Raw genomic sequence first — 57,949 nt, 5'->3', positions numbered from 1 at the left:
AATAAAGGTAAATTATTTGGCTTGATCAATGCATGATTAATGGTCGTCAGTAACATCAGGCATCTGTCATATAGAACTCATCATCTGTTGCTTCAAGAAAGATAGCATGTGTTTATCACAGCTAAATGTTTATCTGAGATAACTAAAGAGGAGGAATCAGTGTGTGATTTAAGTTTGATGAAAATGCTACTGAATTCTTTAAAAGCTGGTCATGAGTTAATCTTTCTGCTACAGTGCAGAAAAGAGAAAAAGGAAAACGCTGCTGTGGATGGACTTCTCTCCTCACCTTCACTTTGTGAATAGCAGCACTGAGGTGTTTCTCGCGCAGGCAGCTCAGGACTCCGTTTTGGCCGTGTGAAGTGTGAAGTTGAGGTTTTGGGTGAAGGCCCAGGTTCATGTGCCGGTGGGATTGCATGCAGCGTCGGGGGCCATCGATGTACTGCAAACATCACAGCAGCCTCTCAAATACCTCAGTGTCCTTCAGAGTCTATCCCAGACCTGAGCAATGTACGGCTCCAGAGCCACATCCGGCACTTTGGCTTTTCATACCTGACCCACATGAAGTAAATGGTAATTAGAAATTAAACGTACTGTTCACTGTATACTATAACTTAATTGCTCTTTTTTATTATGTTAGTTTGTATATTCCACAGCAAAAAGCCGAGTGTCAAATTAACTCCCACAAAATTGATTTTAACTCTTTCACAGGGTTTATATAGCTATACATAGAGTTCCTTTTTAACTCACATTTCGTCGCTGTCCAATAAAAGACAAGCATCGCTAAAACAGCAACTTTACAGGAGAAGAAAAAAACTTTAAAATTTTTAAATGAAAGTCAAAAAGTAAAAAGAGTTTATTTCAGGTCATTTTAAAGTATTTCTATTGGCACAGAGTAAGGAACAGTTTGTCTGTTCAAATGATGTAGTAAACTAAAAATCTACATAAATGGAGATACCTGTTTTTCATTGGACTGCGATGATTTGTATTTGTTTAACTCCCTAAATTGTTACGCTAACACTAAAAAAAAAGAGTTCGAAAAAATGAAGATAAGTCAATTGATTTAACTATTTATTATTAAATTATTATTCAGGCGAGGTGAGCTTGTGTTTCACATACAGGATACAGGATAAAACATCCCTGCCAATGTATTTTTTTTTCTTTGCACAGGAACTTTAATCCTGGATTGCAGTTCTCATTGCATTGCCAATACTTCATCACAATTTACAGTACAGAAGATACAGTACAGAAGAACTTGCTTTAATAGCCTACAACATGGTGGTTGGGCAAACAGCCATTATGTAAAATATAATGGGACACCCAATGGAAGGTAGTCCTGGTGGGCAAGACAACACACTGATGATAAGTTAGGATTGAAGGGCACGCCCATTATGCAAATAATGAGTTTAATTGGGTGGAGCTTAATCAAATCTTTGTGGAGTTGTGCAGTAGTTATTGGGGTTATTTGGGTTAACACTGAAATATTCAACTCTGTCAAATAAATCCAACACCGAGCACCATTTAAATCTAAATGAGTTAAAATTACTCTTTGACAGTGACAATCAACTCTCAGCTGTTTAACTTCCAAATCTAAAACACAAAAACCGATGTTTTAATGTGTAGAGTGACTCAGCATTGAGCTGTGGAGCAGTGGAACTGTGTTCTCTGTAGGGATGCACTGAACAAAACAACTTTTTTTTCGCAGATTCATTCAATAATGTTGTCACTTTTTTAACATTGCATAAATTATGTAGCATAACAATGTAAATGTATTTTTGTTTTGCTTTTTTTTAAGCAATTACAAAACTACAGTTTAAAAATATTAATTGAACACATATTTAATATCTCGCTGTCTGTAACTAAACTGTCATTGTTCAGTATCTTTTCTCTTTTTCAGCCTAACACTACGGGCTCTATCTTACACTCTGCGCGAGGCAAGTCACGATGCTCATTGCTATCTTACACCCCGGCAACAGTCTATTTTCACACTTTCTGCCTGCATCTTTTAAATAGCAATGCACCAGAGTCAGAGCGTACCTGGCTCCTAAAGGCATGGAAAGTGTTATGCTGAATTGTTTTTTAAATGTTTCGCCCAAAACACACCCATGATTGATTAAAAGAATTAGTATATGCCTTTTGAGCAAGGAGTACTTTTCCCATCATTATGATAGCAAAGATATTGACATGCAACAGTGCACGGTTAATGGCTTGCTTTAGATGGCTAAAATAGGTCTCTAAAATTTTTTTTTGACACTTCAGTTGCATATTTGTTGCATCTCTAGTTCTCTGGAATCATGGAGTTCCATCCGAAACATTTTGGGATGAGTTCGGATGAGTTTTGGATGAGTTGTGGATGCAGTGGGTGGTGATCCTCAAACATCCTGGCCCCACTAATGCTCTTCTCACTGAATCCAATCAGTGGGTTGTTTTCTTCTTGATCGTGGAAAAAAACAATGGTGCTGAAAAATGAATATTTTTTAACTTTGATTTACTGACAGGAAATGAACTGAAAATTGTCCAAATTAATGAAAGATCATTAAAAACACATGTTGCTTCTGTGAGTGAAGTTCATGGCGTAGACGGAAAGCCGCTGATATCAGAATAATCAGAGCCGGCTGAAGTGTGGTGTGGATGTGAACTTTTCCTCAGATATTACTCAGACTGTCCAGATCTCCCAGTCCGGTATGACTTGTAGCAGAGTGTCAGGCAGAGAGAGCAAACAGGCTGAGGTAATGGGCTGGCAGAGGGATTAGAGCGCTGGAATATTACGACCTGCAGCTAAAACTCACGACTAATCACTTCACACACCAGAGCGGCAGCAACCGTGTCACAGTGTCACTGCACTCTTTCCTTTTTTCCATCTCTCTTTCCTTCTCTATGCTATCCAAGTTTGGATAAGATGAATTTACTTGAATAAATTGAGATAGGTCATTAACTCAATTTTAAAGAAATGTTTACTTAAAACTGAGTGAAAAAAACTCAAAAAGTTTTAGCTATTATGTTATATTTTAGTAGTGATGCTTGCTCTTACAGCCTACAACACAGAGGCACAGCAGTTAATTATAATATATAATCTACAAGTTTACAGACTAATTTAATTTGAATTTAGATACATTGTGGATTTACAGTATATGTTTCCCCCTAGCTTTATTGGAATCACTGTAATAAAAATATTGCCACAATAGCACTAAAAACTAAATATAAAACACAATACTAGATATAATCTATACACAGAAATATAGAAAATACAGAAAACACAGAAAATAGAATAGTAAATAATCAACAGTCCTTCTATTTTCTCTCTCTTTCAATAAGTTTCTTTCTCTCTATCTGTGCTCTCTCTATTATTTGTTCCCATTTTTTATTTAATTTTCCATCTTATTTCCTTCATCTTGTCTGCTGTATCTGTGTTTCTGTATCTGTTTCAGTCAATCTCAAACAATCTTTAATTCCCTTTTTATTTCTATTTATTACTTTTAAGTAATCTCTTCTCTTATTTCTCTGTTTACCTTCTCTCTCTCTACTGCTCTCTCTCTCTCTCTCTCGTGCGTGCTATCTTTCATCGAGCTGAGAGTTTCAGCATGAATGTGAGAGAAGAGCAGGAAATGTGTTAATGTGTCGGAAATGCGCAGGAGAGCAGGAGGAAAGATGTGATGGGCATACATCGACATGCCCCATGTCATTGGACATGGAATTAGTATTGAGTCCCGTGACTTTTGCCATGTTTTTTTAAAGCTTAGGAATGCTGTACTGAGCGAGAGGGTAAAAATGCCTTTTATGATGTATTTATCCCATACTGCCTCCATACTTAGCTGAGGTAAAACCCATTCTGAACCTGCATCTGTTGCAGTGGACAATATCTGTTTTCTTCTGTCTTGGGTAAACTTGTGTGTACAGAAATTGAGACCAATTGTCCATCAGAATAGACATTTAAAAAAATAAAATAAATCTGCACACTACAGTAAATCATGGCAGTGTCCCCGCTAATGAGGCAAAGTAAACACTTTCTCTATTATCTAATAAGTTTATTTTACTGCATAATTTCTTATTTATTATTATTTATTTATTTTACAGAATCTTGTTTTTGAGTCGCTTTAAAATCTCAAGGAAATTAAAACAAAATGGCAAAACACAGACCAGCTTAACTTTGGCCGGAGAAAAAATCTCTTACATGTACTTACATGTCCCTCATCTGCTGACTTGCCACGGACATTAGGTACAGATCCCTCCCTCAGAAGAAGTCTGCTGGCTAATCCTGCTGTGTACGGTCTGAGTTTCTCAACCATCAGACTGATATGGTGTTTCTTCAGCTAATCTAACGGGTGGGGCTCTGGTAAAGGGTTGATGGGTGAGGGGTGGTGCCGGAACGGCTCTATGCAGGTTTCCTTATTGTGATGTCATCCAAACGACTTGTAGAAGCATAAGATTCCTGATACCAAACTCTTTCAGCTGATGCTCAGAATATGGAGGAATGGATTTTTTAGATGTTGGAGTGTTCATAAGAGCAGTCAAGACCCAAGTGGAAATACAATAGCAGACAAAAAGTGAGTTATTTTTTATAATACGTATAAGTCCTCTTTGAATGTTGAACATTTTGGGCTCCAAAAGGTGCAGTATTTCTGCCTGTAATTTTAGATTGTAGACTGTAGACTGAACTTTAGTGTCCTCTACTGGCAGGTAGTGAAAATACCATAGAAAACCCCCAGTGTGAGAAAAGCAGACACTTTTTTAAAAACACTTTACCCTTTTTTTCATTATATTCTCTTTCTTTCCCTCTTTCTCTCTCTCTCTCTCTCTCTCTCTCTCTCTCTCACACACTTTCTCTTTCTTTCTTTCTCTCTCTGTCTTTCTCACACACACTCTCTCTCTCTCTGTCTGTCTCTCTCTCTCTCTCTCTCTCTCTCACACACACACACACTTAAACACACACCTTCTCTCTCTGGGATAATTTCACACTTTCTCTTTCTTTCTCTCTCTCTGTCTCTCACACACTTTCACACACACACACACACACACACAAAGACACACACACACACACACACACACACACACACACTCTCTGTCTGTCTCTCTCTCTCTTTCTCCCACACACTTACATACACACCTTCTCTCTCTGGGATAATTTCACACTTTCTCTTTCTTTCTCTCTCTCTGTCTCTCTCACACACTCACACACACACACTCTCTCTTTCTGTCTCTCTCTCTCTCACACACACACACTTTCTCTCTCTCTGGGATATTTTCACACTTTCTCTGCTGAACATTGTCCCTCTTTCATCTCCCCACTTCTGTCCATTTCCTCTCTCTCTTATGCAAAGGTATGGAGCTCTCTGAGACAATAGGATACTGGGGAGAGCACGGTGAGTGTGTGTGTGTGTGTGTGTGTGTGTGTGTGTGGATGGGGGCATGCTTGATAGAGGTAATAAGTAGTAGGGGGGCTCTTGCCATCTCATCAAAGAGTAGCTCTATTCTGATGAACCCTAAGGCTCTGTGTGTGTGTGTGTGTGTGTATGGGGGAGGAGGGGGTGGGGTTTGGCCTTTCTGAAGTCTTTGTATACAGTAGCTTGATTTGAATATAATCACACAACACATTTAATCCCCTTTTCCTCCCTTTGAAAGAAACACTATTGTCCCGCCTGAGTAAAACACTGTTCTCACTGCTGGTGCTGAATCAGAAAGCAGCATGCAGGTCAGAATGTAAATGGTGGGATGGCTGTGCTCTGCTGTGTTCTGAGGGATTTATGAGGGCAGCTGAGGTCAACTGACATAGGTGATGAGCCACACACTGTTAGGAAAGATGAGCACAACAGAGATCAATTCACTACAGAGGTAGTGAAACTAAAGGGACACTTCACTGGTTTTTAAATGTGCATAATTAAATGACTGAGACAATAGTGTTCTGTAAAGTGAACTGTGGAAGTTAGTTTTAGGCCTTTAATTAACTCTTGAATGTAAACACGTATCTCTTAAGCATGTGCTTTTGCGGGTGAAAACAGGAAATACAGTAAAAAGTTACACATGTTTCTCATTTTGAGGTAAGTAGTTTATGTAGATGATGTGAACTGCTCTGAAGAACAAATCTTGGTTCAAAGTAAATAAATATGGAAAAAGCTAATGGCATATGGTCCTACTAGAGGGACCCACATAAATGTGCACACTAAAGCATAATTACATTTTTTACAGTTTAATTGCTGGCTTTATCATATTGCTACATAAGTAAGTAAGTAAGTAAATGAATAAATACATACATACATACATACATAAATACATAAATAAATAAATAATAAATGTATAATATGCGAAAGTACATATTATTAATTCTAAAGCCTAATTACTGTTTATTGCTGATTTGAGCATACTTAAAACATACGTAATTAAGCCAGAGGTGTCTGAATATTTTATACAAGGTAACTGGTATGCAGCTTAACTTAGCGCAAAAAATATTTCTATTGGCTGAACCAGCATGGAAATTTGATACAATGTAAGAAATAATTGCCATGTACAAATTATGTAAAAATCTATCTTTTCAAATTTGAGATTATCACAAATTGTTTCTTTATTATTAGTAATTATAAATCATTTAATTTAATAATTATATACCTCAAAATCAAATACATGCAAATTAATGTCTGTATAAAAGTCAAATAGGTCAAATAACAGTGGTTTAATACATCATAGGATATGAGTTTAAATCATGCACTTGCTGAACCTGACCACTAGAGGTCAGTCTAGGGTCAGTCTAGACCATTAGAACTAATCTTAACTCAGAACTACTTACACATTTAGTTCTGGCCCATGAACATCCACACAATCAACAAAGACAACAAGGGGTAAGAATGAACAAATATATAGCATGGAGCCCTATACTGAACATATAGAGCAGTTTCCATTTTCATCATTATATCAGTGGTTCAATATCAGCTGTGGGGAATAATAATAATTCTGTAGGCCTGCACACCTGGCCCAGCACCTGCACACAAAACATGTGCAATATTGAGGCCCAGAGGACTTCGAATCTATTAGTTTGGCCAACACACAGTGGCATGCAAAAGTTTGGGCACCCCTGGTCAAAATGACTATTACTGTGAACAAATTAAGCAAGTTGAAACAACGTTGAAACAACATTTAATGATAATGGTTCCTCAATCTTCTTCCTTTTGAATTAACTTTTTACATTTTATCACCATAAAATTTCAAAAAACGGTTGGATGGAGGAATGAAAAAGTGGTTTTACTTCCATTTCCAGTTACTGCTTTTTAATTTGGCACCAGTTCTTCACCATAACTGAGAGTGTGTTCATGTTCTATTGGTTTTACTGTTGTGTTTTTGAGATTAAATGTTTAGTCAGATTGATAGTGGTGGGTAACTTTCTTTATACTCAGCTTTACTACAGTGATGTACGTTTATTGGTAATTTGTTAATTTGTTTATTGTTATTGCTAACCATAGGATTTTCTAGTTTTAGATACTAGTAGTAATAAAAGCGTTTGTTTGTAGTTGTACAGTTTCTACTTCTCAGAGATATATATTCATTAATTTTTCATCATTGCATACAGTTTTTTTTTACCTCTTACATACAATTTTGAGCATCCTGAATGTGAGCTATAGTTTAGTAAAGGTTTAACATATGACATTGAAACAACTTTGGCATCTTAACGTTGATTCACTTTTCAAAATCAACACCAAATCTAACATCAACGTTGATTTGACATTGAAAAGCCAGCTGGGTTAGTTCAATAGTTTTCCTTAAAGGCTCTGGCAGTTTACTGCTACATTTTGTACAATAGATTTTGTACCATTTCAAGTTATTGACTGGACCTAAAGAGCTGAAATGCTAAAAATAAAGGAATAAAAATGGGTATTCTAAAACTTTTGACCAGTATTTTATATGTTTAAGTGGTACAATACTGACAACATGTCTCTATCTAAAAAATAAAGAGTTTCTTCCCTTCTTCAGGCCATTATTGTAAATCAGGGCCAATGTGACAGCTTAGCGTTAGTTAAAACAGAGCTTTACTGCTCTCTCCCTCTCTAATGACTTTGCCATCCAGGCCAGATGTTCAGCATGCTGCTGATGGAGCTCCATGAAGAGCAGTGCAGATTTCAGTTTACAGCCCGCACTTAAAAACACGAGGAGCTTTTCTTCTGTTCACATCTGTTAAAGCGGCCTATTAGAGGAGGATCCGAGCATATCGCTGACCGTCCTGATCATCTCAGAGCGGCCAGTCCTCAGTCAGTGTGATGTTTAGAAGTTTAATTTTCTGACTGTATCAAGCTAAAATTGAAATTAGAAAATTGGGTATAAAACGTCATCTTTTTTTATTCAGTATAGTGAAGAAGAAATGGGTTTTTATAAAATGTTTCAACTATCTATTTTTTCATTTTAGCCTTTTGCAAACAGAATTTCAAGAAAAAATGTCAAAGATTTTCAGATTTGTCCATTTTTGTATCTTGAAACACAAATCTGATGGTATAATCCAACTTGCAAAATGCAAAAATTGAAAAATTAGAAAATAAAAGATTAATATTTTTTATTTTTTCCTGAAATTCTGATTTAAAAACTAAAATTGGAAAATGGATGAAAACTTATTTTTTTGTACTCTAAACTACATTAAAATAAAATAAATAAAATAAATAAATAAATAGTAAGTTTTTACATGCAATTTTCTATTTCGATTTAAAGATTTAAACTAAATGAATAAACGTTACACTGACCCTGGTCCTCTTTGAAGTGGATGAGAGGGAAAGTTATTAAATTGTCTTTTTTAACGCGTTTATGGAGCGTTGAAACGGGTCCCCAGCAGGCAGGAGTTCCTCCAGCACGCATCCATCATGCTGTCAGGAGCCACGCCCCCTCGAATCTCATTGGCTGCGGGGCGATGGTGGGCGTCGCGGTGGGCGTGGTCTCAGAGTCGTACCCTCTCCTCGTTGTTGCGATTGTGATTTAAGCGCGCAGCGAGTGAATGAGGGAAGAGGAGGAAGAAAAAAGGTAGATTTTGAGCTTCTGCAGAGGTTTTCACCGTGTTACAGCAGATACTGCGAGTCTGAGGAGACGATCAGAGACAATCAGAGATCAAAGAGACGGTCAGAGACATGAGTTCATCACCTGGACTCAGAGAGCGACAGTGCGCCTGAACTTCAGCAGCTCACTCTGTGTGTGAAGAAGCCCAGAGCTCTGCTCAGCCGGAGGGATTACTGACAGCAGCACTCACTACTGACTTTCAGACCGAGTTTGAGGAGCGTCTCGCCGGGTTTTGCTTTGTTTCTCTTTCTGTTGCTCCGATTTTTTTTGCACAGTTTTGAGTCTGCCAAGACTTGCAATCCAGCACGTGCTTGGAAAAGAGCGAGAAAAAAGGTAAGAGTTTTATTGCAGTTGCATTCACACACATGCGCGCAAACACTGACGTGCGCATGCACTTCAAATAGAATCAGGTTGTGCATGTTTTAAAGAGTTATTCTAGCTGTTATGCATCCAAAGTAGTATGGATGCAACTAATATCGATTATTTTTACGATTAGTCGATTAAGCTCCTGTTCCTATCTTTCTCTATCGCTTCAAAGTCATTAAAACAGATAAACATTGGATTTAAATGTAATTAAAATGCCTACAACACTTACCATATACCAAATTCTAAATTTATTTTTATTAATCTTTCTTTTATTGTGGGCCATTTTGACTGTAAATATTTTAATGGTAAAATCTGATGTAACTTAACGGATAAATGTAACACAAATGCAACAACAGCAATTTCATAATGTGTGTATTTTAACACTGTTCTAGAAATCATGTCAGAACTTTGATTTGAAGCTGTAGGAGCAGAAAGTAAACTTTTAAAATGATCTTTTAAAATTATTTCCAGAACTAATTCAGCATACCTTCCTTCTGTAAAGAAGATGAGGTAAATGAACACAGTTTATTCACATGCTGTCTTGTAGTAATGCTCTCAGGATGTTCAGTAGATGTCACGTAGGGACTGCATGAGTTAGTAAGTAAGTAAAGGAACTTTACTACGCATCTTTTAAAGACTCTGTAACACATTTCTGTGTCATTTTTTGTATATATATAATCGGCATTGTAGATTATGCCGATTAATCGCTGCAACCGTTGAACATGCAACGTTCAACGTCCATATAACCTAGCTGAACTTCTGTAGCATCACTTTCCCCCCATGATTAAGTGTAAATTACCCCCCCCCTCCTCCCAACTAAAGCCCCAACTTGTCCATGATGCCTTTCCAGCTCAGCACCGAGAAGTGACCCACTTCTGCAGTGTGTTTTGCAGCAGTTTTGCAGACTCCAGTTCTGTCACAGAGCATTTCTTTCCTTCGCACAACAGGGAGCTGCAGCCCAGCGCTGGAGTGTTAATTAAAAAAAGGAGAGCGCGAGAGTGAGACGTTTTAATGAAACGGTGAAGCGTGCAGTTATGGCCCCGGAGCGCATTATTAAAAGGGAAGGATATATTACTAAACTGCTTTGGTGCCAACAGGGTCTGGTCATTGTATGTCGGCCTTGCTGCTATTTATAGTGCGCGTGCGAGGAGCGGGCAGGCTAATTTATTTTAATTACGCGTCACTTCACTCTTTGCACATGGGTCATTATCAACGTGTTCTTTGCCTTTTGCTTTTTGGTCCCCGGAACTTTAAAATGTGACTTTTCAGTTGACTGTTTAGCATATTTATGAGAATCCAGACAAACAGAAACAGAAATCATTTATATTTTTTAGATAATAGTTAATCACTTAAGACTAAAACTCATAGTTAATCACTATGAGAAGAATTCAAAGTGAAATTAATAATATTTATTGATAAACATGAAGCAAATCTCTTTAATTTTTCAGTTCGTCCCTTGAAAACAAGACAGTATGAAGAATTTGTGAGGTCAGTGATGTTAAGAAATGTTACTTTCTTAAAGGGATGCAGTTTGTCCCATAATTATGGACAGGATGGACATGGAATTCTCTTGACACATTTAAATAGCTAAATATGTTAATTTTTTTAATGAAAATAGCTTGACTTTAAATTTGGTGGCACTGTGGACATGGGAAAAACACACTTTGACACATCAAAGAAAACTGTATAAAATGTACTTTAAAAAGTACTTTATCATTCCTCTATATTTATAAGTCTTAAAAAAGTAGTTACTCAGTGTTTATATGAAATTTGAATGAAAAATGAAAACAACTTTGCAGACAAAAGGAATGGTAAATTGATATTGACCCACATGCTAAAGGCTAATGATGCTTTAAAGTGAGATTTGCAATGTCACACTATTAGGATTATTTAAAAAACAAATCCCGGTGATCTGTAGGATTCCTACGCTAGGCTATAAGCTAATCCAGCCCTGCAGCAGATGGAAGGAGGGTTTTCAGTGCAGTGGGGTAAAAGTTTCGGACGCAGCAGGCGTCATTAGCGCTGCAATCACTGTAATGTGATTTGTCTTGGTGAGCGGCGCACGGACAGGGACGGCATTGTGTTTCTCTTCATTAGCCCCAGGTTCTCGCCTGCTTATTTCATCCATCAGTGCGCGAGCCGGCGGGCACCGGGGCAGGGCTCACCCCCTGACTGACCTTTCAGTGTGCGGCATATTTTAAATCACCAGAGAGAGATAGAGAGAGAGAGAGTTTGAGTCAGTTTTTTCGAGGTTTCAGTGAGTTTTGTTCAGTCAAACTTTTTTACCTTTCTCAAGTTTGGAAATGACAGATGTGAGGAAGACTGGAGCCATCTAAAGCTTCTCTATTATAACTGTGTTAGGAGTAAAAAAAACTAAATTAAAACTAGCTTCAGATCACTCCCCAGATAAGCAATTGAGTGTCCTTCTTTAGAAGATTTACATTCAGCTTCTACTAGTATTGGAGATTAAGTTTGAATTAAATCTTTTCACTAGTGTGTGATACTAAAGATTTGAATAAAAGCAAAGTAGCTAACGAAACTAGCTTCAAAACACACACACTTCTATAGTTGTTAATGGAGCATCATTACCAACTATAGAAGATATTACTATTAGAAGTTCCTCCTTCATTTCTTGCTTTTTTGTGAATTAGTTTGGAGGAATGTAAAATAGTACAATTTTAAACAGCCTGTTTTAACCATATTTGTATTTGTGTGGTGTTATCTGAGTTTACTTGAGAAACAGTAAAAAGTAGCTAAAAAAATAGTCTGAAAGCACTCCCAAAAAAAAAGATATCTCAGACTTTTCTATGGAACGTTCTATAGAGCTTTTGGTGGGAAACGCTCAGATATAGAGGATCACAAATCACAGTTAGAAGGCAGTGTGATCAGTGATCAGAGTGATGTAATGAAACCAGCTAACTGAAAAGAGATGGTAGCATGCTACTAATTACCAGAGACATTGTCTTTAAGTAGTTATGAGAAGATTTAGGGCTAAAACGTTTTACTTTATACTTTTTTAACCTTATACATTCCATTTGTCTCAACACATTTTCTCCCCTTCAAATTTTCTCATTGCATACACATTTTGTAAATGCGACTGCTGATTCCTGTTAAGGCACTGTAAAAAAAATCTGAAGCAAAAAGATTGCCAACAATAAATGACTAAATTTTATTTAAAATTTAACCAAACCTCACTATGACTTTTACTTACTTTTTTATATCTCATCCATTTGATTATGTTTGGAAAGTCTGTGGAAATTCTTGTTTAAGCATGTTATTTAACACCGAATAAACACAGCTAGTTACGTCCCGCATTTGTATAACGATGCCATACTACAGCCGCCAGCTGTCCAGACTGATTGGTGTCCCAAGTGTTCAGCGGTGCCCCCCTTAAGCCTGACTAAAACTGACTTAAATGTGTGTCTGTATCCAAGTTTACTCTGACTTTTAAAGACTTTTGTCTGTTAATCCAAGTCATCACTGCTTCTTAAGCGGCATATGGTTTTTGCGTACCAAACTATTCTCATTTTAAATTTTTAATTTTTTTGTGGGTTTGTGTCAGCAATTGGTTTGCCAGCGCCCGTACGCTTAAGATAGGAAGCCACACAAAGTTCTGCGAGGGGGTGATAAGACACCGCTTTGAGCCCCGTAGCCCGAAAAAAAGGTTGTTGCCAAGCGTTTTCAGAGGGGGATTAGCTTACCTAAGTTCTCAGAGGGATAATATAATTGTTCTGTATTGAAATAGCCCAGCCTAGTTGAGAGCATGTGATATTCCCCCAGGGTCCTATTCACTAGCATTGTCTCTCACTCTCAGGTCTGCAGCGGAGGATGATTAAAAAGAAGGGGGGATTTGCATTTTCATGAAATTAGCTGCGGCAAAGTTATTTGGCAACCTGCTTTTCAATAGCGCGCGCAGGTGTGGGCAAATGGCAGTGCGCTTGCTGCTGCTGCTGCTGTTGGCAGCTGTGGAGAAAGGGTGTTAAAGCAAATTCTGTTTATGCTTTGAATAAATTAAGAAATGCACTCTGTTAGAGTTTCTAAGCGCTTATTGAAAGGCGTTTTAAAAGGACTGTATGGGGAGGGTGAGCGCAGTATAAAAGAAGGAGGCTTATGCAGAGTTATGATTTTTGATTTTGTTTGATTGATCATTGTTGTATAAACTTGCACATAATTGCTCACAATTTTAAACATTTTGAATCCTATCAAGGCTGCTGTTTGCTTTTTTATAACATATATAAAATATGCCATTTATTCAGCTAATTTGGCCCCTAGCAGACATGCCATATTCAGCCTTGGAGTCATCATAGGTGTCGGAATTGGCTGCAACGGGCAGCTCGCCAGTTCTCGAAACAGGAACACAGGCGTGTAGCTTCATGTCAGGTTTAGGATATTCAGAACGTGTTGCCCTATTTGCAGAGGAAGTGCTTACGTAGCCTTACTGTGAAGTGATATTAGACCTGTTTGGCCAGTTTTACCAGTGTAAAGTGAGGGAAACTAAGTCCCACACATTCAAGAAGAAGAAGAAGACTGCTTACAGGACAGAAAGAGAGAGAGAGAGAGATCTAAAAAGGAAAAAATCAGATTGTTCAGTCTGATTTTAAACCACTGGACTATTGGTTGAAGATGGAAGGAGATGGTGCTAATATTTCTGGGTAAGGCAATCCGTTCACTCCAGGAACCTGACGAATTTTGACTTGATTCCTGAAACACAGGAAACAAGTGCAGGAAGACTTGAGGGAAAAGAGATTAGAGGTATTAATAATTGTTTAAGAAAGCTTTAGCTTTAAACAGTTAGCGCTAACCGTTTTGAATGTGCCTTAAAGCTAAAAAAATATGGAGTGTGGGCGTAATGAACTGTTTTTTGTGTGTGGTGTATGAGTATGTGTGTACAGTATGTGTGTAGTGTGTGGTGTGTATGATGGCTGGGTTTTTCATTGCCTGTTGTCGCGGGAATACATGAACGCATGTGGCCAGCTGAAACCTTGTGCACAGTATGAACATTTGTGATGCTAATTTATAATATAAAGGAGAACACAGAGAAATCTATGGTCTGAAACTGAATATAGACTTTTTAAAACTTTAAATTCTAGGACTGCATAAATTAGAGGACACCAGCAATTTTGGGGTCTGAGGTCCATAGATACTGTGACTGTACTCATTTCTCAGTTGAGTTTTTTTTTTTTGCAGAAATGACCCAGAAAATAGGCTGATTACAGGTATTACTCTTAAATATGAACATAAATATTACCTCTGATGATTGATAAATGGGTAACTTAAGAAAACCTTTATTTACATGCGTACAAAAACAATACAACGCCTGCTGTATAGCAACATGTTCCAGAAGCATGACGACTGCCTTGCATATCTTGTGTTTGATTGGTGCGTCAGATGTGCGTATCCTCGGAAAATAAGGCTACACTATATATATGCAAGGTGCAGTACACAAAAACATAGGGGCAGTGCAGGTGCTCAGCGGCATCAGAAAATGACGGCTGAAAGTTTTAAAGAAAGACTGAGTAACAGAGTTTTAGTATATGTACAGCTCTGGAAAAAATTAAGAGACCCCTTCAGTTTCTGAATCAGTTTGTCTGATTTTACTATTGATAGGTGTATGTTTGAGTAAAATGAAAATTGTTGTTTTATTCTATAATCTACAGACAACATTTCTTCCAAATTCCAAATAAAAATATTGTCATTTTTAGAGCATTTATTTGTAGAAAATGAGAAATGGCTGAAATAACAAAAAAGTCGCAGAGATTTCAGACCTCAAATAATGCAAAGAAAACAAGTTCATATTCATAAAGTTTTAGAAGTTTAGAAATCAATATTTGATTTGTAATCACAGTTTTCATGCATCTTGGTATGTTCTCCTCCACCAGTCTTACATACTGCTTTTGGATAACTTTATGCCCCTGCTTGTGCAAAAATTCAAGCAGTTCAGTTTGGGTTGATGGCTTGTGAGCATCCATCTTTTCTCTTGATTATATTCTAGAGGTTTTTAAATGGGTAAAATCAAAGAAACTCATCATTTTTAAGTGCTCTCTTATTTTTTACCGGAGCTGTATGTATATATAAGTTTGCTATTTAGCAACACAGACTTCTTTGTTCTGACTAACACCTTCTAACCTTGTGGCTGACCATTTGTCATTACACTATGTTTTCAGACACTTGGGTGAATGTCTCAGTCTTGGTACTTTCACTGACCTGTTCATCCCAGTTTAGCAGGTTTCTTGGGCTTCTTGTGATGGATGAGCCTAACAGACTTGTCATTATTCTTAATTCAATGGTAGTATTTTGGTTTTGCAGTGGTTTTGATTACCTTAAAATAAAGTGTCGGGTCACGTAGGTCAGAATCAGTTCTCATGCTGGTGGTCCTAACAGAAAATTCCACTCACATCAAAGTTTGATTTAAAAATAGCTTAAACTGATCATCTAATATACCTTGTAGAAAAGAACACTGCGACATGAGAAATCCAACTCGCGAAAAGTGCAGGCTTTCTTTTGTATTAGAAGGACGCACGCGGCTTTCCTGCTGCCTTCCGTCATCCTGCTGACCCCCGCTCGACCCTTCCAATCAGAGTGTCCCAGTCGTGACCTCTGACCTGGCTTCAGTATCTCCCGTCTGCTGCCGGCTGACCTTTCCTTCAGGAGAACAGAGAGAGGAAATAACACGTGAAAGAACCTCAGATAGACGCGAGCCTGGCTCCCTTCCTGCAGTTTTCTGGTTCATGTCGGAACTTCTCACTGTGGAAAACTGCACGGCCTCAGCACTTCTGTAGCCTGGTTTTCTCCAGCCTGCAGACGAGACAAAGCGACAACCGAGATAAAACTTGTCAAGATGTTGTTTTATTACAGGAAATGCATGCAAGGAGATCACCGTCAGTCTCCAAAACAAGATAATGGGCCTCTGAGTTGCTGAAGCAACTCGTGACCCCCACCCAGAGATTACAATTGAACAGGATCTTTTTTATAGGCATTTAATTCACTTTTAATGGATGAGATCTGGTCCGATTGACTACCTGCCCTGCATTATGGCTCACTGTCAAAACAGTTCAGATTAAAATAACAGTCGTTTTTTTGTAGAATCCTCTTTATAGCCATTTGCAATCATTTGCAAATCTTTTACCAGCAGGACAAGCAGTGAACTGATATACACCATACATCTGGGAGCACAAACACACCAGACAGTTCTGATAGAGCAGTGCAGAGCTATTGGTGGTCCTAACTAAAATCTCCACTATACATCTGGGAGCACAAACACACCAGACAGTCCAATTTCTTACACCCTGTGCCATCTCATATTATAGAATATAGTTGGCATTGCTTTATACTTATATTATATTATAATATATATTATAATCTGGGCCATATGCATAGTCTGGGGTAGTGGGGAAATGGTTCACATTAGCTCAAAAGTAGTTCTGTTAAAAAAACTTTAAAATAATCAAATGGTAAACCAAAAAGTAACACAGTAGCTGTGCACACCCCCTAATGTTCACCCACAGTATCAAAGCTTAACTCTGCACAGCCTCTTGCATGATCATGTTTAATAAAACATGTTCTCCATAGACAATGATGGCACCAACGGTAGATCACATGTACGATTTGACACCCCTGTGACATCAAGCACTTGAGTTTCACCACTGAATATTGTATGATTTGACATGAAGCAAAAAAGAAAACAGCTCCGAGTGCCTAATTACTTGGCATCTATTATGTATTGCGTAATCATTTATTTATTTAAGTCTGATTACTGCGTAGTTTAAACAGTGATTGTTCAATTTCAACCGCATCACCACGCCACAGAACAACAATGAGCCTCCTTTACAGGGTCTTCCTATAGAACTGTCTCATATTTCTAGAGAAAAGTTCTGCGTTTTTAAAGCTGTAGACTGCTATTGGTGTTACTGGTGAATGTCAGAATCTTTGTGAAAAGTTTGTGAGTGAGTTTTAAGAAAATAATAGGTTTTAATTGTGTGTGCATGTAAAATTTATTTTAAATTCTGATTTTACAATGACCTGACAAAAAAGTAATTCTAGCCAAATGCTGCCAGTCACGATCATTACCGACTACTGCACTGTCCACTGTGGACAGTAATGCCTTCTATGATGTATTTCCAGGACACATGTGACACTGTGGACGAAAGAATGTTAAATCTCTGCACATCTGGGCGGCAGGTGGCTAAGTGGTTAGCACGTTCACCTCCCAGCACTGGGAGTCCCTATCTGGGTGAAGTTTCCATGTTTTCCCTGTGTCTGTGTGGGTTTTGTCTGTAGACACTGGTTTCCTCCCACAGTCAAAAAACACGGAGATCAGATAAATTTAATACTCTAAACCAGATGTGGCCCACAAGCGTGAAACATCTGGCCTGTGAGGTTGTTTGAAATACAGTGAACGAAAGTGTAAAAAATAAAATTAATTGCTTCTCTGGCGAGCTTTTATTTACATTTCTCCCCTGCCTCTCTGTCGAGCTCGGTGTGACTTTAGTTTTTGCCTGTTCTCGTTTTTCCGCCCGTTCTTGGGCTCCCTGTCTCCTTATAAGGGCGTTTTTTTTCACAGCCATGTCCCAATTCACTAGCCGGGGCAGTGGTAGTGTATTGGACTGTGACCCTTACGACGCAGGTTCGATCCTGTGTGAGGAGTGGTGTGTTTATTTTCTTTCTTCTTGAGTTTACCTGCTTTGAATTCAGCTGTTCTGCAATTGGGTTCAACAACCCTCTGGGCTAAAGAGCTACTAGTCTATAGCACTCCATTCAATTACACTTTATTTTCCAATCAGATTTTTTTTTTGTGGCCCGCCACGTTAAGACTTGGAAAATATCTGGCCCGCGGCCAAACTTAACTGCCGACCCCTGCCTTAAATTGATCTGGTGTGTATGTATGTGTAAATGTATGTATGACTGTTTGCCCAGATATGGATTGGCACTCTGTCCTTGGTAAAATGCTGTAGTTCTTGATGCAGTCCTCCAGGTGGACGGTTGTTTCCGGTTGAGAGTACGCTGTGCGCTTTTGGCTGCCTCTTCTCACTGGTGTGTGGATGAGTTCTCCAATTTCAATAACTCACATCACCTTGTCATGAGCATGCTGCCCAGTAATATTTAGCTTCACTCGCAAGATAACACCTCACAGCTCTTATAAGTATGGGCATTCCCAAGCCCTGCCCTGATATAACATTTCATGTTATGAGTTTCTCATGATGTTTGCTGTACAATATGAGGTCTGATTTGATGTTTTTGAGCTGAAACTGTAAGGTATTTTAATGTAGCGAAGCTGCCCTGAGTAGAAACACAACATGATAGATGGATGTCTAGAGCTGTAATGGTCAGTATGGCCAGTTTAACTCTGTTAAAAAGCTTTAGTCTAAATAACAGGCCTTATATCAGTGCAGACCTGGTCCCCCGTAGTTGAGATATGCAGGACAGTTTCATTGGAGCTCGTATGGTTCTACTTACAGGCATTTGAAAGCTGTACTGCCTCAAGTCGGACTTGAAGTGCTCCCTCATTTGCAATGGAAAGTCCTGGAAATGAGCTCCAGATACGAGCCGATAACGTCAAGGCAGATATACCAATCTCGCTGGACACTGTCAGTCACATCACCGTCAGTATTTTCTGTGTGTGTGTGTGTGTGTGTGTGTGTGTGTGTTTGTGTGTGTGTGTGTGTGTGTGTGTGTGTGTGTGTGTTTATTTTTGTCCTCTAAGGCTGTGCCATTAATTTCGCATTGCAGTTCCTTGGAAGTGGTTGTGTAACGTTTTTTTTTTAGGAATTTGGAGAAACTCATTTCAAACGCATCAAGTCATGATTAATGGATATTTATTGGGGGCTTAAAACGCCATTATTGTCATGTTGTGTTGGGTTGATACAGTTTAGCTGTGCGAGTTACCCTCTGGGAAATTCTGTGTTTTATTTGTGTGCGTTTTTTTTCTGAAATGGCTGTGCATTTCCGTGGGTAAGGCAGGCCGGCTCTGCATGGTAAGCTTACTGAGATGAAGCTCTGCCAACAAATAAAACAGGCAATCTGAGCCTGGTTTTCTGGTTGTTTGCCAGCTGTATTGCCTGTGAACATGATTTAGCACAAATACAATGGATCGTTACGGCTATTAGTTATTAGTATTATTATCAGTCTATCCGACTGCTTGACTGGACTATTTGATTAAATAGGGCTGTTTGTTTATTATTATTATTATTATTATTATTATCAACATTTTTCAAATCATTGTCAACATCCCAGTCAGTCCTGGTTATTCATGTATTGTCAGTGACAGTTGTGTATTATGTATATCATGTAAGTCTCAAAAGGCTTTTGCTTTAACCAGAATGAGTAAGGGTCACTTTCCACACGCTGTCCTCTTCCTTATTCTCTGGACTTTATTTAGAAAATCGAAAAATATATTTTGATTACATAACAATTAATCAATAGATATGACCAATTTGCCCTCAATGACGACTGCAGGCTTTTGATATTAGGTTTGCCTAAATTTGCTGTTTTTACAAATTTCGTTGTAAATAGTTTATAAGTTTATAAGAAACCAGACTAAGTAGGTAACTAATATAAAGAGATTATTGTTAGATACATCACAATGTAGATATATGCATGGCTAAATGGATCTGAGGCTAGCACTCAAATTATAGGCCATTAAACAGCTGTTTTTTTGCGTTTGTTCTCATGTAGGGCTTTTCAATTCATCAAAAAAGGGATTAGGAATCAAAACCCATATTCTGAACCTTTATTCTGTTAATATATTTAAATGCAACATAGCAGCAGCACAAATAACTCAAACACTAAGTAACTCAAGCAGCATGTACCAAAGAAAAATGCAGATGTTCAATAAATGAATCACAAACTAGTCACAAGGTCAAATCACCAGCACTAGTCACACTGCGTACTCACGTCATTTTAAAAGCTAGTCTAAAAAGCTAGTCTAAAAGCTGTTTTAATAAAAGGCTGCAACCTTTTTAAAGATTTCCAGGCCTTATTTTTTTTATGACATGTAGAACACAGAACTGCAGAATTGAGGCATAAAATATGATTGTATATCACTGATATAAGGAAGGAAATGCATAAAATGCATCATTTTGTTTGATTCTTCGTTCCATCTGAATCTTTGTTCTGTAAAGCTGCTTCGTGACATCAGTTGTAAAAAGCCCTACGTAAATAAATAAATAAATTTGATCAAAATTTGATAAAAAAGAAGCATCTATTATAAAAATATATAAAATAATCTTTTATAATTTGTGCATACTACAGGTACCCACATATGTCTGTCACACCTCTCGAGCATATACATCACAGTTAGTGTTCAGTGTAACAGATCATGGCAAATTTAGCTATTTTATGTGTAATTGTAGTTGATGATAAATAAATGCAAAATTGTAACAAAATTCAACACAAAAACAACATATCTGGATTGAGGAAAAAATCTATTGAAATTTGGGAAAAATACAGTGGTTTATGTCAGGCTTTATTTTATCTACTCAGGGTAATTTTGTTTAATTGTAAAATAAGTATCATGTTAAACAGTGTCTTTAACAACATAAGTGATACTATTTGAGACTCATTTACTGATTATTTCATATCCTGCTCTTGGAAATGTTAGGGCATCATGCGTTTGCAGTTGGGGAACAATGTGTAAATTACTTTTTTTTAACATACTGTGTAACTCTCCTTTAATCCTTTAATGGCATCGCCAGTTATGTGTCATGTTTTCCATTGTTCTTTACAGGTGTGTTTTTCAGGTGTGTTTTTTTTGTTTGTTATTAGTAATTGGTTCTTTTTCCGTGTGCCGCAGGGCTGCGATGGTGAACAGCCGCGTGGAGTCGTCGGCCGTGGCCGTGACAGGAGGCAGTGGTGGGTCTGGGCGCTCGTGTGCTGGCTGCGGGGGCCGCATTTCTGACCGGTTCCTGCTCTTCTCCATGGAGCGCTACTGGCACACGCGCTGCCTGAAGTGCTCGTGCTGCCAGGCCCAGCTGGGAGAGATCGGCACCACCTGCTACAGTAAAGGGGGCATGATCCTCTGCAGGACCGACTACATCAGGTACGAGTCTACCAAACGCTTAAACTCTCCACTCATTAGGAATTTGCCATATCGTATCATACGCAATAATATCGTCAACATTTTTGAATATTGTGAACTATATCATACCCTGAAATATTGGGCCATATCCCCCATCCCCAATTAACACATCAGGGTACTACTTTTTTGCTGTTTTTAGCAAAATAAAAATTCACACTGTTCTCATTTCCCATTATAGAGGAATATGGAGCTAGACTAGTGTTTAGTTTCTCCACTAAAACTCTCAGTTAAACTCAAAATAACTCTAAACAATAATATATTAGTTTAAATATCATTAAACTTCCCTGATATATTATAATACAGTAAAAAAATGACCTAGTCTGCCAGCTGTATATCACACTACACCATTATTACTGTTGCCCTCCCAAAAAATACCAGTATTTAAAAATGTAATAATGGTTTTATCCATGATTAAACCACTGAATATTGTTGTGCTTAATACAGTATTAATAATCTTAGTATTTCTAACACTGATTATTTTATTCACATTTAAATACCCATTATTAAAAGCCTAGTCTTAATGTGTACACTAAAAAGTGTAATTAATTCAGATTTATCACAGAATTCTATTGTGATTAATCAGATTGTAATCGATAGACACCCGGAGTTAAAAACATATAGGTTCTTAGCTACTTGTTGGAATACAAGCATTTGATTTCAGGGGTGACAATGAGAAACATCACAAACTAGATAAAAAAAAAAACTCCTGGATTTATTCTATATTATTGTCTTATATAAGATATTAGTAAATTGACTTATGTATAGATCCAAAGTGTGCCATTAGTGACCATATATAAGATGTTTTTTTATGATTAATTATCTATAAAGCTATGGCAAAGTAGCTTAAAACAGCAATAATATGATGACTAACACACTTTAATGCAATGCAACATTCATGACTATGAGACAATCCCTATTAAATCCCTATTAAAAAGGCTGAGATGTCATTCAAACTGTTATTACTCAGATTTAAACTGATATTACTCAGATTCAGACTGTATCAACACTATTCTACCTTTTTAATACTATTTTCTATGTCTACAGTTAATATTGCTTTTAAAAGACTGCACAAACGGCACAAAACTCAAATTCAGAATGTTATTTAATCTCGTTTTCAGAAATCAGCCTCCTTAAAGTATTTATTGTCTGCAGATGTTCTACAGGAACGTCTGATTGGACATCGCTGTTGTAGTACGCCAAGGAGCGTAGCCTTTCTGAAGCCATCTGTAGCTTGTTTGCCTGTTTGGAGGCAAGCTGTGTGAGCGTACAGTAGCCAGGACAAGAGGGTATAAAACACCACGGTCATGACAGGAACTGTGTGGGTGTACGTATGATATGCCGTATCCCTCAAAGGCTTCCCACATGCCCTTTCATGTGTTTTTAAGGCTTTTCCTGAGGCTGTTTAAAGCATTGAAATTTGGGGGTGAATTAGGGTTGTGTGAAATGTCCAATCACAATTATGCAAAAAAAAAAATATTATCACACTATAATATTTAGTTGGACCGCCTTTAGCTTTGATTGTGTCATGCATTCACTGTGGCATTGTTTTGATAAGCTTGTTACAAGATTTATTTAAATCCAGTGTTGCATTAATTTTTTACCAAGATCTTGCAGCAGCATTAATGATGGTAGAATCTGACCGCTGAACAAAGTCTTCTCCATCCAGCACATCCCAAAGATTCTCAATGAGGTTAAGTTCTGGACTCTGTGGTGAACAATCCATGTGTGAAAATGATGATCTCATGCTCCCTGAATCACTCTTTCACAATTCCAGCCCCATGGATCCTGACATTATCATCTTGGAATATGTTCGTGCCATTAGGGAAGAAAAAATCCATTGATGGAATAACCTGGTCTATATTCAGTATATTCTCGTAGTCAGCTGACCTCATTCTTTCAGCACATACTGTTGCTGAACCTAAACCTGCAGACCAACTGCAGCATCAGCCACACATCATTTACTTAGCCAGGCAGTGTATTACAATAGCAAAATTGGTTGATGTGAACAGTGAACATCTGATGACCTGGTTAATGGTTGTGACCTTTCATGATTTTGACCTTGATTCATCCAAACTCACTTCATGATTTGTCAAACTGTATTATATAGTGTGCATTTTACATAAAATGCTGTTAGCTCAAAAGCCTAGTGAGAATGGCAAGCTCAAATAAAACAGCTGTGGAAAAAAATAAGAGAGCACTTAAATATTAAGAGTTTCATTGGTTTTACCAAATTAAAAAACCTCTGGAATCTAATCAAGAGGAAGATGGACGATCACAAGCCATCAAACCAAACTGAACTTCTTGAATTTTTTGTACTAGAAGTGGATTAAGTTATCCACAAGCAGTGTGTAAGACTGGTGGAGGAGAACTGAAAACTGTAATAAAAAAACAATATTATTCAGCCAAATATTGATTTCTGAACTCTTAAAACTTTATGAATATGAACTTGTTTTCTTTGCATTATTTGTGGTCTGAGCTCTGCATCTTTTTTGTTATTTCAGACATTTCTTATTTTCTGCAAATAAATGCTCTAAATGACAATATTTTTATTTGGAATTTGGGAGAAACAAAAATGTTTATTTTACTCAAACATAAACCTATAAATAGCAAAATCAGAGAAACTGATTCAGAAACTGAAGTGGTCTTTCCAGAGCTGTATATTGACCTGAATTTATTAGTATTTATTTGTGTTTAATGGCCGTGTCACCTTGTCCATACGCTACTATAGTGCTGCCCCCGCTCTCTGTATGCATTTGGCTCTCGCTCCTTTGTGTATATAATGGCAGGAGTTCCAGAGGTGAACAGATTAGATTTGTTTGTGATTATGAGATGCTTTGAAACTGACCTTTGCTTGTTTGGATGTGCGCGGCGGTGCGTTGGCCCATGACCACCCGGCGTCGATGCCCAGACTACCCGGCCGGTGCCAACTGCGGAGCACAGAGCGTGTTTGAGAGTGCTTGGCATGGGCCGTGCAGATGGTTTGGTGCCTGTGCCCGATGTCTCTGTGCCAGGTCATACTTGTTCTCGAGGGCAAAGAGACTTACAGACCCCCAAAAAACCTGCAGGAGTGGTATAAAGCCCTCCGAGCTAATGCCAGCCTGGCTTTGACGTCTGAGCGCCGGACACTCCTGCACATGCTTACTCATAATTAGCTCGACATTATGATTTTAATGAGGCCCTTAATGAAAAACAAACAAAGTGTTTATACCTTAAAGGGTGGCAGTCTAAGTAGACTGGATGATTTCATCTCCAGCCAATGGCGAAGATGATTTACCTGTAGCTGACAGACCGGTTTTTGACTCCTCAACATGTTTATGTAAGTGCATGGGCCCCATAAATTGCAGGCTTATTATGAAGTTATTAAAAATAGCTTAATTACGACTCTAATCAGGCCCTTAATGAAAAACAAAGTGTTTAGAACTTGAACGGTGGCGGCAGTCTGACTAGAATGGATGGCTTCATTTTCAGCCAATGGCAGTGCTATTTTACCTGTAGCTGGGAAGCCAGTTTTTTTTACTTTTTTTTAAGTGTATGGCCTCCTTAAATTGCAGGCTTTTTATAATATGTTATGTTATTAGTCCTTAGTAGTGTTCAACCTAACTATTATTTTGTAGATTAATGTAGTGATATATATATATTTTTGATGTTACTAATTTACTGACTAAATTAATACATTTTCTAAATGGTTTTCGGTAAAAAGGTATATTAGCGCTTCAAGTGATCGTGTATAGCAGTTATAGCTGCAGCTCGCGTTGTGGAAACATCTATGGTTGTGTCCCAAATCACACACTTATTCTATACTGACCATATGACTACATTAATGATTGTGGTGCACTCTTATTATTATTACAATTAAAAAATACACCTTATATAGTGTGGTATTGTGCAGTTTGTACATTGTGCCAATCAATATACAGCTCTGGAACAAATGACTATTTATAGTAATTTATTTTGTATGTTTGAGTAAAATGAACATTGTTGTTTTATTCTATAAACTACAGATAACATTTCTCCCAAATTCCAAATAAAAATCTTGTCATTTAGAGAAATGGCTGAAATAACAAAAAAGATGCAGAGCTTTCAGACCTCAAATAATGCAAAGAAAACAAATTCATTTTCATAAAGTTTAAAAAAGAGTACAGAGATCAATATTTGGTGGAATAACCCTGGATTTTAATCACAGTCTACCTGCATCTTGGCATGTTCTCCTCCACCAGTCTTACACACTGCTTTTGAATAACTTTATGCCACTCCTGGTGCAAAAACTTCAAGCAGTTCAGCTTGGTTTGATGGCTTGTGATCATCTATCTTCCTCTTGATTATATTCCAGAGGTTTTTTAAATAAAAAAAAAAACTCATAATTTTTAAGTGGTCTCTTTTTTTATTATTATTAATTACATACCTTCTGTACTGTAGTAATAACAACCGGTAAAGAGTGTGAGCCCTTGAAGTGTTTAATTTGTTTTGCAATACTCTACTATTTGCAAGTAATGACCTAATTTAATGCATTTAATTACATAAATAATTACATACTTACAATCATTCACTGACCTTTCTGCTGTGTTGTCCTGTTTTTTTTTTGTAAGACAAGAAGTGGCTGTTATAAATGGCATGAAAAAAAATGATAGATTTACCAACTTAACAACCCTGCACACACACACCACAGTAAACCATGGGAAATTCTTGGTTCAGTAAGCAATAATAAGCAATAATGCAATATATAATTAGCATAAAATTACAGCGTACATTCGTTAATGCCAGTAATAACTGTGATTAGGGTTAAAGGGCTAAAGTGCTAAAGTTATCATCTCTCCATCAGTAGTATTACAGTTCACACTGGAGTTCACACTGGAGTGATTGTGGAGCGGTTGCTAATTAGGGGTTTACAAACCGTGAACATGAAGTCACGACTGACCTGAAGTCAAGAAATCACCACAAATCCTTATTTATCAGATTTATTAGCATTGTGTACTTCAATATGTCGCCCCAAACAAAGACCCGTATCAGTCCTGTAACTCTCTAACTTTCAGGACGTGAGCTGACAGGGTGACGGCGCCGCTCGTTGTGTGTGGGACTCTTTGCTAGATGTAAAGTATATTCAATCTGCAGTGTATTAAATATGTATAATGTACTGTAGCTAATCAAAAGGGCAGAGCCTCATTGCCAAATGGCGCGGTGCGGAGCCTGAGGTCCGATAAAAAGAAAGGAGCATTAATTAGGACGAACAGCGCTGCTTTCTACATCCCCTTATTAAATTACTGTTTGGATTAAGATCAAAAATTCATTACTGCGAGTCAGTCAGTGCCAGGACAGCGATAGTGGAGGGGGAGGCAAGAGAGGGAGCAGGCAAGAAGAAGGAGAGTGAGAGAGACTGAGAGAAAGAGAGAGACAGAGAGAGAGAGAGAGAGAGACGATGGCACAGGCTGGCTGCCAAAGCAGGACGCGAGCGGAAGAAACGCTTCCACTATTGAAAAGTAGCTGCGGGAGGGAGGGAGGGTTAGAAGTGTTGTCTCTGGGTGTTTTATACAAGCCAGGCCTTGCCAATCAAGTGATTTCGGGTGATGATCAGTTGTGTAATAAATTATTTTACATTATTAAAATATGTTTTTTTAAGACTTGTGGGCTGCTTTTGTCGCTAAGCCCCAAAAAGTGTAATTATATATCTAAGTGTAATTATCTATATAGGTGTTACATATCAAGATCAAGACCTTGATTTTTGTGATATTGACACAGATGTGCAAATGCAATATTTTTGCTTGTCAAGTCCCTGCAGAGAAGTTCTGCCAACAGAATAAAACCCTGATCGATCAGTAATAAACTATACATCCCTTTTTTGTTTTTGCCCATTAAAACTTTTCATATGATGTAGAGTATATACCATTTCATGGAGTATCATAACAGAAATGGCAACAGAAAAATGAAAAAGCTAAATTAGTTATACATACAAACAGCTTAACAGTGCATAGGGATGTTCAGTACTCATAGTCGTAATCCAACACGTCCTTTGTGACTGAATGTTTAGTGGATATACAGCTCAATTTGACCAAATTGAAAACCTCTGGAATATAATCAAGAGGAAGATGGATGATCACAAGCCATCAAACCAAACTGAACTGCTTGAGTTTTTGCACCAGGAGTGGCATAAAGTTATCCAAAAGCAGTGTGTAAGACTGGTGGAGGAGAACATGACAAGATGCATGAAAACTGTGATTAAAAACCAGGGTTATTCCAAATACACCAAATATTGATTTCTGAACTCTTAAATCTTCATGAATATGAACTTGTTTTCTTTGCTTCATTTGAGGTCTGAAAGCTCTGCATCTTTTTTTTTTTGTTATTTCAGGTATTTATCTTTTTCTGGAAATAAATGTTCTAAATGGCAATATTTTTCTTTGGAATTTGGGAGAAATGGTGTTAATAGTTTATAGAATAAAACAACAATGTTCATTTTACTCAAACATATACCTATAAATAGAAAATCAGAGAAACTGATTCAGAAACTGAAGTGGTGAAAGATGAATGACTTGGAGATGTTGTGACAGGTGCTGTTTTTGCATATTGTGCATAATGGCATGCTAGCGTTGATTATATGAGCGAGTTGAGCGATTGAGTGCGTGCGTGTGTGCGTGCAGATGATATTTTTTTTCTTCTTCCTCAGATCGTCAAGAGCAGGGCTTGAACTCATTTGAGCATTCTCTCAAAATTGCCCATAACAACCTCAAGCCCAGGCAGCAGGGTAATCAAGTGCGCCCTAATTAGGAGCCAAGGGTGGATCAGAGGCTCCCTTTAGCCACCCCCCACCCACTGCCACCTATTATACTGCCACTCCACATTAGCTGATAGGCTGCAGTCAAGGACTGGAGGGCATTGGTACCCTGCCATGGAGGCCTGGAAGGCTCCTGTACTGCGTCATACACTCCAATTACTTACTCCGGTTATGGCACAAATGTGGCTTCCCAGCCTTTACAGGATCTTTATGAATTATATACCTTCAGTTTCTTTATAGAGGAAAGTCCAGGAACTCTTTACACTAGATTTTGGTGTTGAGGTTGTCATTCGTTTGTTGGAGTAACTGTCTCTACTGTCTTGGGAAGAAGTTCTACTATATGTTTGAGGATTGCTGTGAGGATTTGATTGCATTGAGTGACAAGAGTGTTCGTCAGGATGTTAAATGATCTTCACCTCACCTCATCTCAAACTCACTAACTCATCTTAAAAGTACTGGATGGAGCACCATCGTTAATTCTATTGAACACAGTAACATTGCTCCACAGCTCAATGCTGTTGGGCTTTATACTCTTGTACCCCATGCCCAGCATTAGCATTTATGCTAATCTAATTCAGATAGTCTTATTCTATTGGTAATACTCTCTAATGTCTCTACAGGGAATAAACAAGTTGTGTGAGTTAAAGGAGTTAAATGCATTTATTAGATAGCGAAACCATATGCTATCTCATGAATGTTGTTGTATTGTATGCTTTTGCAGTACTTATATTGTTTGTTAATTAAGCTCATATTAGTTTATTACTGAATATCATTATGTGCAAGAGAAAATATTCAATTCAGTTCAATTCAATTTTATTTATATAGCGCGTTTTACAACAAAAGTTGTCACAAAGGAGCTTTACAGAGAAAAACTGGTCCACGTCTCTTATGAGCAGCACCACAGAGATGCCAATTACTGTGCCAACAATAAGGAAAGACAAGGAAAAACTTCCTCCATAAAGAAGAAGAAGCCTTAGGATGAACCAAGACTTAGTCAGAGGAACCCATCCTCCTCGAGTAGATCCGCTCACTACAAACCAATAACAAACTAATAACCGAACAAAACAACAGTACAGAGAGATAATGTGCACTAAAGCTAATATAACAGGTACTAATTTATGAATGTAAAAAAAAAAAATCTAATAATTATATCTAGTAAATAATCTAATAATTATATCTCTTATAGACTGGTTTCTAACTGGCTTTTCTTCGTACGAAGATTATTGTCTAAACGCTGGATGTATTTTATTGTTGCAGGCTGTTTGGTCACAGTGGGGCCTGCAGTGCATGTGGACAGTCGATTCCAGCCAGCGAGATGGTGATGAGGGCACAGGGAAACGTCTACCACCTCAAGGTGAGTCACGTGACCATTCCAGCACTGGATGTCCTACAAATTATTATTATTATTATTATTATTTATTTATTTTTTTTCAAAAGTAGGGGGAATATTTCACACTGATTGAGATTGAAATTTAGTTCCTCTTATGTTCAATGAAGAGGTCATGTGATCCTTCAGTATCAAGATTTGTGTTCTTATACAGAAGAGTCAAACGTTTTAAAACCACCCCATTTACTGTTTCCTGTTTCCTGCACCTTCAAAAGATTGTTGGAAACTGAAGAAAACTGGTACAGAAAGATGTCTGGCTGACCCACATGGCAACACCTTACATCAGCTTCACATACTGTACTGAGTGCAGAAATAAAGTCATTTTATTAGATGACAACATAAAAATCTGATTGTCTGGGTCGCGAAGCGCTGCTACTGGAGTACTGAAAATAGGGGTGTTCTAAAACTTTTGACCTGTAGTGTACGAATAAAAAAAAAATACTGGAAATGAATGATGCGATTTCCTTTTTTGTGAGTTAAATAGTGGTATTTGTTTGTGTAAAATCTTGTGTATATATATATGTGTTTATATATACATAAACCTTGGCTCACGTTCATCACCCTGACGTATCTTCTTACTGTAGTGTTTCACGTGTGCCACGTGTCGGAACCGTCTGATGCCCGGAGACAGATTCCACTACGTCAACGGCACCATCTTTTGTGAGCACGACCGGCCCGGTGGAGCCCTGCTCAGCAGTCACCTGACCCCCCTGCAGAACAGCACCCTCCTCCCTGATCAGAAGGTAAGACTGGGTTCCCACCTGGAACCAACACAGACTACTGAACACCTTTTTATACCACAAGCATGGTGAAGCGTGCACTTTAAGTTGTGTACTGATGCTATGAGTATAATGCAGTAAAGTGATGGAAGCTTGTTTGCACTGTAGTAGATTCACATTTACACTTTTACAAACACTGCTTCGTAATTTACTTAAAACATCCAAGGCTAGTGTTGTTAGACCCAAAAGTGAAAACACACTGATTTCTGATACTACCATAAATGAGCCACACAATCCCTACTGCTAGTCATACAATCCCTAAAGTCAGAGCATAGAGATTCTCACACTATGTAAATCCTATAAAAACAAGAAGTTTTTTAGTAAGTACAACAGCTCGAGTTTTCACCAGTACCAATCAGAGATATTTATGTTTATTGAGGGGCAGCTACTGGAAGCCAGTAATGGGTATGCAGCAGGTACAGTCATATAGGGCTGGTCAGTATGACTAAAATCTCATATCTTAATTTGCTTATAAGAAAACGTTAATATTCCCAATATATAATTCACTTGGCTCTGGTTGGTTTTATTGAATAGGTTTGATTATGTGGTTTCTACGCTGAACTGTATGGCGGACTGTTGTCCCTGTAAATAGAAATTCACAAAAGTGTGTCACATCTTGAAATACGTGGCCATATTTAAATAAATAGTTTTATAGCTTTCTGTGTGGTGCATTGGAGAACGATAGGGTTGGAATACACAAGGCATCTCATGATACATTATTGTCACGATACACTGCCCACGATATCGATGACATGCAATACTCAACATATTAAAAAGAAAATTCTCAACAATACTTCATGCCATCTGTGTTACTGAAGAGGATAAAATACTGTATTTTTTGCACTATAACGTGCACTTAAATTTCTTTAATTTTCCCAAAAATTGTCAGTGCGCCTTTTTAATCCAGTGCACCTTATGTATGAATTCATGTCAGGTTGTAAGGAGCAGTAAAGCAACTCTGCTGAAGTACAGCATTATACATTATACAGGAGTTTCAGTTTAGATCTCTAGCAGTATTAGCATTAGTCGCTAGCCGCGCTATGTGCTAGCTCTTTGGCCATTCAGAGGTGAGTATTATCGTCCTGAAGCCTGCTGCTCACTCCGGCCAGCACTGCTGGAGCAGCATTAGCATTAGCTACCCTGAACGCTAGCTCTTTCGGAAATCTGGAAATCTAAGCTTACTGTAAATGAACAGAAGCGCTTTACTCACACAAATAAACAGGTTTTAGGAGAGAAATCTGTGTAGATTAACTTCCAGCGCTTGTTTGACTTTAAAAATATATATATATTTTTTTTAGAATTACAGTTTTCAGCGTGAAAAATAAAAATACAACAATAAGTTATCGCAAAGGGAAATAATATGATATATAGCAATAGCAATATTTTGTCCCACCCCTAGAAAACACCACTGCCTGCCAGTGAGCTACCACACCATGTGGGAGATTATAGTTTGATTCTCACTCTGGGTGACTGACTTTCCTGCGCTACACCAGTAAGAGTCCCTGGGTAAAGACTCCTCTAACACTACATTGGCCCGTCTCTGTTATATAAGTAAACTTGTAAGCCTTCATGCATTAAAGCATTAACAAAATGCACAAATTTAAATGCTTTAAATGTGTAAATGTTAGTCAAGGCCTCCCTAAAAGATGATTTCAAAATGAGACTGAAAAGTCACTTGATCAGAAAGGCATGAAAGGGAGTTTCACTTTAGCGAAGTCGGTGGTAAAGAAAACATTCCATAGTTTTAAACCTAACTGCCATCTCCTGCGCTGGTGGCATGCAGTTGTTTTTGTTTCCATTCAAGAAAAGTGTTCCCGAGCTGGGAACTGTTCAGCTTGAATTAAATTTTGGAATTTTTAAGACTTTGTGTCCAAGGTGGCCTGATGGACTTTTATTAAAACAGTTATTAGAAGTTCTCTGTTGGAATGTGAGAAGGCATTCGCCAATTTTCCAACTACTGAAGGTCTTGCGGTCTAGAGAAGTTGCCATAAAAATGCAAAAGGCAATAATAAAAGGTTCTTTTTACACCTTACTGTGAAGTTAAAGACAGCTCTGTGTAACATGACCTTGCTGTGCTTGCTTTTCTTTGACCACTGACAGGAACCTGCAGTGAGAACCCCAATGCAAACTCAGCTCTGTATGCGTTTGATCACTTTCCAGTATTGTTAGACTCTGAAATAAAGTGCTTTTGCATTTGCAGAATAATTTTATATTTCCATTATTGTTTTTATTTTTGTTGGTGTCTAATTGAGTAACTTTATTGCCATTATATTTATATAGTATGATGTCATAATTATAAAGCTGTTGTAGGGCAGGGTAGTGAGTGTAATTGTGTTAAACAAATTACAATACACAGTTTTTTTATTGGTTATCCATGTTATTGTTGAGGCTGTATGTAACATTGTGAGTGCACCATTTAAAGTCAATTCTATAAAATCTGGAGATTTGGAGACCTCTCTGGTGATTGCAAACAGTGTGTTGAAGGGTAGTTTTATGCAGGTTAATATAGATACATTAATGTGGGAGACTATGTGTTTTTAAGTATATTGTTTTGTTCATTTTGTTTATTTATGAAAAATTTCCAAAATAAATGCAATTACATCCATCAAACCTACCAGACCACTAGACCAGTTTTTAGAATATAACATAATATATTAGAAGTTGCAGGAATGGTCGTGCCAAAATTTTGTCCCCTCCCAACTCTACTTGTCATGAATGGACAGGGCTCACACATGAGCAGATGTAGTACAGATATTTTATTAAATAAATCAGAATACAAAGGTTTTGTCAAAATGAGCAGCGTCAGTAATGGTAAATAGCAGCAATATGGAAAATACATACCATAAACAGTAAACAGTCCAGGTAATACATAGAGTTCAGTAGCGAAGGGCAGGCAGAAATTGGTGAATTAACAATTAAAGGTTGTACATGAGAGAAAAACACAGGCAAGGTAATAATGCTTTGTAATTCAGGTAAACCAGACAATTACTCAGCGAGGAGTGTGTGTGCTGAAGTTCTATTCATACAGAGTGCACAGGTGTTTAGTATTCTGGTGATCAGCTTCCTGGAGGTGCCCTGTGCAGAGTCATGTGATCGTGTGAGTGTGTGTTGTCATGGTGAGGTGCATTCTCTGTAATGTAGTCCGGAGATCGCAGGCAGAGCATGGGCATCTGGAGTGTGGGATAGCCTGGTGCACCTACAGCACCAGGTGTGACACTAGATTTGGTTTTAGCAATAAAAAAAGGAATTCATAGAAAAATCTCATAGACTGCTGCTTAAGGGCAGAATGGGAAACCTCCTGCATTTTATGGATTCACTGTATGTTGTGGAAAGACTCATTCGTAGACTAATTCATTTTGATAAATCAGTTTAAGACATTAAAGCTGACAGTCGCGTCACTTCTGAAACTAAACATTCATATCCCACATGGGTAATGGTTTAATTTATAGAAGTTTGAATGTATGTGACTTAATCTAATGAATAAAACAAAGCCTCCACTCTTCTCTTCTTTCTGTGTTTAGGTTTGCTGAGGGGACAAGGACTTCACACAGCATAGCGTGCCTTCTCCTTGTCCTTTTTGTCTTCTCTTCTTCTTCAACCCACTCTCTCTCCACCTTCATCTTCCTGTTGTGAAATCTTCATCCGTATCCAAGACACTCTCATTCTGTTCATCAGACCTCCATAAAGGACCTCTTCACCTGAGCAGAGTTCTTCTCAGAGGCCGGAGAACCTATCCGAACCTCTCACAGACTTCCAGGCTGATCTGAGCGAGCAGAGTGGGAAGCTGGAACAGTCTGGAGCTCACTGTTAATGATGGCTGCGGTTTGCATCTGGTGGACCTGCTGAGTGAGACCTCATGAGCCGTAAAGCGAGACTGCTGAGAACTGAGAAGCCCAAACCACAGAAGACGAGAAGGACCCACACTTGCAGTGCTATTTTTACATTTGATATTAAGACTTTTTTCTGAGGGTGCTGTGGATGTTCTCGCAGCACTCTGGACAGTGAAGCACTGTGGACATTACTGTGCTGGATGATTCAGAACATTGCCTCTTCCTCTCTTAGCTCCTCCACTCGTTCCCTCTGAAATTCTGAGTTTTTCGTGGTTTGTACTCCTGTTGCCACATTATTCACACAACTTACGGTCGTTGAAGATTTGTACTGCTGGTGGTCGCCCGTTTCATTGACTGGAAATCACATTTTCACAAGTGGGTCTGATGTACATGTCCTGCTTGAGAAGCGAGGGAGAGGAGAACCCAAATGTATATATATTCCCTTTCTTGTGCTCTCATATTGTGTGCTTAATGGCTGATTTCTTTTTTTGTGTTTCAGTGTACTCTGTTGATCAAACAGGCAGAGGTGCATTTTAAATGATATAAGATATCTGTATAGTAAAAAAGTACTTATTAAATAACTATAACCAGTAAATAAGGTCTTGTGGTGTTTGTAACACAATGTGTGTTTGGTTCTAGACAGTCAATCAGTGATATAAGAATTTTTTAAGAAGTTTTATAGGAATCAGTTTCATCAACAGACTAACAGAGCTTTTTCACTGCATAGTACTTGCCCTATTTTACTCTATTTTAATCTATTGCACTTATTTGCTTTTCAATTCCATATACTCATGGATAAATTTGGTACTGGGTATCTAGGACTGAATATATTCTTTATATCAATATCAGTATTCTATTCTATTCGAAAAAATGATACAACTAATTACATGTTAGTTACAAACTCTCTGATTAATTCATCTATACTAATCTCATTTATTTTGCTAAGAAAGTTTTTTAAACTGTACAATAATTGAATTTTAGCTGAGGAGCAAATTAATGAATGAATGACTGACATAGATCTCTTTATTTTGCATGTTCCACAATAGCATCTTTAGGTCAAAATCATAACCTGAATTCATAAAAAAAATAACATTAACAGATTTCAGAGACAGGTTGTCAGGGCCAGACAGGAACCAGACTTGTGCGGATACAAATCAGTAGCTTTATTAAAAGAGCAAGATGTTACAGGGGTAGTCAAGATAATCAGGGTCAGTACCAGTGAGACGCAGCAGAGAGAAACCATACCATAAATGGGAGACAGTCCAGAGTTCATACACAGGCAGGCAGTATCACAGAGGAGGCAGAAATCCAAATCGAGTAAACAGCCCAGGTCATACACAAAAATCCAATACAAACAGGGCAGGCAAAATCGAAGTCGCCAAATAACAAAAAAACAAGATCATACACGGAAAATCAACAAGGACAAGAGAAACGCTTTGTATTGCAGGATAAACCAAACAGATACTCGGCAAGGTGTGAGCGTAAGCATGGTCCTTTTATACTGAGGGAAATCAGTACTCAGGACTTCCTGGAGGTGTCATGCGGTGTGTCATGTAATCGGGAGTGAGCGTGATGTCATGGTGTGGTGCGTTCTGGGTATTGTAGTTGGAAGCTTGGAAATCGCAGATAGAGCTGGGTGTGGGAGACATAGGCGCGCTTTCAGCACCAGACATGACACAGGTGCTGTAACTACTTTATACTTCTTAGAACTTTAGGCATTTTTTAAATAGTTTATAGTTATAGTTTGTTCACATTAAAATTACAAAGACCTTATAAAAGATGCTCACATATGCCAGATGTTATTTTCAATTGATTCTAGCTATAATTTATATGATTTGGCTTGGGGACTTTTATAATGTAGCCCAAAATGACGGTTTAACGACTATGACTAGGGGCTAAGTTAAGATGCTAACCATTTTCCGAGCTGAATTAATTACAAATTTCTGATAACAGAAGGGAGGTACATTCATTAATTTATACAATGACATTCATCTACCAGTGTCGATAATGGGATAATAGGATCCATCACTAGTAAACTTAATTTTTCTTAATTGTTTGACACATTACTATACAGAAAACATGAAAAAAAAAACAATGTAATATAAACATTTTAGCATTTTAGTGCTAACCAGACGATAAATCAACCAGTCCATATTCTCTATATAAGCCTGATTATAAGACAGAAAACAAGTAGCATCAAATTTACCACTGCAGCCAGCTATAGATCAGATTTTTTCTAATACCACAAAATGCATTATGGAATGTTTTGAAGGGTTTTCACCCAAATAAAGCCCTTTGTTGGATAGGCCTATTTATTTATTTATTTTTCTTCTAAAGTATCGCTTAAAGAACAGTTTGAAGCACTTTTTTTTTAAGTATATAGATTTGTTTGACAATTATTAAAGTAATTCCATATAAAGTCTAAAAGCCAAAACTTTCTAAAGCCACTGTGGAGTTCTGTACCTACAAAATTAAAAAACAAATTAATTCATGAAAGTGTCAGTTCATGTGGTGTAATACAAATCAGTCAGTGAAGGATGCTGTAAATAATATATATTAATATATTGGATATTGGTGTAAAATATTGGCGTTTAAAAATCGAATCACCTTCATTGAAAAGTTTCTTGTTGCGATATCTATATTGATTTTAAATTCTTTTCCAGCCCTAAAATTCATGTGAAAGCCCTTAAAATATCTTTGAAAATACAAAAAAAAAAAAAACCTTGCAATGTGGTTTACTCTTAAGCAGTCAAAAATGTAAAGTATGCATCATCACACAGATTTCCAGCAACCTACTGTACTTCTAATGTGTGAATGCAAACATCAGTTTTATTTTTTGTGATTTTTCTTTAATCAATTAATTACCATGGCCTCGGTTCAGGAAATATATTTTTTCCCACCACCCTGATGAGACAGGCCTGTTTGTGTGTGTGTGTGTGCATGAATAGGAAAGAGCCACTGAAAGGTAAGGGCAACTCTCAGGTTTGAAAAGCATGCTCGATTACCCTCGGGAATGGAATTCAAACACTTGAGCCTCAGTCATTACAGAAAGCAATTAAGAGTGCGATGTGCTCCAGGCTTGGATTTTCTCCTCTCTTTTTTTCCCCTCCCCTTCCACCTAATTTGACTTTAATCTGACGCTCGCAAAAGAGAGAGCTCTCCTGCATCATTGTTAACCGTGCTCCAATAGCTAACGACGTAATCCAGACGCTCGCTTTCATCTCCACCCCTCCCAGTAACTTTCTCCACATCCAGGCTTTAGCTCGGCTCATTCATTACAGCTATGGTTTGCTGAGGTTTGAGAAGTTTGCTCACTATGGCATTTTATCTAATTGCTTTTTGGCATGAACCTCCTGCTTATATCTTGTTTATTTAATTAGCTAATTAAAGTCTGCTTTCTTTTTTTACTGCTACCTTTGGCCCACAATCACAAGGTGTTCCTTTCCAATTTAATTTTATGATGAGAAAGAAAAAAAGTTCTCCCTTGCGTTTCTTCAGAGTATAAATGGGTTCCAAGCCTCTCTCTCTCTTTCTGTCTCTCTCTTTCTCTCTCTCTCTCTCTCTTTTTCTCTCTCTCTCTGTGTAGGTATTGGTCAGAGGTGTAAAAGCCAGCTGTGATTTCTTAAATTAAAACATTCTTTTTGGAGTAGACCTCCTAAAAGAAAAGGGTGTGAAGTAAAAATAGCGGCAAAAAAATGTAATTTAATGCAAAACATTAGGTACTTAAAAATATACCTTCATTAGACCAAGCATGTGCTATATTTTATCTTTTCTGTTTCTTTTTGGGCAGCACGGTGGCTTTGTTAGCATGGTTAGCATGTTCGCCTCCTATCATCCCAGCGCTGGGGTCCTGGCCTGGGTTCAAGTCCCTATCTGTGGAGAGTTTCCATGTTCTCTCTGTGTCTGTGTACACATTTAATTCACCAGTGTTAAAGGAGAACTCCCGTGTAAAATAAAAACTTTGGGTGTAGTAAAACATGATAAAAATTACTTAGCTTTGTTAAATAGCCCACCACAGCTCTCCTACAGCTTTATGAGATACAGTAATTTTGCAACCAGCAAGGCAGGAGGCAGGCTATGCGGTGTCTATGTATATATATCTATGTTAATATCAGTACAGTGATGGCGGTGCCCAGAGCTGAAGCTAGTTTTATAGGATGGAAACAGTGGTTTTTATTACTTCTTGTACAGTTTTAAAGTTATTAATGCCTCATTTTAAATGTCAGGGCTGTGGATTCTACCAAGAAGGTGTGGAGCTACTTTTAGCCTGGATACTGGTGGAAAAAGCGATTTATCGGGGCAATATGCCCCGATACGGCAGCTGGGCAAAAAGCACAAAATTATTAAGTATCTCAGGAAGCTGTGGGAGAGTAGAGGTGAGCAATGCAACAAAGATAATTACTTTTTATCATGTTTTACTACAATAAAAGTCCATTTTACTCTGGAGTTCTCTCTTAAATCAATTTAAATCAAGTTAATTTAACACTAACAGTGTTGATTTAACACTGGCGAAATTACTGTGTAGGTTCTCTTTCAAAAACAGGTCAATTAGATGCTCTAAATTTGCCCTGGCTTAAATCTGTGAGGGTGTAAGTATGTATGTGTGCCGTAATCTATGGCTGGATATGTTTAGGCACTTTGTTCTCAAGTGGGCAGTCATTTCTGGTTAAGAGTATGCAGTGCGTTGATTGGCTGCCGCTAGTTGCTGGTGTGTGTGCTGGTGCGTTGGTTGGCTAAGTGCTGCTGGGTGTAAATGATTAAGGGTGTCTAGGAAGGTGCTACTCTATATAAGTGTCACTTCATCATTATTTCTATTCATATGACATCTATAGCTGCGTTCCAGATGGTTCTTGGTAGGGGTGTCTGATGAAGACTCCTTTATTGTAGCCTGTTGGTCACACATATAGAACAGTTTTAATAAGGAAGTGTGGTGATGTCACCAGAAAGGTCCGGATTTCCTACACTGCCAATAGTATCCACTCGCCTTGTTTGGTGTTTGCTGATGTTAGGCTTGGATTGAGCAGCATGCCATGGAAACCCATACCATGAAGCTCTTTCATGAGGCTCTTTCATGAAGCTTTTCCATGAAGCTCTTCCACAAAGCTTTTCCATTAAACTCTTCCATAAAGCTCTTTCATGAAGCTTTTCAATGAAGCTCTTCCACTAAGCTTTTCCATGAAGCTTCTCCATAAAGCGTTTCTATGAATCTCTTCCATGAAGCTTTTCTACGAAGCTCTTTTATGAAGCTCTTCCATTAAGCTTTTCCATTAAGCTTTTCCATGAAGCTCTTCCATGAAGCTTTTCCATGAAGCTTTTTCATGAAGCTCTTACATGAAGCTCTTTCATGAAGCTTTTCCATGAAGCTGTTCCATGAAGCTCTTCCATGAAGCTCTTTCATGAAGCTTTTCCATGAAGCTCTTCCATGAAGCTCTTCCATAAAACTTTTTCATGAAGCTTTTCCATGAAGCTCTTCCATGAAGCTCTTCCATGAAGCTCTTCCATGAAGCTCTTTCATGAAGCTCTTCCATAAAACTTTTTCATGAAGCTTTTCCATGAAGCTCTTCCATGAAGCTCTTACATGAAGCTCTTACATTAAGCTTTTCTACGAAGGTTTTTCATGACGCTCTTCCATGAAGCTTTTCTATGAAGCTCTTTTATGAAGCTTTTCCATGAAGCTTTTCCATGAAGCTCTTCCATTAAGATTTTCCATGAAGCTCTTCCATGAAGCTCTTCCATGAAGCTTTTCCATCAAGCTCTTCCATCAAGCTTTTTCATTAAGATTTTCCATAAAGTTCTTCCGTGAAGCTCTTCCATGAAGCTCTTCCATGAAGCTTTTCCATAAAGTGTTTCCATGAAACTTTTTTTATAAAGCTCTCCCATGAAGCTCTTCCGTTAAGCTTTTCCATCAAGCTCTTCCATAAAGCTTTTCTATGAAGCGCTTCCAAGAAGCTTTTCCATGAAGCTCTTCCATGAAACATTTTTATAAAGTTCTCCTATGAAGCTCTTCCATTAAGCTTTTCCATGAAGCTTTTTTATAAAGCTCTTCCATGAAGCTCTACCATTAAGATTTTCTATGAAGGTTTTCCTTGAAGCTTTTTTGCTAAGCTCTTCCATGAAGATCTTCCATTAAGATTTTCTATGAAGGTCTTCTAGAAAGCTTTTCCATGAAGCTCTTCCATGAAGGTCACTCTTTCCCATACTATTTGTGTTGTAACTGCTTATTCATGCTTTTTAAGTTTAATATAACCATTAAAAACTCCTTTATAAACCATTTATAAAGAATTCTTATTTTAAAGTGGTTCTCTCCTTAACCAGAGAACACTAAGAGCTGTTTTTATTTTTAACTGGGATCGTCACACCCAGCTTGGCAGCTTTAAAGCCTTCACACATGTGCCTGTGTGCTGATACGCTATCAATGATTTATTTCACGGCCGGGGATCACGGGGGGGAGAAAAGCAAGCCACAGACAAATTCATTTACGTATGCAAATGATCTTAATTGCAATTATCTCCATATCTTGATAAGGGAAGGGTGGAGGTGGAAGGGTCTCAAAAAAAAAATCCCCTGCCAATGCAAGTTACACTTCGCATTCAGACTAATCAAGCCTCAACTGTGCATTACTAATTAGCTTGACATATTCAAAAGCCAATTAACGGTCTCAGGAATCAGGTCTCTGTGGTACGGCTCTGCCAGCGAGCGGAGCAAAGAAAAACTTTCTTTCAGGTGTGCTGACTCCAAAACAGCCTACGTCTTTCTGAAGGTGTGTGTGTAGTCATTTTTTCCCCGTCTTTTTTTTTTCAATTCACTAATTAAATAAATTAACACATGCAAATTGGTGTAATTGCATTGTTTCCTCACCTCATGGCGTGTGAAGGAAGGGGGAAAAAGATGGCGAGAAAGATTTTTTTGGTTAGATGACGCAGGAGGTTCTGCCTTGAAGCAAAGCAAGTTGCCTTACGTTTGAATGGGAAGCAGAGTCGGCTGTGACCAATGTGTTGACCTACGTGAGGTTTTGGTTGGTGCTCCTGCATCATCAGCTACGTCGTTGTGTTTATACACTGACACAGACATTGAGGAGATTTATTTAGTTGAGATTTTCTTTTTAAATTTTATTTTATAAGCAAATGAAAGCAATACACAGTAAAAACTCTAATAATTAAATGAATGAAATGAACAATATATAAACATAAATCAGGTATTGCACAAAATACTATATTATGTTAATACTATATTATGTAAACCTGTAGCTTTACAGATTTACAGCCTCAAAATTTTAATAAAAAAGAAAAGTATCTATATAAATAATAATTAATTAATAACAAAAGAAAGCACATTTTATAAGAAGGCTTAACAATTGCTAGCTAACTAAACAAACATACCAATAACAGTTTTGGTTGCCTGGGTTCATGGATGCTTCATGCAGGAAGCAGGTTTAATTCTGAGGGGGGTTAGATTTTCTTTAATGTAGGCTATGTTGGTTATGTTCCAACACCAACATAGTCCTCACCCATTTCCTTAATGAATTTAGGACGTGAGTAACTAGCATTATCTCTCGCTATATTAGCTGTTTATTACATTAGTAAAGATGAGTTAGCTAACTTAGCATGCTAGCTAATAACTTTATATCCATCAGGAACTGTTACTATGCAGCCGATGAAGTATGCATTCATTACATTACTTTACATTACGTCTGTCTTTCTGTCGTTTTCGTCCTCCCTCGTCGCTTTAGCCTTTTGAACATATTGCTGGCGGCTTGTCGTCGTTTACTCTTTTGTGTTGCCTCTTTTCCACAGGGGGTGTTGGTGAGGTGTTGGTATCGAGGTGTGCCACACAGCACACGCATGTAACACAGAAATTATTATTAGTACTACGAAGTAATGGTGTTCTGGGCTTTGCTTGTTGTGTTGTAATATTTAATAATAAAAATAGTAAAAAATAGTAGAAGTGTTTTTTTCTTAGCATTTGCCTGTACCGCCTATGCAATAAATCGACTCTGAGGGGAGTGTCCTAATTACTAATATTAACTTATTTTTAAGTATGTAGTATACTGTAGTTTTCAAGTTGAGTAAAGTCAAATATCTACAATTCATACTCCTAACCGGTTGTGTTTTGAGTGTGGTTGTAATTGATGCTATTGTGCCATAAAACAATGCAAAACAGAAGAGGAGGGGAGACTTATTTCTAGAACAATATTTGCAAAAAATATTAACAATATTTAACAATGCAAAAGCACCAGAACTAGCAAAAACTCAATCTGCAACCTTGTCATCAGTTGCAGCCCAAGTACTGTTCAACTAAGATCACAGATAGTCAAGTACACTACAAATACCCGGGTGTGGTCTTGCTCCTGCCTATTATCAAGGATGCATAGAAAGTGACTTCTGTGGACTTATTACAGTCCGATATCCCACAATGCACCTCACTGCAGTATCAGCAGAGGAGAAAGTACCTACGTACCAATAAGTTATACGTTTTCAAAATAGTGGTTTAGACTTAAGATATGTGGTTTATTTGTTAAGGAAGCAGCTCTGTGAAAATGTGCTCCTACATTTTCTGAACAACAATTTCGGCTCCACTAAGAGGGTGACGTCATTAAATACAAGTCATTGTAATTAATGTAAGCTGTTCTAATTACAGAATAAAAGTCCCGTCTTTGGGAGTATGCACTAGCCAAGTACAGGAGTCCAAACTTGTGTACTCCGTATTGAGAAACGGCTATATTGTAAATATGGGTACAGCAACACTTCCTCACTTCCTGTTGGTACAAAACAGGTTAGTATGTTAATATAAGGACTCTTTCAGTCCAGTTCATACTGCCTCATAAAACACAGCTGACATTTTTTTATCTGGTTCTGTAAGGTCTATGTCTGAGATCACAGGCAGGTTTCAGGGTTTTCAGTCAGGTTTCTGTGGCAGGAAGTCACCCGATCATTTCTGAATCGAAGTTTGGTAAAGAAGCACTAAATACAGACTTGATGTCTTGCTTCCTAGACTATATCACTTAGCTGGAGTAATGAAGGTCTTTGTGTCTTAATTAAAATGAGAAAAACATGTTTTTTTTTTGTAGCTGCGTTGTCTTTAGCTGTTAGCATTTTTGCCCAATAAAATAGAATGCAAGAATTGTGATATAGTCTAGGCAGCAAGACATCAAGTCTGTATTTAGTGCTTTTAGGACATGGATGTGGCACATTTCAATTTAAGCACCGTTTTGGAAATGGTGATCTGGAAATTGATCTGAGATCAGTTTAAAGCATTTTATTCTGTCTTTTTTTCTTTTTATAGGTGAAATTATACAATCAACTCTTTGTGTTTATCAAAAGTAGCTCACATTAGTATTATTTCCATGCTTTGCTTTTAATTAGCTACGCTAGTAAACAGACACCCAGACACAGCAGCAGAGACGAGTTAATCCAGTTTTGTTAAAACTGTAAAATATCTAATAAATAGCCTTAACAGCCTTTCAGTTCCACTCATGTGTTTTACAAGTAAAATAAAAACACATTTTACGTAACATTTTTCTTCAGTTTTCATGCCAATTAAATGCATAAAAAAATTACCCAAATAAGTAAAGTCACTCAACATGAAAATCCACTGTTTCATTAGACCACAGGCATTTCCTTGGGCTGTGGTCACTCACCATTCGCTGCTATTGATAAACCGTCTCCTTCTCTATCTCTCTGGAAAGCAGTTAGACTGATTGTATAATTTTTACATATTGTATAACTGTTATATAATGACTCCTGCTTAGTATGACAATACATCAATTATTAAAGTCAAACTGAAAACAAAATATTTTTTTTGATGTGCTGAATCACATCTGAAGGCCACTGGAATACATTCAGTTTGACTTTAGAATGTACCCTGTACTTTTACAAACACAAAAACATAATTGAGTCCTTGGGTTGCTATGTGAGCTATCAATAAATATTGAACTGGCGGTTAAAAGTATTCCTGATAGACCTCATAGAGAATGATTTTCAGTATTTTTCGTAATGATATCTGCTGTTATTTACACAAACAGATAACTCCATATAGTTACAGCCATATATGTTGCAGAAACACACACAGCTGATGGCACTTTTCCTCTGTCCAAGTTGTTGAAGCTGGAATATGGAGCTAGACAGCTAGACTAGCTGTTCCTATACCTGCATTACTCTCTCTTCTTGTGTGCTTGTGGACACATCATCATCATCATCATCAGTCGCAACCTATGTACTATTCCATTCAAATTTGCAGTTAGCCAAGTACAGCATAAAGACCTGGATGTAGTCTTGCTCCTCCCACAATATAGAGAGATACTGTATATTGGGAGTTGACTCGTGTGGACTTGGTACAGTCTGATATGCCAGAATGCAGAATGCAGAATTTGCAACAATTATATACTATATTCACATCTACATGTGCTAAGGAAGTTAGAACATGTCGCATATATAGTGACTGATATGATGATGATGATCCACATTAATATGTTTCTGGCCATTTCCTTCATCACCAACTGGTGCTGACTGATCACAACACTAAGCATATGGGCAAAAAGACTCAACTTTGATCTGACCGTTTATGTTCATGATGCATGCCCACAAATCAGATATGTATTTGATCTAGGACATCTAAAATAAAATAACTCAACACACTACAAAGCCTGTTTTACAAAAATGTTTTGGATAATTTTTTTCCTCAAAAAAAATCAGATGTGTGTCATTTTAGAGTGGTAATGTAAATAGAGCATTCATTTTTTTTAAATACACCTACAGCTCTGGAAAAAATAAGAGTGATGATGATGAATGATGGGTCTCTTTGATTTTACCAAATTGAAAACTTCTGGAATATAATCAAGAGGAAGATGGATGATCACAAGCCATCAAACCAAGCTGAACTGCTTCAATTTTTGCACCAGAAGTGGCATAAAGTTATCCAAAAGCAGTGTGTAAGACTGGTGGAGGAGAACATGCCAAGATGCATGAAAACTGTGATTAAAAACCAGGGTTATTCCACCAAATATTGATTTCTGAACTCCTAAAACTTTATGAATATGAACTTGTTTTCTTTGCATTATTTGAGGTTATTTGAGGTCTTATTTGCATCTTTTTGTTATTTCAGCCATTTCTCATTTTCTGCAAATAAATGCTCTAAATGAGATTTTTTTTTAAATTTGGAATTTGGGAGAAATGTTGTTCATAGTTTATAGAATAAAACAACAATATTTATTTTACTCAAACATATACCTATAAATAGCAAAATTAGAGAAACTGAAAGTGGTCCAGAGCTTTAATCAGAAAATTATCATCTCTATCATCTCATATCTTTTTTTTTTTTTACCATAACCCCAAGTACATTCAGTTTATAGCCAAAAAGTAAAATAACTGGCCTTTAATTTCAGCTGTATTGTATTTTTTTTCTCTTTGGTTGTTTGTAAAGGCTCTGTGCCACCCCGTGCTAGCCTGATGACGGACATGCCTCTGTGGATGACTCGATTTCACTTTCCAGCCGCCAATACTTTAAACTCCACAGCTGTTGCTATTGAATGATGGAAGAACAGCAGGGAGTACTGCCAAACTGCCAGTGTGTATGTGTGTTTGTAAGTATTTGGGGGTTGCAAATTACAAATCAAGGCCTCAGTGGCCAAATTTAGCAATCTGTTTTTATCAGTGCCTCTCATACAATCTCTTACCAACCAGTACAACACTCCATTAGAATACAACCAGCGGAGTGCCACCATCTTTTCTTAAATGAAAATAAATTAAGGGCTAAGCGTAATTGGTTAACATGAGAGATGACTCAGATGGCATTAGTACAGTAACTCTATTACTGGACTCCCTGACTGCCCACAGGAGGCTGAGCAGTTAGGACAGCTCACTGCTGTGGCCCGTCCTCTTTACTCAACCAGAGACCAACAGCTGGCCTTAATCAGGCTCAGCACAGGACTCAAGACTCAGGACTCAGAATTCAGTGTTGAAATGAACGTAACTTATGTTTAAAGTAATAGTTACACTGTATTTTGAATATAGTTCACTATATGCTGGGCTGTGGTGGCTCAGCGGTTAGAGCACCGGTGACATCAATGACAAGATACACTGTTCTCACTAGTGTGTATGTGTGTGTTCGCTGCACAGATGGGTTAAAGGCAGAGGAAAAATTCCACCTGTGTCCAGCACAGGAATGGTTTACATGGTTGTCTTGTCTTGTCATGTCTTGTCTATAGTACAGTGGTAGTTCTATTGTACTGTATTGTAAACATTGGCAACAACAAAATATGTGTGGTCTATATCATGAAAAAATAATGTATAAAAAAATAGGGCTGTGAGCGTTGATGTCTTATCGCATGTGATTCATTTTAAATCAATAACATGATTAAAACCACTAATAAAAAAGTCTTTAGTGCCCTTTGACCCAGCACTGCAGTTTTGGTCACTGTAATCAAATATTAATAAATAATTCACTTGGAAAACAGTTAGCATCGCCAGTTTGCATCACCAGTTAGCCATTAGCCACTACAGCTAATCCATCATTTTGGGCTTCATAGTATATTATAATGTTATATTTATACTATACTTATATAAATTAAAAGATTAAACTAAAATCAATAAAAAACATCCAGTGAATCAAATCTATAATCCAGAAAAATGGCACTGTAACAGATATACAACATTTACAGCATCTGTTTTTGACTGATGTTCATTACAGAAAGCTTTTAAATCTATGCCAGGTATTCATTTGCCCTTTAGCTAAGATTCATTATATGCTCCTGTTGCAGTGCTAACAAAAAAGCTATGTTAAGGCATTCTAAACTGTGCTAAGCTAAGCTATGCAATCCTGTGCTGTGTGGCCTATGTATGATCCACTAAACAACGCAGTGCTTATCAAGTTATCCATAAGCCCACCCTAAAAGGTAAATCCATGAGATTCTTTCTGAGCTAAAATAACAGGGTTGTAAACAGGCTTGTGAAACTGGATCTGGACTTTTTTTATTTTATTTTTACCTCAAGCTAAGTCACATACTTACTGTTTATTCAGTAGATCAAAGACCAACTTTATGGCACATTTATTGTGGTTTAAGGCATATGTGAGGTAATGTAGGAATGCAGATTGCTAATGTGACAGCTATAAACCACTGTTAGTTAGCATTAGCCTCAAGGTGTGGAAGTGCAGAAGCGCAATTGGAGACTTTGCAAGCTTTGGCTGAGTATATTTAGAGTTAAGTGTGTAAATTTGACCATTAAAGTGACAGTCTGTAGGATTTTAGTAGGATTTTAGTGAAAAGTACTTTTAAAACGTGCATTGTGGTGTAGTCTCTTATAAGAGGGCATGAATCTTGTGATTTCAGCAAGGATTTTATTGCACTCTATTTTAGTTGTTAGCTTCTAATTCTGCATTTCTTTGGTTCACCAATATATCAGTGAGCAGATGAAAATAAAGAGTTTGCCATTCTGATATCTCAGTGTTCGCAGTAGCTCTTATATCAGTGCTATTAGAAAAACACAGTGATATTTGAGAAGTGAAATTAAGTTTATAGGATTTACAGGAAGTGTGCAAAAATAGGCAGATGCATAAATTTGGGCACCCTTGCAAATACATTTTGCGCTAATTATTGGAAAACAAAATTGGTTTGGTAAGTAAATTGACCCTTAACCTACATACACAGGTAAATACAATTATGAGAAAGGGTTAATGTGCCAATTGCAAGTTTTTCTCCTTTGCATCTTCTCTGAAGAGTGGCAACATAGGAGCCTCAAAACACAATTCTCAAATGACCTGAAAACAAAGATTGTTCAACAGAATGGTTTAGGGGAAGGATATAAAAAGCTATCTCAAAGATTTCAGCTGTTAGTTTCCACTGTGATGAACATAGTAAAGAAATAGAAGACCACAGGCACAGTTCTAGTTAAGACCCAAAGTGGCAGAACAAGAAAAATCTCAGATAAACAGAGGAGAAGGATGGTGAGAGCAGTCATAGTCGACCCACAGACCAGATCCAAAGACCTACATCATCATCTTGACCCACAGACCAGATCCAAAGACCTACATCATCATCTTGCTGCAGATGGAGTCACTGTGCGTCATTCACTATTCAGCGCACTTTACACAAGGAGAGGCTTTTTTGGGAGAGAAATGCAGAAGAAGCCTTTTCTGAGCTCACGCCACAAACAGAGTCGCTTGAGGTATGCTAAAGCACATTTGGACAAGCCAGCTTCATTTTGGAATAAGGTGCTGTGGACTGATGAAACTATTATTTGGAGTTATTTGTAGGGCGGCATGCAAACTTTTTTTTCTACCCACAGTAACATTTGGTGGTGGTTCCATCATGCTGTGGGTCAGTGCGGTACTGGGAATCGTGTTAAAGTTGAGAGTCGCATGGTTTCTATTCAATATCAGCAGATTCACTGTTCAAGAACAATGTTCAAGAATCAGTGAGAAAGTTGAAGTTAAAGCACCGGGGCTGGATACTTCAACAAGACAACAACCCTAAACACTAAACTCTGCTCAAAAACTACTAAAGCATTTATGCAGAGGAACAAGAACAATGTTCTGGAATGATCATCTCAGTCCCCAGACCTGAATATTACTGAAAATCTGTGGTGTGATTTAAAGCGGGCTGTTCATGCTCAGAAACCATCAAACCTGACTGAACTGGAGATGATTTGTAAAGAATAATGATCCAAAATACCTTCAACCAGAAGCCAGACTCTCATATTCAAAAGCTATAGAAAGCATTTAGAAGCTGTTATTTCTGCAAAAGGAGAATCTATTAAATATTGATGTCATTTTTTTGTTTTCTGTTTAAAGAATTATTGAACACTTTCTTCCTTCTTCCTTAATCCTATAAACTTTATAAAATTGCACTTCTCAAATATCACTGTGTTCATCTGCTATATTATATACAATGTATTTAACTGAAATTGAGCTGATCTGAACAACCAATGATTTGTAGGAAAGAAATATCATAAAAATTAGCAGGGGTGCTCAAACTTTTCCATATCACTGTATTTTGATTTTGCCCTTTCCCCCATCAGGAACACTACAATCTTTTTTTTATTTAAAAGAAAAATTAAGCACTGCTGCCTTAAATGAACCGTGGTGCAATACAGTACAGAATAATCTTCTAAAGGTCAAAGCCAGTGGTGGACTGTGGCATCGCAGCTATCTTCTGGAGGATTTCCATGCCTTCCTGCTGTGGAGATTCAGAGATTCATGACTCTGATCTCTGAAGAGCTGCAGACTGAAGGTGACTCAGGTCTGGCTTGCTGAGGATGGAGCTAGGCATGCATGTATGTCATTGCCTGGAGAACGCTGGAGAAGACGGAGAAACACAGGCAGCAGCAGCAGCAGCAGTGAGAGAGCCGGAGCAGCAGCAGAAGCAGAAGCAGGAGGAGGAGGAGGAGGGAGTGACAAAAACACTTTATGAGGGGGTGATGAAAGAAGGATGGGGAGGAGGTGGGGGGAGGGAAGAGGGAGCCACAATCCCGTCCAATCAGAGAGCTTTGAATAATTAAACTGATCAGCTTAATTAGCTCAATTAAGTTGATTTGACCACGGAACATGGCCATATGGCGAGAGGAAACAAAAGAGGGGGGAACTAATTAAAAGTAAAATAATGAGGATTTTAATTAAGCAGTTCCCCAGACGTCAGCAAGCAGGGATCTGGAGCCATAATTAAAAAGTGCTGTGGTGCTGGCAACATTTTCTCCCCCCTGTTTTAATAACTGTGAGGGGCTCCATCCATCTAATTAAATCTGTAAATGAATTAGCAACATCGAGGGTCTTCACTTGAGTTTTTTCTTCTTTTTTTTTTTTTACACCCCGCCTCCCACCACCTCACTTCCCAAATAACTTTGTACACATGCTGTATGCTCAGTTTATTACACACACACACACACATGCACATACTCACACATACACAGATACACACAGAGAGACACACACCACATGCGTACACACACCTCTTACCATCCGACACGTCTGCTGTTAATGAAATGAATCATTATGGATACAATGCCACGAGGTTATGGCCGGGGCTAACAGAATGAGCAAAGCATTGGATGGGCTGGAGATAGCTAAGAGTGTGTCTCTCTCTCTCTTTCTGCGTGTGTGTGTGTGTGTGTGTGTGTGTGTCTGCATTTCCATACACACTTCCATTCCACTATGCTTAATGTAGCTTGTGTTTGTTTTGATTGCTCTGTACTGTGTATCTTATAATATTAATAATAATACACTGACCTGCCAAATAGGACAGGAACTACAGTAGTATCATATATACCATGACTTTTGTCGTGTTCCATGGCCTCTAAAAAACTCTGCATTGACTTGTGAGATATGTGTGCGTGGTCTCCTTCAGTGAATGTATATGTGATTGATTTTAAGCCAGTACAACTTAATAAAATGAGTTCAGATAACTTCAACCTAAAAAATTTAAAAATGTTTGTTGAGCCAATAAAAAAATGTGATTTCAACCAATTTTTAGTTACTATACGTGTCAATGCTCTTTCTACTGTATTGGTTCATACAGCTTTCCCACAGGCTACTGGCACCATATATTTGCATATTGGGTGTGACCTCTCCCCTACTTACCATCTTTGTGTTGTCTGTTGCCCAAAGCTACCCTATCCTAGGCATACATTAATGTAATATATATGTGTTATTTGTTAGCCCTTGGTGTTGTAGGCTGTAAGAACAAGTTACCCTTATTCTGTGTTCCTAATTGTCACAGAACGCCCTTATGTTGGCTAGTATATATATATTCTAAATATTTACAACTTAACTGAGTTAAATCAAAATGGTAACTTAACTGAGTTAAGTTAAATAAACTTAAAATTCTATATATTTACAACCTTACTGAGTCAAAGTAAAACGATGACTTGACTGAGTTAAGTTGAGCCAATAAATATTTTTTTCAGTGCATCAGGCAGCAAGTCTATCAGGCCTCGACCCAACTCTGGCCAGTGTTCAACTTCACTCACAAGATGACACCTCACAACAACACAGGTGTGGGCATCATAGTACAGTATATGTAGAATCATAAACTGTACTATTGAGAAGCCACACTATAATTTCATTATAATTTTTCTTTATGATGTGATGATAATTCCACAACTGATGCTTGTTTCTTACTACTGTTACATGAAATGTTCCCAGCAGACATCAAACTGCCTTCTTCTTGGCTCTTTCATGCTAACTGTAGCTGTATTCCCTTTAGAGGTTATTGATAAAAGGATTTAAAAAAGTGATGTTGTATTAATGCGTTATAGTGTGTGTAAGTGTATTTCAGTATATTTGTAACTAGTGCTTTATATGTCGCCTATGGGTTCAATTATGCGCATTAAAACAGCTTTAATGGCATTAGGTCAAAGCTGTAGTAATTATCTGGGTAATAAATCAGCCTAACTGCACCTGAACAGCCATTTAGCTCAAACATGAGGAGTTTGTTTGATAGTCACGCCGGATCACATTCTCACCACTAACTAATTGATACAGATTTCATTTGGGACTGGACCGAAACCTCCAGTGAAAAAATCTTGTGCTAATGTACCAACTTTTGTAGATTCTGAACTGATATACACATTTAAAACAAGCAAGTGTAACCCACCATTTCTCTGTAAATAATGCTGAATGGAGGCCTGTTTAAGAGCACTCAGGTTCAGAGCATGATGCCAGTCTCTTCACTTTCTCATGTGGTAGCATCTGGAGGATTATCCTCCCCGCTAATTGTGTGGGTTAGCCTTCGATTACCTCCGAGCTGGTGTGTCCTGCTGAACGGCAGGAGAGCATGCTGTGAATTAATTGCTTTGGTACAAATGCGTTGCCACTTGCCTCTCGTGTAAAAGACAAGCGGTGTTGTCGTGTCCTAGTTTACAATAATGGAAGGACACTGTGTTGTCCTGTACTGTCGGCAGGAAGTGGCTACACAACATGTTTGTTTTTTGGAAGTCCAGCTGAATGCATGAGTAACTGAGAGGTTTTACAGCTAGTGCGCTCTTTATTGGGAAAGCGCTCATTAAATCTGATAGCAGGCAAGTTTTGGCCGACGTAGAGGCCTAAGCTTTTGGGGGGGATGATGATGTCATCTGGGCATGAGTGATTATACTGCTGAGCTGTCAAAATGCTCCTCACCATGTGTGTAGTGCAAAGTATCTTTAGCATTTACTAATAACAGTATTTGCATATATCACTGACTAGTGCATGTTATGTTACATAAACTAGGGATCGGCAATTACGTTTAGCAGCGGTCCAGATATTTTTCAAGCCATTGGGTGGTGGGCCACAAAAAAAAATATCTGTTTTGGAAAATGAAGTGTAATTGGCTGGAGTGCTACAGACTAGTAGCTCTCCAGCCCAGAGGCGTGTTAAACCCAATTGCAGAACAGTTGAATTCAAAGCAGGTAAACCCAAGAAGAAAGGAAAAAATAACTAAATAATCACAGCGCTCCTCACGCAGGATCGAACCTGTGTTGTCAAGGTCTCGGTCAAAAACACTACCACTGCCCCAGCTAGTGAATTGGGACACAGCCAGGAAAAAACACCCTTATAAGGCGCAGGCCGCCTATTGCCGACCACTGTTATACACTATGTTACTTTGATGAAGCTGCACAAGAACTGCGTAATACTCCCTATCCTAAATCACATTTGAGCAAAATACTCTAGTTTGATTTTGCTGCACCAGTAAGAATGGTTATTTCCAGTTCAGCTTGTCAATAAATGCATGTTCTAAAGCATGCTCAAAGTGTGATTTGTGTTTAAACAGTTGTTTAAACAGAATTTATTCTTAAGCTTAAGCTGTAAGCCTTTAGATTTTAAAAGGTACAGTGGTTTAGGAGTGATGGTGTGGTAACTGTAGTCCCTTCAGCAATTCCTCTTGGCTCCCTCCTTCTTGAAGGGAACCAAACCAAACCAAATCCCATGTAATTCTGCTTTAAATGTACAAATGTTTTGTCAGAAAGTCTTGCATGTGCTCTCTCTCTCTCTCTCTCTCTCTCACTTGCTTGCTCTAAAAAATATATATTTCTGAGATATTAGGGATATTACGTATAATTTGCTGTCATCAGGGTGCCCCTATTATTAAAATCTTGGAGACTCTCTGAGCTTCCATGATAGGAAAAAAATGGAATGGAAAAAAAAATGAAAATAAATAGATTTTTTTACAGTAATACTATACCAAAACCATACCAAATTATGGACAATTCCTTTATAAATGTTTTTATTTTGCATTTTTTAGCCATTTAGCTCCATTCTCTTCACACAATGAGCACTTAATCTGAAGAACCCTTGTGCATTTTAGTTGTTAAGGTTTTGCAAAACTTTAACTTAACACTTAACTTTGTAATTACAACTTCTTAAGTGGAAAACAGGGACATCTAATGAGAAAGCGAAGTCAGCGAAAAGTCTGCACAATACAATAGTCATAATGAGCAGAGTGGACACTATCTGGAAGAACTATAGCAGAGATTAGATAAAGAGACAGTGGTTTGTTGAGAGAGTCACTGATGCTGGGAAACGATGACTCTGGACTCTCAGACTGGTCCTCTTTTCTTATCTCACGGTGCTCCGGATTGCGATCGGCCTCGGGGTAACGGATCCAGGACTTGCGGTTCTGCAGCGACTTCCGCTCCCCAGCTTCAGGCCATGCCGACTGAGAGATGTGGACAGAGTTCTGGAACAGCTGGCCTGAGGTCAGCTTTAGAGGGGCCGCCGTGACCCCGGGAGCTAATTAAAAGAGATAAGAGCATTAATGAACTCTGTCTGATCAAAGGGCTGTGGAGGCAGGCCTGCCTGTGGTTGGGTGGGGGATGGTGGGTTGAGGGGGTTAGGGAGGGGTCGTGTTTACCCCTGTCAGGGTCAGTAATTGGGAAGGGAGGGGAACATGCTGCTGTGTTTATGACTGAATACCATCACTATATGAGCTCACATAAGACTAAACATACAGAATGTCTATATACTGAAACTAGTACTGAGAATATAATGGAATTTTAATAATAATAAAATGTAGGCAGTGTTTAATCCTGCTTTATTCATGAAAAAAGGATTAAACTGTTGCCATGTCACACATCAGGAATATATACTGTATATACAGCTCTGGAAAAAATTAAGAGACCACTTCAGTTTCTGAATCAGATTATCTGATTGTTCTATTTATAGGTATATGTTTGAGTAAAATGAACTAAGTTTTAAAAAGTTTTAACTACGAACAACATTTCTCCCAAATTCCAAATACAAATGTTGTCATTTAAAGCATTCAGAAATTAATATTTAATGAAATAACACTGTTTTTTATTCACAGTTTTCATGCATCTTTGCATGTTCTCCTCCACCAGTCTTACACACTGCTTTTGGATAACTTTATGTCACTGCTGGTGCAAAAATTCAATTGGTTTGATGGCTTGTGATCATCCATTTTCCTCTTGATTATTTTCCAGAGGTTTTCAATTAGGTAAAATCAAAGAAACTCGTCATTTTAAGTGGTCTCTTATTTTTTTCCAGAGCTGTATGTATGTACCTGTCTACATATTATTAGAACATGTATCTCATATCTACTCTGCATTGATCTTGCCTTAAGATAAGCTAACCTATTTGGCCTAGTACATACATCACATCATTTTTTTGTAATTTTTTTAAAATAATTTCACCAAAAAAACTATTTTTTAATCAGTTGATTCTCACCACTGGATTCTCTGACAACAGTTGGTGATAGGAACCAGATGTTCAAAGGGCTCGACACCTCTAAAAGCTACTTCACAGGATGTTTCTATATGAGATTCATTGCTTGGTGTTTTACAATAGTTCTGAGTGATGGTTCAACCTAACATTAATTTTTAAGTAGTTTTGTGGTGGAATGGTACATGCATGGAGATGTAGTGAAAAATATTTCACACTTCTACTCAGTGATAAAACTCTTGCATCCGAACTGCAATTGAAAAAACAGGAGGACCAGTGAGTTTTCTGGCTTTCTCAGTCACGACATCACGGTCAGTAGCTCCTCCATTTCCACTCGCTGTTGTGTTTACATAGAAACAAGCACCCAAAGAGTAATTGCGGTGAAAGCAGTGCACAAAAAGCTATAGCGAGGTGAAAAAACTGTGTGCATTCAGAGGAGACTAAAATTACCGGAGGACCACAGAGTTCAGAGAAAAACAGCAGATATTTCAGCCTGTAATTTTCTTAGAGGACGTCTGAGAAAAACACATATGTGGTCGTTCAGGGCGAGAATAAAATCACAGAGGACCCCCCCATTAAAGAGAAAATTACCCCCTGAGAAACTAATCCCATCTGGATAGGGCATAAAGACATAACATCATGCCGAGTTTTAATCTATTGAGTGTATAACCCACTGTTTCTATAAAATCTAAATCAGTGCGTTTCTGTGTCTCAAAAATGCATCAAATGTCATGTGAAAACACTCTGAATGACTTTTCTTTCTTAATGCCTGTAAAGGCAGAAGGCATTTGTAATTTAATGAATGTTCCATAGACCTAATATGACTATAACTGCATACGACTGCATCTAAACTTGGCCCAAATGCTTTAATCACTGTATTTTTCTATTACTCTAATCCATTATATCCAATTATGCAAGGCTGTAAATAATAGCAGGTCATGATCCTCTGTAATTCATGTATATCTGTGTGATTGCAGTCATTTGAACGATCATAAACGTGTGTGTGTGTGTGTGTGTGTGTGTGTGAGAGTGTGAGCCTATTTGTGTTGTGCCTTGAAAGGTGTGTTGGATAGAGAGGCCACCTGTATTCGCCACAGGGTGTGGGAATGTCCAGAGCAGCCTGACCTCGCTGTGTCCCTCACTGCTGGAGGAAAAACTCGTTATCTGAGAAATCTCTGCTAATTACGCCTGCTGCTTAGACCCACACAGACCCACCCACACCCACCCACACACATGCATAAACAGGACACACAACTAAGAGCCGTTTTAGTCATCTCTGAGGTCACTGGCGTGTGTGAATTTAGCATGAAAAGGTTGTTTTATATATTATATGGTGTTTAAATATTTATATTGAAATATTAATTACAGAATAACAAACCCTTAAGATTTTTTTTTCTTTTACAGAATGTGAAGATGGCCAAATTATATCATTACAATTCTTGAAGGCATTTTTATGATACACATTGCATTATGTAACACAATATCTGATGTTGCTTTAAGGATTTTGTCTGACTAAAAAAATTATTGTGGCATCTTGGAGAATCCCCCCAAAAAAAAAAAAAAACTTTATTTATATTGTACCTTTCATACATAAAACTGTAGCTTAAAGTGCTTTACATAGGGAGAAAGAGAGTAAGAAATAGCTCAACAAGCCAGCAAGACATTAAAAAAAAAAATCACTTAAAGTGAACATTATTAAAATATGATACGCAAAAAAAAAATGAATGAAAATTATGATAGAATAAAAATACAATCAAAACCAGACAGATAAAAATAAGATCTAATTAAATTAAAAATAAAAATAAAAATAAAAATAAGATAATAAGATAAAAAAACATAAAAATATAATCAGAACCAAATAATAAAACAGTTATAATAAATAAATAAATAAATTAATAAACAAGAAGGGTCTAAATGAACGCTAGAAAAATAAGAATAAGATCTAATTAAAAGCTAGATTTAAAAAAAAAAAAAAAATAGGGTAAAAATATAATCAGAACCAAATAATAAAACAGTTATAATAAATAAATAAATAAATAAGAAGGGTCTAAATGAACACTAGAAAAATAAGAATAAGGTTTAATTAAAAGCTAATGTAAAAATATATGTTTTTATTTTTTTCTTAAAAATAGTATCAGAGGTTGCTTGACGAATATTTTTATCGGTAGTGTGTTCCAGATTTTTTGCGCATAAAAACAGAAAAAAAGCTGCTTCTCCACTGTTTTTGAGTTTCATTCGCGGGATCTGGAGGAGTCTATCAGTTGATGATCTTAAGAATTGATTTGAAACATATTCAATCAGCATTTCAGAGAGGTATGAAGGTGCTAAACCATTAATTGATTTGTAGACTAGTAATAAAATCTTAAACTTGATTCTAAAAGTAGCTTCAGGAAGTCCTGTTTGTGGTGTATCAGTTTTTTGGCATCATCTAACTGAAGATGAGATCTTACTCATGCAATTACTCGTTCTTATATAATATATAATATAATAATGTTATATATATATTTTGTAAATATATTATACATGCTGCCTATGCTGGGAAGGAGAAGGCTATCCTCTGCTTCCTTTGAGACAAATTCAACCAGCCACAGGCATCTTTATGACCTGCTGTTACCACAACATCACTGAACAGCTGAACACGCTTGGAGGAGAACACTAACTAACCGCCAGTTGCTTTACATTAGCCAGCAGAAGGCCACACTGGCCGGCATCTTGCTGAGTGATAGGCTGATGAAAGGCCATCCTCACCACCCTGGGAAACTTAAGGCTGATAATGCACTCTGGATCTTCTATGCAATCAATGGGGGGTCACAAAGGGCGTAGATGGTGTAAAAGTGTAGATGTCCTTACCACCTGGGAAGCCCTGTTTAGTTGTTACTTTAATAAACAGGAGTGAAAGCCAAACCGTAGATTAAGATACATTAATAGGTAACAGTATCAAAGGCTTTTAATCAGCTACGTAATAATCTGCAGGCAAGACAATTACTCTAAATAGGTAGTAATAGGTTTATTTAATACAGCAGATCATTTTATAAGTTTAATTCTTACTCCTGTACACACAAAAACAAGCACTGATGAACTGTTGTT

The 57,949-nt window shown here is 37.7% G+C and overlaps 1 protein-coding gene across 2 annotated transcripts; it reads left to right on the top strand.

Annotated features, from left to right (window-relative positions):
* Nucleotides 1-8,926: 8,926 nt before the first annotated feature.
* Nucleotides 8,927-34,817, top strand: lmo4a (LIM domain only 4a). 2 transcript variants are annotated; one of them, XM_007256976.4, is made up of 5 exons: nt 8,927-9,351; nt 21,173-21,418; nt 29,481-29,577; nt 30,195-30,353; nt 33,911-34,817. In XM_007256976.4, the coding sequence occupies exons 2-5, from the start codon at nt 21,180-21,182 to the stop codon at nt 33,917-33,919; spliced, it is 504 nt and encodes a 167-aa protein (XP_007257038.1). In that variant the 5' UTR covers nt 8,927-9,351; nt 21,173-21,179; the 3' UTR covers nt 33,920-34,817. The 2 variants fall into 2 exon arrangements, with proteins under 2 accessions (XP_007257038.1, XP_007257037.1); XM_007256975.4 differs by lacking the exon at nt 8,927-9,351 and adding an exon at nt 13,865-14,036.
* The last annotated feature ends 23,132 nt before the right edge of the window (nt 34,818-57,949 follow it).

This window comes from Astyanax mexicanus, chromosome 1 (genome assembly GCF_023375975.1).
Source record: "Astyanax mexicanus isolate ESR-SI-001 chromosome 1, AstMex3_surface, whole genome shotgun sequence".
Taxonomy (NCBI): Eukaryota; Metazoa; Chordata; class Actinopteri; order Characiformes; family Acestrorhamphidae; genus Astyanax; species Astyanax mexicanus.
The sequence above is the reverse complement of the archived record's forward strand: the minus strand, read 5'-3'. Positions and strand labels throughout refer to the sequence as shown.

Bases quoted from the DNA above. Each gene is read 5' to 3' on its own strand.
- lmo4a (XM_007256975.4), top strand. From the start codon at position 14,008: ATGGAAGGAGATGGTGCTAATATTTCTGG. The intron at 14,037-21,172 runs GTAAGGCAATCC...CGTGTGCCGCAG, and splicing joins GATGGTGCTAATATTTCTGG to GGCTGCGATGGTGAACAGCC. The intron at 21,419-29,480 runs GTACGAGTCTAC...TTATTGTTGCAG, and splicing joins TGCAGGACCGACTACATCAG to GCTGTTTGGTCACAGTGGGG.